The 72089-nt window shown below is 40.4% G+C and overlaps 5 protein-coding genes across 5 annotated transcripts in view; 2 read left to right on the forward strand and 3 right to left on the reverse strand.

Annotated features, from left to right (window-relative positions):
- Positions 1–452: 452 nt before the first annotated feature.
- Positions 453–12099, reverse strand: si:ch211-284e13.4 (insulin receptor substrate 1-B). The gene is made up of 3 exons (XM_034140314.1): positions 11702–12099; positions 4162–7248; positions 453–595 (listed from the first exon to the last, which is right to left on the reverse strand). Exons 1-3 carry the CDS (start codon positions 12048–12050, stop codon positions 588–590), a joined length of 3444 nt encoding a protein of 1147 aa, XP_033996205.1. The 5' UTR covers positions 12051–12099; the 3' UTR covers positions 453–587.
- A 4140-nt stretch (positions 12100–16239) lies between these two features.
- gucy2d (guanylate cyclase 2D, retinal) lies at positions 16240–29753 on the reverse strand. The gene is made up of 18 exons (XM_034140276.1): positions 28904–29753; positions 28054–28355; positions 26866–27238; positions 26688–26772; positions 26489–26603; positions 26237–26356; positions 26055–26135; positions 25561–25737; positions 25326–25482; positions 25089–25238; positions 24813–24961; positions 24553–24716; positions 22194–22386; positions 21061–21235; positions 19479–19577; positions 17849–17943; positions 16490–16572; positions 16240–16360 (listed from the first exon to the last, which is right to left on the reverse strand). Exons 1-18 carry the CDS (start codon positions 29751–29753, stop codon positions 16276–16278), a joined length of 3453 nt encoding a protein of 1150 aa, XP_033996167.1. The 3' UTR covers positions 16240–16275.
- Positions 29754–39211: 9458 nt separating this feature from the next.
- Positions 39212–43244, forward strand: hsd20b2 (hydroxysteroid (20-beta) dehydrogenase 2). The gene is given in 8 exon segments (XM_034140332.1): positions 39212–39272; positions 40025–40125; positions 40243–40277; positions 40366–40441; positions 40543–40608; positions 42865–42875; positions 42877–43012; positions 43107–43244. Coding segments are annotated over 8 exon segments (624 nt in total).
- Positions 43245–43446: 202 nt separating this feature from the next.
- Positions 43447–60485, reverse strand: slc12a9 (solute carrier family 12 member 9). Its single transcript, XM_034140275.1, has 14 exons — positions 60247–60485; positions 56180–56400; positions 55901–56035; positions 55163–55300; positions 54769–55071; positions 54289–54396; positions 53691–53802; positions 52926–53083; positions 51133–51215; positions 50018–50142; positions 48488–48680; positions 47683–47857; positions 46398–46544; positions 43447–45506 (listed from the first exon to the last, which is right to left on the reverse strand). Exons 2-14 carry the CDS (start codon positions 56376–56378, stop codon positions 44674–44676), a joined length of 2709 nt encoding a protein of 902 aa, XP_033996166.1. The 5' UTR covers positions 56379–56400; positions 60247–60485; the 3' UTR covers positions 43447–44673.
- A 3473-nt stretch (positions 60486–63958) lies between these two features.
- gnb2 (guanine nucleotide binding protein (G protein), beta polypeptide 2) overlaps positions 63959–72089 on the forward strand; it is a 13652-nt gene continuing 5521 nt past the window's right edge. Inside the window, exons 1-8 of the mRNA XM_034140163.1 lie at positions 63959–64638; positions 66351–66429; positions 66535–66573; positions 67074–67180; positions 67832–67895; positions 69201–69363; positions 70767–70833; positions 70918–71119. Coding sequence (XP_033996054.1) covers positions 66373–66429; positions 66535–66573; positions 67074–67180; positions 67832–67895; positions 69201–69363; positions 70767–70833; positions 70918–71119 — 699 coding nt within the window. The 5' untranslated portion in view covers positions 63959–64638; positions 66351–66372. The remainder of the gene's footprint in view (positions 64639–66350; positions 66430–66534; positions 66574–67073; positions 67181–67831; positions 67896–69200; positions 69364–70766; positions 70834–70917; positions 71120–72089) is intronic.

Consider the following 72089-nt stretch of genomic DNA (forward strand, 5'->3'; position numbering starts at 1 on the left):
ATCAAATTGTCATCCTTTTTTATGTTAAGTTAAATGATGATCAAATGTCATTTTAGTTCAAAACAAGGCCAAAACAAAACCTTTCCATTACCCTGCTATTGTGTGTGTGTGCGTGTGCGTGTGCGTGTGCGTGTGCGTGTGCGTGCGTGTGTGTGTGTGTGTGTGTGTGTGTGTGTGTGTGTGTGTGTGTGTGTTTGTCTGTGTGTCTGTGTGTTGGTGTGTGTGTCGGTGTGTGTGTGTCGGTATGTGTCTGTGTGTGTGTGTGTGTGTGTGTGTGTGTGTGTGTGTGTGTCTGTGTGTGTGTCTGTGTGTCGGTGTGTGTGTGTGTGTTTGTCTGGGTGTGTGTGTGTGTGTGTGTGTGTGTGTGTGTGTGTGTGTGTGTGTGTGTGTGTGTGTGTGTGTGTGTGTGTGTGTGTGTGTGTGTGTGTCGGTGTCGGTGTCGGTGTGTGTGTGTCAGTGTGTGTGTGTGGTACACATTTGGTTAACAGAAAACAGCAGACGGGGTGAGATGAGTTTCAGACTCCAGAGTACGGTTCTGTTTTGGCAACACGTCGCCGACCGTCCCATCACTGAGCGAGTGTTGGAGATCAACAGTCTGAAAGAGAAGAATCAAAAGCAAATTAAAATATTATTGATTAATCTCCTCTTTAATTTATAGACTACATGCCTACAAAAGGTCACAAATAGAGAACAAATGTCCATCTTATTCCAAGACCAATGGCTTGAAACACGAAACATATTCAGTTTAATTTGATATATATCTTGTTTGCATAAATAATTACTGTAACCATGATTAGGGTTTCTGTTTCTGTCCATCTTCTAATCAGTTCATTCATTTATCGCTGCAGGTCTATATGTGACAACAATTTGTGTTTTTAAATGTAATATCAATTATCATAGTTTAAATATTAATCCACAGTAAACAGAATTCAAAGAGGACATATTATGCTAATTTTCAGGTTCATATTTGTATTTAGTGTCTCTACAGTACCGTGACATGTTTCCATCTTTCATCTTCAAAAAGGTCTTTATTTTACTCGTCACTTTCACTTCTTTGGTCTGTAGTGCAGAAATAGTTTATTAAAGTGGACCTATCATGCTATATTTGAATAATATAGTGTAGGGCCATACCTATATAAGGCATATTTATACTTTTTTTTTTTCAAAATACCAAACAGATCATGCATTTTAGCCATGCCTCATTTTGCTCAATTTGACAATTTCTAGCTCTGGGCAGATTCAGTGAGAACAGCACTACCTACAGGCCTGGCATATGTACTACAGCGTCTCCAGCGCTTTCGAACGGCAATGGCCGTGGCTGTCTCCTCCTGATTGGTGGAGTTGGCCCAATAGCCGTAGCGCCACTGTCCTGACGTCAGGACAGTGGCAACACCGGGGACACATATTCATGTATAAAAGACGTACAAAAGTGCATTTTGCATGATAGGTCCCCTTTAAATTAAATTTACATTGGTTCACATTCACTTGGATTTCATGAAGCCCATCAGTGCTAGGGTTTTTAAATCTTCACTGAAGACACACTTCTTCTCTCTGGCCTTCTAGTCAGAGCGGAGCATGACACCTGACATTTCTCTGTGTTTTGTCTTTATATTTCTGTTGTAAATTATTGTCTTTTCTTTATTTTCTCATGTTATTGCAGTGTGCTTTTATTACATGTACAGCACTTTGGCTCAACCAAAAATCGTTTTTAAATGTGCTTTATGAATAAAACTTGATTTGATTTGATAGAACATGTGAGACTGCAGTGTTCACTAATAACTCCTCATATTGCTCTAAGTGCATCTCATAAAGACAATTAAGCATTTACAAACACCAGGAAGATTGGAGCAACATCATTGGTTCAGACTCTTACCATCACAGCAAACGTTCATATGAACACTTAATGTCGTAATGCAGATGTGCCAATGTAGCAATTAAAACACAAATAAACATCTTAATATAATTTAGTTTTAATAAACACATTTTCTCTGAGTGTCTAATTAAAACATAATTAAAACAGGTGGAGTAATGGGATATTAGCAGGATTATATGAGTGTTGATTGGACATTCGAGGAGCCTGTTCATTTGAGATTTGATATGCTGCACAACCTCCACATACAGCACATGCAGGCTTTATATATTGAGTTTAATTATAAGAAGATGGCAGCAGTTAATGAAAGTGCTCTGGGGAGGCACATTCAATCATTTAATGCAGTGTGAAAATCACATGAAAGAGTAGTTTACAGAATATTAACAGAGCTTTCTTTTCTTTGCTACGCATCTTAAACACTTTCCTCAATTTAAATAATGAGGGAATGATTATGATTTGACATGTCCAACACTCTACACACACAGAGATTCAATAGCATTAGATAAATCAATCCTATAGCTGCAGAAGCTGCTAAAAATCAATAAGAGTTGTTCATCATTCAACTCTGTTTCACTTCCTTTGTTTTTAAGTTAGTTCATTTACGCCTGTTTTTTGTAAAGCACTCGGAAAGGTGCTTTATACATAAAGTGTATTATTATTATTGTTGTTAATATTGTATACAGTATATGTATATATATATATTTAATTATTATTATTATTTTTATTATTATTATTATTTTGTCCGAATAATTTATATTTGCAATATTGTAAACACTATTACAACACTAATATTGTACGGTCTCTTAATCATTTATATTTAAATGTATTATTATTATTATTATTATTTATATGAATATTACTCATTTTGTCCAAATCATTTATATTTGAATACATTATTATTATTATGAATTAAAGTATGTATTTTTTCAAATAAATTATATTAATATTTGTAATGTTGAAAATATATATGGTCTCTTGAGGCCAGGTTAAGGTAAAACAAATCTTAAATAAACTCACCAAATTCATCAAAAATGTATTTTACAATAACCATAACATATTTTTCATCCGTTTCTTGTGAGGGAAACCATGTGCATTCCTGCAGCCGATATCACGCCCACGCACAAACACCTGGCCGTGTTCTCTCCCCTCTACCTCCATTTATGTGAAATGGCTCATTACCAGCAGACAAATCAATTGGCTTTGCTCTCAGAACACCCACTTGTGATAATAAGAGAGTCTACAGACAGCCCACAGCCCGGAGACACAGTGTTCTGCAGCTCCAAGCAGAGGTAACATCAGGAGAGGAAGAACTAGCAGTGACTAAGACCCACACTTCACTTTGGTCTGTGGATTATGCACCTCTCATAAAAAGCTTACATGTAGCCAGACAAACATTACAAGAAATTGGGTAGTTTTGTTTTTCTTTCACTTGTCGGGAAATCATCCCCATTAATGCTGTTAAAAAACATTTGTATTGATCAGATGAGTATTTTACTAATGCCACTGTAAATTGTTACAGAAACTAGGGGAAATGTCCGCTGTTTTAAAGTTGAGATAATAAGAAATGTTATTTTTTCGGGGCCGACAGTCAGTAACCAAGAGATATTTAATATCTAAGAAAAAAAACAATGATTTCTTATTGAAATATAGAATGTAGATGTTTTTTTCAGATTTTCTGTCACTCGACTAATGGACTACTCAACGAATAATTTCCTCTGCAATGACATTCACCTCGAATGATAAAAGCATAATTTTGACTGGAAATTGTGAGTCATCAACTTGTTCTGCAATGAAAACAAATCTGACAAAGGACAGCTGCAAATTAGATTTAAAAAAGCGTAAACCAGAGATTCGCTTTGCATCTTTTGCTTGAAAAATGACACCCCAAAGAATCAATCAATTATAAAATAGTTGGAGAAATATAAAACTATGTGATTATGTTTGGCTGTAGGCAGTGGGTGTTTTCCTACGCATATACACTTTGAAAAATACAATCAGGAACAATTTCTCATTGTTTTGAACAACTATCTGCATTAATTGATATGACCATGTATCTTTGGGGCCAGAACTGACACCGATAACCTGATCATCTACAAGAACAATAAACAAAGTGGCCACTAGAGGCGCTGCTACCTCACACAGGATATCTCAAACTATAATAGATCATGTCTACGTAAGAGTGCATGAAATGGTAGAATATCTCAACAATTTCTGAAAGCAAATCTCAGTTGTCCATTACATAACTAGTTCCTTTTTGGTTAAGATTGGTTTGTGGTCAACGTAGCTCTTACCTTGTCCATCCTTTCTACTGCTGGAGTGTGCTCTCCGTTCTTCTGACTTGTAGAAATCAATACTGGCGTAAGTGTTGAGGCTGGAGCCAGCAGTGCTGCTTCCTCCGATGCTGTAGGCGGCCGAGGAACACTCCACTCCGGCTTGAGGGCTGTCCGTAATGGCCAGGTCAAGGTCAATATAGTTAAGGCCTGGTTCAGCAGACGAGGTGGAGGCTTGTTGTGGAGGAGTGTCTGATAAACCACCTGCCTGCCGGTTCTCCCACGGTGAGCAATCCAAACCGTGCCGTTGGCTCGCTGCCTGGCCTCCCTCCGGGAAGATGGAGGTAGAGGAGGGTGGGTGGCGTGGTAGTGAGGGAGGAGAGTTAAAAGTCTCTGAGCGGTGGCTCTGCCGTCCCTGTTGATCACCGCGGATCGATCTGCCGCTCCGATCAGGGGACTTGAAAGACTTGACTGGGGAAAAACCCAAGCCTCTCTCCTCATCCATCGACAAAGGTTGACCGGAGTGGATGGCAGGCCTTGCTGAAATGCTCGGATCTGAACCTTTGTTCGGAGTAGGGGCGTCTGTTGGCATGGTGGCCATCTTTACTTTTGTTCTGTACCCGGCACTGCCCTCTGCTGCCAGCGGAGAGGACGTGCTGTGTTCATACCGGGTCTTGGGGGCAACAGCTGGTGGGCTCTGGGGGGTGCTGAACGTGGATCGGACAGGAGTCAGGGGCGCCGGGGACTTCCTTAAATCCATGCTGACGTATTCTGCAGAAGTGGACAATGGAGCAGAGAAGCTACGAGGGAGGACAGCGGGGTTATCGTGGCAGAGGAGAGGTTGATTCATACGACGGATGGTTCCATGGATCACAGGTTGTCCACGTTCAGAGCGTTGGCCTGCGCCATACTTATTGTTGTCCTTGTACACAATGCTGACATAATCACCAACGTTTTGAGAAGCCGATGGCAGCAGATTCTCCTTCACCCTGGGCAAGGTGTTTGCTTTAGTAATGTCTGAAGATACACTAAGGGGACGACCCCTCCTTTGTTGCTTTGGGCTCTTACTACTAGATCCTCGTTTTTGATGGTGGCGCTCATCTTTTCCAGTTCTTACTAAACTTAACCCTCTGCCTGCCGATAAGGACTTGTCTTCAAGGCTCTCACTGCTGGCTGAGCTGGAGGAGAAAGAAGAGGAAGACATGGATAGTTGACAGCCTCCTGCAGAGCCCGCTGTAGTTTTGTTTCTCTTGCTGTATCCCACTCCCCCTCCACTTGCAGCACCATCATTCCCACTGCTGTCCTTTTTTCCTTCCCCTTTGTTTAAGTCCTCCTCGAAGCGAGAATAGAGAGTATGCTGATAAGCTCTTGGCAGGGAGAAGTAGGAATTGAACATTTTTGGTTGCAGTTGGTGTTGTTCGAGATGGGAAGGCGGTGTGTTGCAGGCGGATCGGCTGCAGACAGGTGAGATGTTCATGTAGTCGCTGGCAGCCCGGCTCTCCATGCTGGCGCTGCTGTCCCACATGCCGAGCCCGGGCAGGTCTGTGGAGCTGCTGCTATTGGGAGACATGACCATGTATCCCTCTGTGCTGGGCTGACGGATGTGCTGAGGGGGGGACACACTGTTGTTGGGGGTCATGGCCATATAATCATCATCTGCTCCCGTTTTAGCACTGGCGTCGGACATCGAGAGAGTGAGTGAAGCAGGTGGAGAAGTGATTCCAGGCAACATTGACATATAGCCAGTATCCACGCCCGCTTCGCCTTCCACTTCTTTCCTGCTTTTGTCGATCCTCTTCCTACTTTTCCCCACTGCAGCCAGCTGCCCACCCCCAACTGCCAAACCCCCAGAGCCATGGAGCTCAGATCTCCCTCGGTTAGCACTCTGCGACATGATGGCATAGTCATCATCGTCTTCATCATCTTCATCTTTTCTATGGGGTTTCAGTCGTTCATGGGCCGCCAGAGGCAGGGAAGCTCTTTTGCTCAGTAGTCTGCGCTCTGCCTCACATTCTCTGCTGGATGAGCGCCGTAGTATCCGTCTGCCTTTTGAGCGATGATGGGAGCCAAGGAGGCCCTCTCGCTGTCCCATCACTATATAACTGGAGGAGCCTTCAGGTGCATGATGTCCAGACATACTGGGTACAAGAAGAGAATGTTCCCCGGGACTGGAGCCATATTCATCTGAGGAGCCATAGTCGCTTGGTGAACCTGAAACAGAAACTCTCTGAGAAACACGAGGGTAGGAGCAGATCGTCATGCCGCCCACTGCCGCCCCCACTAGGCCACACTCTGAGCCGTGACCAGAGCTGGAGGACAGGCTGGGGGCAGGAGAGGGAGCGGGGTTAGGCGTGTAGCGTGCAAGGCTGAGGGTAATCTTAGCAGGAGTTGGAGCCCTAGTGGGTTTGGGCCTCAGTGTTGGCGTAGTTGAGCATGAGCCATTTAGACTCGGGCTGGAGCTGGCCCAGGTCCCTTTGGCACTTGCTCCGCTCTCCTCCGACCGGGCCCCGATGCTGGCAGTCCGCGCCCTGGGGAATCCATGGCGAGATGTAGGAGAAGTGCTAGTGCTGCTGCCTCCTGTTCCAGGGGTCTCTGTGCGAGCTCTTCTGGAGAAGCCCACCTGGCTTGGTGGCAGATTTGGATGATGCCGACGACTCGGGACACTGATGGGGTTTGAAGCCGTACCGCCTCCACACGACGTGCCCACAGACTGAGATTTGCTGCGTTGACGGAACTCCTCACTCAGGGCCTTCATGGCCTCCAGCAGGGTCTCATGCATGTGCTGAGCCACCACAGAATCATCCACCTGCATCCAGAACTCTCCAGGGCCAGTAATCGCTGAGCGGCCAACTTCAATGAAGAAGAAATTCTCTGAATGGCCACACCTGCGGACATTCATCAGCTGCAACACCACAGATGCCACATCGGAGTTGATTTTGACAAAGTTGACTGTCTTGTCAGTTAGGCACAGTCGGTAAATGCCCACTAAGTTCCTGGCGTGTCCAAGACCTTTAGGCCAAACCTTGACCTGCCAGACTTCCTTGAATGTTGGAATAGGAGACGGAGAGCTACACTCTCCACTACTGCCATAGTCTTCAGGAGTTTTACCTAGGAAAAGAATAAAGCATACATAAATAAATTAACAATAATGGCAATTGATGACTAAACATATCATACATATCATAATTTAAAGTGGACCTATTATGCTATATTGGAAAAATATATTGTAGGGCCATACCTATATACAAAACATGTCTGTGAAGTTTTTTGCTTAAAATACCAAACAGATCACCCATTATAGCCATGCCTCATACTGCTCATACCCCTCTTTTGCAGCCCTGTTATACCTCATTCACACCAACGCAACTCCGGTTCAAGCTCCGTGCTAGAGCTTTTCAGGTTCAGAACCGGTTCTTCGGTTTAGCTCCGGCTCTTTTCACACCGCCCAGAGTCCGACTGGTGCTGCGTCATTGCGTCATCGTTTGCGTCATGACGTAACCGTTTGCGTGCCTGCTTCATAAAGCCAAACCGCGCGGAAAACCCTCACAGCTCACACCGACAACAACAACAATGGCCGATTGTGTTGAAGCGCTACTCGTTTTGGTTTTGCTCTGTCGAAACGAAATGGACTGCTGCTTGTTAAGTTTCTCCATCGTTGTGTACAAACTGGATAAAACGCAGGCTTTTTGTTGTTGTTCAGGAGTTCCTGCTTTTTAAACACATGTGCTCTCCAGCAGGGGTTCCCAACCTTTATTGTGCCAACGACCGGTAGATACATAAAAAAAAAATCGCGGACCGGTTTGTCAATTTTAACTGATTTTAATATTTACTCACCACCAGCAGGTAGCAACAGAGGCTAATATTAATGTAACAGCCTGAACAAATACTAGAACAATATGCATCCAAAACATATTAACAACGTTTAAAAAAGAACCGGTGTCGTTTTTTTGTTTTTCGGAAAAACGGAAAACCAAAAAAACGACGTTATTCCGTTTTTAAACCAAAACGGGAAAACAGTTAAATCAACGTTTTGGTTTTGTTTGGATGATTTACGGATAATCCAGTGAATGCTGGGAAAACGAGGAGAAGGCGCATTATGAAGGAGATGTCCGATGTGTGTGTGTGTGTGTGTGTGTGTGTGTGTGTGTGTGTGTGTGTGTGTGTGTGTGTGTGTGTGTGACACTGGCATTTGTTTTCAGAAGATATTATGATAGTGTTGTTCGTTCCGGTGCACTCCGACAGCATTTAGTAGCCTACATCGAGATTAAGATTAAACTAATTTATTTTGGGAACACCCAAATATACCTATGGAGTTAGCCAGATGTGTGTAAATTACTGTTCATGGTAATTTGGCGTCCGGCATCGGACAGACACAAACACACCGAACACACAGAGCTGAGCTGAGCAGAGCACATACACACACACATCATGCGCCTTGGTGACCGGACATCTCCTTCATAAAACTAATAAAAGGTGGAGTAATCGGGCAGTTCGATGTGTGTAGAGATGTGTGTAGAGGTGTGTGTGTGTGTGTGTGTGTGTGTGTGTGTGTGTGTGTGTGTGTGTGTGTGTGTGTGTGTGTGTGTGTGTGTGTAGAGGCGTGTGTGGTTAACATGTAGCAGCCTGCAGTCACTCTTAAAGGTGGGGTAGGTAATTTTGGAGAAACCAGCTCGAGTGCGCTAGAATTTGAAAATACACAGCCGGAAAAAATCTGCCACTTCCTTACAGAGCCCCTCCTCCAACACACACGAACGCGCACATGACCAATGAGGGCACGAGATAAGTTTGTGCACAGATGGAAGGCTGACAGGCAGCTAGGCCATCCAGTTATTTTAGCCGGGCCGGCTAAAATGATTGGTTGTGCTTTTTACAGTACTACGGCTTCCACAGATGATTTTTTGTCAAAGCACTTAAGATATTCATTGCTATCGGGATGTTAAGAGCATTCCATGGAATATAACAAAAAGTGTATCTCGAGCCGGTTTCTCAAACTTACCTACCCCACCTTTAAGCTGTTCTGATGAAGGTAAACACAGTGAAGGCCAGGGGCGGTGCCAGGGGGTAGCTTGGAGTTGCTATAGCAACTCCAACAATTGGTCTAGCAACGGCTTAGCAACCCCATTGTTTTGTTATGAAAATGTATCTATATATATTTATACACATTCTCGCGAGATCTATCAGGGGTCATTGTAAGTTAAAGCGCGAACTGTTACTTGGCTAATGTTGTTATAATTCTCAGTAAAAAAATCCTGGCGCCACCCATGGTGAAGGCGGTGCATAAAAAGGCACAGCTCTTTACGTGCTGGTGCTGCACTTCTCAGAGGCGGAGTATATGTCCCGCTGCCTCCTGATGCTGCAGCCATTTCATGAAGTGAAGGAGGTTTTCCTTCTATAAAACAGCTGCGGGCAGCAGATACCGTGAGAGTCCCGGACATTAATTCATAGATCAAGGCAGACTGGTTTACTCTCCTGTTTTGCCAATCCGGTGCTTAAACAAATAGCCCTACACCCCTGGCCGACATGTCCTTAAAATGAAGTCCGAGTTTGAAATATATCTCAAATAATGTATGCACTGCCATTTCCCCACATAAACATAACAGTCTGCAATTAAACGGTTGTCTCCTGTGCGCTCCTCTTCCTACTTGGCGCACCGGTAACTTTCTCGTGCGAACGAGAGGCTGAGACCTTAGGCTGAGCCGCCGAATCCCTCGGAACACCATAAAAGCCATTTTCAACTGTTTTCTGGTGGAAGTTTAACTAGGCTACTGGATGAAATAATATGACTGGTAGCCTATAGGTGCGAAAATTAAACACTTTTTGAAAAAAACATGATAAAATATTTTTATATATTTATAATTCTGCAAATATTACGATAAACTCACAGCTATTTTGCGGCCCGGCAGTAACACCTCCGCGGCCCGGAACCCCTGCTCTACAGTACAGGTTAGCTCTGAGTGTTAGTGAGGCTTGCTAATGTAAACAAAGACGAGATTACCCAAAACACATCAGGCATTGTTTCTGATAGCAACTTTCTATGGGTCCGCCGCCGATTTGACGTCATATCGGCAGCAAATCTGTATCCGCTCGTTGTACCCCCGTTTTTTAAAAGATTTGGGTACAGAGTGAGTTCCCTGACACACCGGGGACACATATTTATGTATTAAGACATCAAAAAGTGCATTTGGCATGATAGGTCCCCTTTAACACAAAACACATCACATAATCACAAACCAGTGTATTGACACCAATAAGTAAAATCTACTATTACTAAATTGCTAAATATAAGTATCTCTTTTATATCCGCAAGCAATTCAGTTCTGCAGTTTTTTCATCAGTCAATATTAAGCTACTGCTCTATAATAATTTAAGTTTTCAGGAGATGTATAACATTCTGCAAAAAATAATGCATGTTCATTTGTGAAATAATGCATTATATTTCAGATGAATGCGAATAGCATGCCAAATTACAGTATACAAATGTATTTTTGTTGTGCCCAGCTATAGGCTATCCACTAAACAACTGACAACTGAAGTGAGTTTCTCCCACCCTCAAGAAAAACATATTTAATTGTAAGTTTATCCCTGGAACTACTATAACCTGATATGTTAATGTTTTCCAATCATTTTATGTGCGTCGCTATGCATATAATGTAGCCTACATGCATGCATTACAATTTAATTACGTTAGGAACAATATTTTACGCTCGACATAATCTCAACAAAATGGGGGTCTTCCATCTAACGTGCATTTATTCAGACTTCCACAACGTGAGAAAATTAAAACTGGGCAAGCCCATCAGCCTCATTTAACTGAAATGCAACGGATAACAGGGAGATAGGTAGTAATGTTGAGCGCCAACATAAGGATAATAACAACGTAAACACGAGGGTTAACCAACAGAAACACATTTTTCCAGTGAGAGCGCACTGACGATGCCTTCTCCTCCCTACCAGCAGCTCCGTCCGTGTAACAAATGTAGGTTAGGCAGTCAGAGCTGTGCAGAAAAACAAAAACACGGGATCCAGCGGAGTGCACCACGATAGGCTACTACTATATGATGCATCCTTTGGATGGTTGCTATATGCCCACTGCGCCATGCAAAAAATACACCGTCGTATAAAACGGGCTGCATTTCAGTCAGAAACGCTGATCGTGTAAATATTATCACATACAGATGCTGTTTCATGCATCATGTTACATATTACTGACAGAAAATGATCCGCAGGTTCTGAATGTATTAAAGCAACGCTGATTGGAATTGTGCAGCACAAACACAACACATGCCGCCCATAGCGTGTTGGTTTACCCCGATCAGTGGGATCCACCTGCCTCTTGGTTTAAAACGCACCATCAGAATAGCACACAACTGATCTATTTAAATGAAATGGCTAGAAACTAGAGCTGCAGAAATAATGATAATAAAAAAACAATTCGAGCCAGTGATATGCAATTAACAACCAGGAATGGCCGAGCAAAATAGTGTGTGGAGAACAAACAGCCTACGGCAGGATAGGCCTGATGCAGAAAAAGACAGCAGAAATCACACTTCTCATATCTTACAGTTGCATTGGAGGTCCAGCATTGCCTGGTACCAGTCATCTTGGACCTCCTCGCTGTCTGCAGCGATGGAAAAACTCTCACTGCGGGTGTAAAGGACTATCATGTGCTTGTTCTTCGAATCTGCTCGCTTGTTGATGTTGAAGCAGGTGTCCAGGTTCAGGACTTTCTTGGGCACAGGTGATTTACTGCGGAATTTCTTCTCGTTCTCATAATACTCAAGTCGAGCAGGACCATGCTCCGAGGCCGCCCTCAGCACGAAGAACCGCCGGTGCATTGATTTATGCTTGCGGAGATATCCGCTTTTCTGTACATCTTCATAGTTCTGCGGCTCGGCTGCTTGGTTCTCCATGGCCAAGACAGGGTGGAAAATATTAGAAGCCAATAATCTGTGGAAAAAAATCGGTGCCCATGTGTACCCCTCGTTAATCCATTGCAACTACATCCCTCGTCCTCCCCGCGTCCACATTGATGTGTCCAGCATGTGTGAGAAGGCTCAGGATGGGAAAAACAGCCAAAGCATGTTCTGGATCTGGGATCATACTGAGGATCCAGTATTTGCTGCAGGAGATCCGCGCACCGCGAGCACAGCGTCCGCGCGGCTCGTCCTGCAGCCCGGTGCCGCCCAGAGTCTCACCGCAGTTCAGCTGTGAGGACTCCTCCACCTGTCTGATGCTGCCCACTGTCAGATCACCCCCACCGTCGAGCTGGGGGCGATGCAGCAGAACCTCCGGTGGAGATGTTTCAAAAATAAAAGCATGACCGAATTGAATAAGGCCTTCTACTCATGTCCCTTTCCAATGCTGTATTTTCAGGCACTCAATATTACCTCATGATGCAGGAGGTAACTAAGTCAGCGACCCTGCGGTGAAACCTACTTGTTGTCACTTTAATGGTTACTAAATAAATAAATAATACATTTTAATAAAAATAACTTAATAATAATACAAATAACTTTAAATGTTGTAAAAAGCAAAATCATGATACTAGGCAAAATAATAAAATAAAACAATTTGCCATTTTACAAAAATGTAAAGTAATTTATAAATGTCTTGAATATAATAATATATTCTGCATACAACCAGGCTAATCTTACAGATTATTGCAGCATGATTTCTCTTTAGCTGTCACAGTCCTGTAAATGTTCTTGCATTAACTGATCTTATTCTGAAAACCCTAACAGGGCCTTCTTGTAGCTTCATGTTTCAATAAATCACCTCTTGTGATGCTTATATTGTTTATAATGTGTTAACAGAAAATTGGCCCTTCAATAGTGTTTTTATTTGTCAGACAGTTTATATCATCTGTATATTTCTCTTACTCTCTAATGTTGGTTTATTTCTATTTCCATGTTGAGATGTTTCTATTTTAGAATTGTTTATGTTTACTCATTTAATTTGTTATTATGTGCAATGGTTGTTTTGTTTTATGCTGCTGCAACATCAAAAATTCCCAAATTGGGATTAATAAAGTACATATTTTCTTATTTTGTGTTTTTTGTGACCACAACCTAATATATGCTTTTATTGTGAAATACAACCTGACGTGTTTCCGGTCTCCATGTTGCTCACGCTGGCTGACTTCACTGATCTTCTGCTCGACTGGCACCTCTACCCGGTGCCAGTCAGTCAGGAACCAGGAGGGCTTCAGGTCTGCAGCTGGCTGAGGAACACGGTGTTCAGCCGAGGAACACTGCGTGGGATTGCGTGTAATATTGGACAATTTCTGAGTTAAATTTAGCATATTTTGTAACCCCAATGACCATAGGAACAACTGCAGAACATACTGTGTGAGAGGTCAGGGTTCTACATATTGAATATGATGCAGACTTTAAATACAAGTGCATATGTTGCAGATCAGTGTATGGGCATATGATTATATAACAACTCCCCATATGTTGTGTTTTAGGAATCTAATATTACAGCAAAATACAATTTTATTATAATATTCAATGATGCATTTCAAAATTAAAGGAACCAATGTGGTGCATTTTGAGGCCAACATTAAGAGGTGTACATACTGTACTACTATGTAAATATACAATGACATACTGCAACTTTTTTCATCTTTTTCGATATGCTATACTATGACTCTTTCATGTTCATTTTTACACATTTTCTCAATACTTTTTCAACAGGGTATACTCTTTTTATATTTAAAAAAACATGCTATACAATGACTTTTATAAGATATTTTCATAATATAGACCTTTTGCATTTTTATTTAACATACTATACTATAATTTTTTTGTAGTATCATTTGTAGTACTAACATTTAAATAGTGATTTACTTGCCTATTAAATGCGTGATTTATTGGGGCAGTCGGTTTGAATCATCATTTATTATGCTGCCAGTGCACCATTTGGGAAAACAGCCTCAACACACAAGGACTGAAGAGTTGGCAATGACACAAACACATAAAGTCTCAAGCTTCACTAAAATCATATTTTATTTACAGAAACACATTGAGAACACTTTCAAAATGAACAATACAGTCCGTTCAACTTGGATGAGATCAGTCTATTTGGCAAATTGATTAAATATCTAGGTCCTAGCTATATAGAATAACTTAGTTAGTTCTTTGGATACTGTCAGAGAAACATTTGGATATGTTCCTTATCTGGACTCTGAATCATCTTCGGCAAAAGTTAGATTATTCCTGAAGAGCCAGCGCTAAACATTCAATGGTGTCAAATACTTCACCACAAGAAGCCTGACAATCAAGTCTTCTGATTTTTTATTTTGTCTATGTTAAAAGTGGTCAAAAAGTGAGTTTCCAAGGATGAACAATGCCGCAGACTGAAACTGTAGTCGGAGATAAATCTCATTCTAACATTGCCGGCCTATTGTTGCTTTAATATCAGAGCTGCGGCAGACAATTAGCAAGCCAACACATAGTGAGTTAACAATGCTTGCTTACAATTTCATTGCACTGTGATTAAACCTTTATGTTCTGCTCATATCTCCCTTTGTGTCAGGGGTTTAGGGAACCAAAGCAGAAAAGAAACTCCACTAAAAGTCCCTAACCCTGCAGGACACAAAGACAAACTAACTATGTACAAATTTACAGTATATACACATCCCTGAGCCAAAGAGGAATGACTCAGTAGACTCTGTCCTCCCATTTATTGTACGCCTGCACCCCCCATATGTTCTTTAAAATCCCCCGGGGTTGGGCATGGGAGCTACTTTGTGGACATTTGTTCTCAGAGGACGTTCGGATACAGCTTGGGGTCCCTGAGAATCCAGATAGAAAATAATAATGGCCATACATTTTCCCAAAGCGATACACATGAGAAGGCTCAATTTGCTGAAGCACATTATTGCAGATAATAATTTCAGCCCATTGACTCTCTGCATATCAGTGTCACAGAAATCAGGTCTGTCCCACTTAGACCACGTTACCCACCCACCCACACACACACACACACACACACACACACACAGCGGTACAGTACAGTCAGGAATGCAGGCAGCATGTTTCAGTAATAGGCTACATGTATGAAGTTATTGTGAAATGCATTAGTGAGCAGTAGTCTGGGTCTGTTTGCATGTTGTGTATGTCTTCTATTATTCGGTCAGCATAATGGTTAAAGCAATACAAACATCATTAAAAAGCAATACATACTGTATGTATATAGTATCATAAAGATAAGAAACATAGTGGTGCACATCGTACATCAATGTTTTGAATCTGATGTGGATCCCGTGGCATTTTGTTGACAATAATGCGTCATTAAATGTTGGATTTTTTCAAAGTTATCCCTAGCTTTGCAGACCCAGGATTATTTCCCTGATGCATCTTTACATTGAGCATTGAAACAAGTGATTTAAACTATAGTTTTGTTAGTAGACATGCTTAAAATGAAACATATACAGTATATCAGTCTAATTGATCAAATAGGCTTGTTGAAGGAGCCAGTAATAAAACAAAATTGAATGATGTTGCTCCCATTGATCAAATGTGTAAATGACCACAGTGATAATACACAAAAGCAAATGTAAAACCTGCCCTATTCTCTTGCTGACCTACCATTGCTTAAATCCCTGTGAACATGTTTTAATGTAGTTTATTTAAAAGGCTAATGCTTCTAAAGTGAGTGCTCTTTTATATCAGAGATGAATAGGTGGTGTGTTTAGGATGAAATATCTCCATTATCTCTACAAAGCACACATATTAGTACAAACAGTACAGTTGCAGTGCATGAAGTACACCAGGATTTTACACAGTGATTACTTTTGTGAACACATCAATCACAAATCCCTTAACTGAGGTCTAAACCAACACTTCATGGATCTGCAATTCATCCTCGGTATGCTTATTTTGTGTGTTGAACCAACATCATTTGGACAGCTGCCACTTCTACAGTAAAGATTATCTTAGCACAGAAATTATTTCCCGAAACGTGTGGATTCTCAAGTTACTGGACAGGATTTCCTTGTAGACTGTGGTTGTTGCAGGGTCTTCTTTTTCCTTCACACCTCTCTGCGTATTGCTAAACTGAAAACCAATGCTGAATTACAAAATGTAACTTTTTATTCTGGGACATTGAAAAAGAAATAAAGAAAACACCAGCCTAGGTCATTTTCTTCTGTCGATCCAGGAATTTTTGTCTTCTGTCCTCAGGAATTTCCTCTAAAGCGATAGCATTGTTGATCCCCCTGTAAAAGGAAATGCAGCTTTTTATGTCTCGGAGCTCCATATTATTATGTCACAGTTGTTTAGTTATGCTACAAATCTAGGAAATCAAGATTATACAAATATAGAGGAGTATAAAAACATTGTCTTACCCTGGAAGGTCTGGAGGAATAGGCAGAGGCTTGTCGAAGTCCTCCTTCCCCACCAGCCAATATGTGTTCTCAATCCCTTTTCCCTAAAGATAAACATTACCATTCATTATCAGGATGCAAGTCTTATAGTGGGTGCATTGCATGTGTTCTGTGAATATATTAAAGGTCTCCTATTATACTGTTTTTCATCAATATATTACGGGTCTCAGATATATACAAATACCAAACAGATCATTGTAGCATCCCATAATCCCCTCTGTTTCAGCCCTGTTTCAAAAGTGCTGATTCTCTGTCTGTTACTTTAGATGAAAATAAGGAGCTACTCCCCATGCCCCTCTGAGAGATATTTGGTTAAAAAGAACACAATAGTGCTTTCACACCGAGTACTTTTCCCAGTATAGTTCCGATATAGTTCAGAAAATTTGCGTTCACACCAAAAAAATCCGGAACTAGAACTTAGTTCATGAGAACCTTTTCACCCCCTTTTCAGTCCCTGCTAGAGAGCAGGTACTTTCATGGGAGAAAAAGGTTCCTATTTCTGATTGGCTGGGCGGATTGCAAACCACGCCCCGTAAAACTCCCAAAAAGTTTTGTGAAGCCGCCATTTTATTTTCCTCGCATTAGCATTATTAGCATTATTAGCATTAGCATTAGCCCAGCGCACAAACGGAGAGAGATTAACTTTTGGCAACACAAAATAAAACATGGGAGCGGTGGAGATGAGGAGGTGTCGGCGCTTCTGGCGATTTACTCGGAAGCTGCTGGGAGTCCCAGCAGCTTCTACTGAAGCCAGTCCCCAACTCCGGGGACTTCGGGTGGCAGTATACGCCGTGAAGTTGTTTGCGGCCTGCCAGTAAGCCCAAAGCAGAAGAAGAACAAGTGACGTCAGCGGCTTCATTTGCCTAATCCTCCCTCAGGGACTTATTCAAGTGTGAACGTGATCTGATGAACTAAAGAGATCTGATGAACTAAAGAGATCTGATGAACTAAAGAGATCTGATGAACTAAAGAGATCTGATGAACTAAGTACGGCAAAGTACTTGGTATGAAAGCGCTTAATGGTGCTCTAGGAGGAGATTCAGGTGATAAGGTGGGGGGGGGGGGGGGGGTTACCTTGGTTGGTGATTGGCTAATGGTTACACAAGCCAAAACATCGTTATGACATCATAATGTGGCCCAAATCTGATCAGCTCATTTTCAGACAGGTTTTTATATAAATGGATCAGGAGAAAAAGTGAGGGAATCTTTTTTCCTGAAACTTTCAGAATCTCTTTACACAGAGGGGACACATGTTGATGTAGAAAATACATGAAAAAGTGGATTTTGCATAAAAGGTGACAACGTTTTTATTCTTTTTACCTTTAATTCTGTCATGCCTCTGCTGACGATTTTGTATCCCATATCCAAGGTGTTCAGGAGATCGACTGTGGTTCTGTTGACATGGATTCTGAAAGCTATAAAAGAAAAGAGAAAAATCCTCAACATGTGGATAATTATAAATGTGAAATCTATATTTGCTTTGACACTTTCTAAGGTTTGAACTAATGGTAAGAGATTTAGAAAGGCCGACTTTCTGTTTATCATTACGCCACTTGGTGGCAGCAGTCTACACACTGATGGCTAACAAATACAGCGAAGAGAAGCAGAAAGGTTCTTGTATCCAGAGGTGTAGATTTACGTCCTTTTTTTTAATACCTTCTGTTACTTTACAGATCTGGATTAATGGTGTGAAATATAATCAAGTGTTAAATCAGACTTTAGTTCCACCTGGAGTAAATTCACAAGCTACCCTGCAGTATACAAAGTCATTCAAACTAGCTGCTCCTTTACCAGCTTTGAGAACACTTTAATGATCAATCATTATAAAACATATCATATATATTATTCTGAAATGGACCAATCTGCACAATGACTACTTTTAATTTTGGTACTTTAAGTATATTTTGATGATAATACTTTTATACTTTTACTTGAGGAACATTTTGAATGCAGGACTTTTACTGTAACAGAGCATTCCTACACTCTGGTACTTCTACTTTTACTCAAGTACAAGATCTGATTACTTCTACTTGTACTCAAGTACAAGATCTGATTACTTCTACTTGTACTCAAGTACACGATCTGAGTACTTCTACTTTCACTCAAGAACAAGATCTGAGTACTTCTACTTTTACTCAAGTACAAGATCTGAGTACTTCTCCCACCTCTGCTTATATCACTGCTGCATTCATGGATTTGTTTAAATGTGAACCAATTAATTGCTGTAGATGGTTAAGGTTGGGCTAACTGTATTTCCTTGAAAATTGTTGACGAGTTTAATCTTCAACAATGCATCAACTCATGTGTTGGTGAACAGTAAACTTTCCACGAGCTTTGGAAATAAAAGCCCTTTTTTCAGCCTTGTTACAAAGCATTGTACACCTGATCCTCGGTTTTTAAAATAGTTTAAAATTAGATAAATGTAGCTGTTGAAGAGGTGTAAAAAGAGTAGTCAAATATTTGCCTCTGAAAAACAGAAGGGTAGGATTATACATCTGCATAATCAACTTATGTTAATTCAGTACATGAATGAACACTTATCAACTTTCAAGCTCTGCATTTAAGATATAGCAAGCTAGACTTCCACTGATCAGTTTAAAGGTGATTAATCTTCTGGGAGCGCCATCAGATGTGGGGTTTTTATTTTAACCATAAGTGTACTTAGCAGTTTCCACTTAGGGTCATACTTAATTAATATACCATGCAGAGGGTAGCAGGGGCAAACTGCCCTCTAATCAAATTTAACTCAAATTGCCCTCTAATTCTGCTGATACTCTTAAAGGATTAGCGAGGACTGCTCTCTTAAAGCCCTGTTTAGCTTAAGGCAGCATGCACACACACAGAAGAGCTACACCTGTCCTCTCAAACACTATGTCAATTAACAAAAACATGTTTTAAAAGAAGGAGATCTGTCTGGTCCATACTGTATGAGGATGTTTGAGATACTCACGCAAACTTGTGGACTCCATTCGAGATGCTGTGTTGACAGTGTCTCCAAACAGGCAGTACCGAGGCATCGTGAGACCCACTACTCCAGCCACCACTGGGCCTGACAACACACACACACACACATAAATACACAAACACGTTTATTTGACGCTTCTCGTAGGCTCAATATTTTACATCATGTGTCAAATTTTGTCTCTTTACTGTGAACTTCTCCACATTCTTCGATAACTATTTGTGCACATCCTTCCCAAAAGTGTTATATTATATTGAAAATATGTGCTGTAGTATTTGTTACGTTTCTTTTCCTATGTTATTGTAGTTCTTGTATTTCATGTTTTTTTTATACTTTGGCTGCATTTGATTTCCTCTTAATATGTATTCTCAGGACAGAAAGACCAATTCTTCGAAAGGGAGAAGGAATAGGAATCAAAGGAAACTCGTAGAAAGGAGTTAGAAATCCAAAGCATGCAATGTGTTAATTGGATGACAGCGCTCTAAGTGGATATTGTGTCACTGTTCCCGGAATAAGTTCCAGACGAAGGATAAAGGAGGTAAAAATACCTCCTTTCCTTTAGCAGCTTGGGCTCCTGCATTCCTCTTTAACAAATTCACTTTCAAACACTCTGGGGTGGAGTCTGGAGTTATTTCACGCTATATTAGACATGCATGTGAATCATTTTGATATGGTCATCAACATACAATTTTAGGCAATGTATGAAAAAACAAGAAGACGTACAACATGTCATATTGATCAGCACCTGCATTAATATTGGTTATTTCATATTTGGATAATGCACATTAATACATTCTATGTTTACATTGCATTTTATGTTTTCTTATTGTGCATATAAACCTTTCTGAAAGCCGTTTGTTCGTACATTTCCTGGTTCGAGAAATGTGAAGAACATGTGGATCCCATGGCCTTTTGCTGACAAGAATGCCTCATTAAATGATCGATTTAAAAAATAATGAATTCCAGTTTTGCTGATGTTTTGAAACCCAAGATCATTTCCCCGATGCTTCTTTATAGTTACCATTGAAACAAGTAATCTAAACAAAGGTTTTGTACAAATTACAATAAAGCCTTGTGTTGGGAAAATACTGAATGTACTCTTCCAATATCAGAGTATCATGATAACAAAGGTATCCCAACTGTAGCTGTGTACATGGCAGGATGTATGATTACCTAGAAGAGCATCAGGACTGTTTTAGGCATATGATAGCTATGTGATTAACATGATGATTCAGCCTCTATGGAGAGAGACATATGACAAGCATGATCATTTCTGACGTGGAGCTAATCTGAAGTAAACATTGAATACTGCTTTATATTCCTCCATCTTGTGACTGTGTAACTCCCTCTCTTGTATATCAGCATGTGAAGGACACTGTTCAGGAACTAGTTGATGCTCTGTATGTGATGACTACTTCCATTCTTGCAAGGATAATACATACATGTATCCTGATTATTGAAGCTCAAGCCGGTGACGAGTGATATTTTTTGAACACCTTGAATCTTGAATCTTGAAAAATGACACCTATAATAATCACCAGAGCACAGAAGGGATGAACCGACTGCTCACCTGAGTGCAGGCCGACCCGGATCCTGACCTTCAGATCGGGCATGTGCCTCACCCTGAAGCTCCCGATGCAGTGCAGGATGTCCAGAGACATGTTGGCCATCTCAGCCGCGTGACGGTTCCCGTTCCTGTTGGGAACTCCTGACGCAACCAAGTATTGGTCTCCGATAGTTTCCACCTATAAAAACAGATCAAACAAGAGTTCACCGCAGGTCACACACAGAATGAGAGGGTTTTCTCCGCAAAGTTGGAGAGACATGTGTTTGACTATATCTTATTTTTAGTCATATTTAGTAAACACATATATCAAAGTCTGAAGCATGAAGTATCCTCTCTATGAACTTCACTTCAGAAGATAAACCATTGTGTATTTTGGAACAACTGAAAGGACCACAGGAACAGGATGACACCACAACACTACGCTAGAAAAAAGTAGGATTTCATAACTTATGGTCCAAAAAAATAAAAGGGATTGTAATTCTCATGCAATTAAAACACTTGAAACCACAAGCTCCTGTTCCTTGAGATACGTATCTAGAAATTATACAATTATTGGTTTTAGGGAACACACCATCCCCAAACAGAATAAAATAACTATCTTGATAAATAACTACTTTTTGAATTAAATGTTTTCCTAGAATAAATTCAACTCTGATTAAGGACCAATAGACGAAAGATTTGAGCAACTTTTAACAATAAAGAGATTCCTAGCTCAAATTCTTGTGGATATTTTGACATGAAATATATCTATTTGTGAAAATAATCCTTGAATGAAGTTCTGTCTAAAAATTAACAAATACAAATGAATAAATCTACCAAAGCTAAATGATATATCCGACAGAAGACCTGTGCCGTGTGTCACACCTTTTAAAATGCAGAAAATAATATTTAAAAGATACCACCAAAACCAAAGATCTGTAAAAATCTCCGGAGAAAATTAGGTTTTGTGACACTTGCACCATATTAGAAAAAAATTATATATATTATTAATATAAAAACAAGTTGAAGTGAAAATGTGCAATAAAAGTCCTTGTAGCCACTGTGCCTTTTAAGGTTGAAATAGCTGGCTATAAATTCAATGTATTAAAATCATCCAGAAAAGATAGTTACTCTTTGCAAGACCCCCCAGCGCTCACCTTGTAGACGTCGTGCAGTCCAATGATGGCATCAAACTCTGAGTAGAGGTCGTTGAGAAGGTCGACCACCTCGATGGGATCGCTCAGAGCGGAGATGGTGGTGAAGCCCACGATGTCGCTGAAGAACAGCGTGACCTGGGCGAAGTGCTCGGGTTTCACCGGCTTGCCCGTCTTCAGCGCCTGGGCCACAGACCTGAGGGAGGAAGAGGATGATGAAGATAAGATAAGAAGTACTTTATTGATCCCAAGTTGGGAAATGTTTGTGTTGCAGCAGCATACAAAGACATGGCATTGTACAATACAATTAAAAGACAAGAAATAAACATTTCAAAATGCTGAGAGGCTGAAGTCTTCTCACAAGACGGCTCAAAGTCATCTGTAGGATTTCATTTTCCAGCACAAACTGACATTGGAACCACTGTCCCGTTCTTATCCCAAAATAAACATGATCTGCAGGTCCTCACAACCGCTGATTAATCATTATTTTCTAACGGGCGGACTGGCAGTGTACAACTGGAGAGCCACCTTTCTCTTTTCAAATGCATTTGTTTTTATGAATCTATTAAGATACATTCTTTTATGCTAAATTCTAAACTATGAGCATAGTTGAGTATGTCGAGGCTTCCTTTTGTGACTTTTAGGGAAAGACAATTCTATTAATAACACAAAAAATGTCATCAGTCGAGCTAAAAATTATAAAATGAATCAGAAAATATATAAAAGATACCCTCTGATGGAAACAGATGGACACATTTACAGTAAGTGACATCTCCCAGCAGGACTTGATGACATGAAACCTCTTATAAAAGGTTTTAATGATAGTGTTTTTATTTGGACAAACACCATCCCCTCCATATCATATTACCAAAACCTCCCTCAGTTTCTGAATGCAGCATAAATAAAGCCACATGTTTGAGATAATAATAATTCATTTATAATAGTGGGTTTTTCCTCAAAAGCTGACAGCACCATGGTTTTCTCTGTGGTCTTGATGTATCTGCATTGGTCTCCACAGTTCCTGAGAATCATTAACTTAATCCTTGCAGAAAAGCACAACAGTAAATCAAGTTGCAACCCCCCTGCTGTTAAACACAGATCTGAACCCCTGCCAGCTTTAAGGAGGCTGTCTTTGACCTCCCTAAGGAAGTAAAAGGAGCATCATAATATTGTATTTGTGCTGAGGCTCTATATGGCTCCACTGTGACATCACCGTTTCAATACATCTGTCATGTTGTGTGTTGTGTGAAATTATCATATAATCATTTGAAACATATAGTCTTATACCCTGATTGCCGTTTACTCTGTTAAATTGTATTTTTAGTCTTGTATAGCCGCGTTCACACCGGAGTACTTTTCCCCGTACTTTTCGCGTTTAGTTCTGTTAGTACCCCTTATGTCGCGTTCACACCAAAAAGAGTACTTCAAGCCGGGAACTTTTACCCCCATGTTTAGTGCCTGCTGAGAGATGGTACTTTCCTGGGGGAAAAAAGTGCCCCAGTTCTGATTGGCTGGGCGAATTGCAAACCACGCCCCGTAAAACTCTGAAATGTTTTGTAGAGCCGCCATTTTATTATCCTCGCATTAGCATTATTAGCATTAGCATTAACCCAGCGCACAAACGCAGAGAGACTAACTTATGGCAACACAAAATAAAACATGGGAGCGGTGGAGATGAGGAGGTGTCGGCGTTCTGGCGATTTACTCAGAAGGCTTCAGTAGAAGCTGCTGGGAGTCCCAGCAGCTTCTACTGAAGCCAGTCCCCAACTCCGGGGACTTCCGGCCGGGGACTCCGGGTGGCAGTATACGCCGTGAAGTGGTTTGCGGCCTGCCAGTAAACCCAAAGCAGAAGAAGACGAAGTGACGTCAGCAGCTCATTTGCATAATCTTCCCTCAGGGAACTTATTCCGGTGTGAACGCGATCTGTACTAAGTGCCCTGGGGTAATTAGTGCCGGGGCACTGAGTGCCGGCACTAAGTACGGCAAAGTACTTGGTGTGAACGCGGCTAATGTGTTAAGGATTTACATTTCAGGAGGGCAAGCCGAAGAGTAAAAGGGGGATTTGGAAATGGTTAAGGACAAGGGGGTTTTATGGTTTAATGATGGGATGTAGGACCAGTGGGGTGTTTACTTTCATGAGTATATAGTGGGACTGTAAGCTGTGTTCTGGGTGCTGAACTTCTCTGTCCTCTGAGGATGAAGTTGCTCTGTTCCTGCATTTGAGATCGATATCACTTGTATATTGACTTTCTTTAATACTTTATTAAATATAACAAAAGACAAACTTTGTCCATGAATCATTTATCAGTTTCTCTTAAGAATTCCCTCCACATTGAGCTAATCCAAGTTGTTGCACACTCACTTGGGCAACATCTGAGCCACCAGCTTGTCGGTCTTCTGCCGCTCCACCTCCAGCTCCTCCGTCCTCTCTCTGATCAGATCCTCCAGGTTGGAGGAGTACTGCTCCAACATCCGCAGCATCGAGTCGATGATGTTGGTCTTCTTTCCCTTGGTGAAGTTCTTGAACTGTCAGGTGAAAAAGGAGGAAACAGGAACGTCATCTGCCAGTTTCATCAGAACAGAATATAGATGTACAACAACTTGTGTTTTTAGGGGTTTTACGTGTTTGAAGATCCCCTCAAATTTCGGCCTTTTCTCTGGCTCTTCACTCCAGGACTGTTTCAAAATCTGTATCACATCCAACGGGGCTGTGTCCAATGAGAGGACAGGCCGACACAATGGAGGAGGCTCTTTGAGCTTGCTGATAATCTCTGTCAACACACACAGACAAGACAATGATTGGAAATATGATCAATCGTTGTGCACCCAGCCCCAACACTTTTTACTTTTCACTGTTTCCTTTTAAGTAACCGTCCTTTAGGGTTACATTTCACTCACCCTTGGGTGGCATGTCTAGCATGCAGAAGGGTGAGGAGCGACAGATGATCTCCTGCCCGATGATGGAGAAGCTGTAGACATCTCCTGGGAAAGTTCCCCTTTTCCTCAGAGTGGGGCTTCTCAGCAGCTCAGGAGCCGTCCAAAGCAGATCTTTAACGAGCAAAAAGATGCAAAGATGAATAAAGAAAGACTATTTGCAAATATAGTAAATTCATTTGTGGATTCACATGAACTCACCCTCATTATTTTCCTCTTCAGTGTCAAAGCCTTGGGCAATCACAATTTCATTGTAGCCATAATCTGTCACCTTCAATACGAAGCGACCGTCTACCAGACAGTTTCGGGATTTGAGTCGTCCGTGGATGACGTCATGATTGTGGAGGTACTTCATCGCCTGATAAAAGATGTGAAGGGTGAGGAAATGTGACAAGATGGGAAATGAAACACATGTTGGTCATTGTGTCTCTCTTACCCGAACCAGATCCATTAACAGGGAGGACTTGAACATCCAGTCGAGACGCACTTCCTCGTTGTTGATCAGATCCTCCAAGCTGCCCCTGGAGCAATGCTCGGTCACAATAGCAAAGATCCCAGAGTCGAAGAACAGTCCCAGGAACAGATTGAGGTTCTCGTGCCTCATGTCTCTGAGCTGGAAGACAAAGGAAACATCAAGTAACTTTACGTTACAAGAGGAATATCCCTTTAGGGACCAAGCTTGTCTTTATTTGGTGTTTTCTGGCAATATTTGAAGTCAGGCTACTCGCAGATTGCAGATATCAACCATTAATTATCTGGTCTAAGATGCTATAAGTTCTTCCTTGGCCCATGCTTCACCCTCACACAAAGTTTATTGAAAATCAGGCCATTAGTTTTTCCATAATACTTCATACACACAAACAAGCAATCCAAACCAATATTATATCCCTAATCCTTGGAGATGTACTAATAACACACACATTCACTTACCTTTATAAAGATATGCTCAGTGTTTCCGTTGACACTCGATACAGCTCCATAGGGCGATTTCTTCAACCAAACCCAGTCACCCTACAAAACCACACAGTGTTTGTGAAACCAGGAACATCCAAAGGCATAAAGCAGCAATATTATATAACAGGAGTGTATTAAATGTGTTGGGCTCGCCTCACCTCGAACACAGCAACATTGGACATGTCTGGAGAAGTTGCCATGTAGCTTCGACCGGAAACCGAGTGTTGAGGCGTTTTCATATCGAGCTGGCTTTTCAGGATACTTTCATCATTGATCTTCTGCTCACACACACACAGTTAAGAAAGGACTGGTCATCTTAGAGTAGATACAACATTGATACTTGTAATCCTTGCAAGGCGAAAGGATGCAGAACACAGTTATTATTGTCAGAGATTCAGCTCAGAACTGACCCGTTTGCTGATATGAGTGTTGATGAAGATCAGGTCGTCCAGAGACAGGATAACTTTCGTTGATCCACTGCCAGCACCACCACCTCCAACGCTGAACCCAATCCTACCATTTTTTCTGCATAAACCCAAAAATAACGAAGAATATTTAGAAAGATCTCACCGGATGAGGTATGACTTCTTGATATTCTGCTGTACTTACTTGAAATGAAGGAATACGTTAACTCCACATCCAACTATGAAGACAAACACAAGGAGAAGAAAGAACGTAGTGGTTGTATCCATGCCTTTGGGAAGAGAAAACAAACAGAAAGAGAGTCTGAATATGCTGAATTATTCCAAACTTTCTTGTGTGATGACACTACTTCTACTGTACTCACCTCCAGTACAGGCAAAGTATGGGCTGAACCAGCAGCTGGAGTCAGTGTAGGGCGTGCTTCCTGCAAAATGGATCGAGCGGCCGAGGTATTTCAAACTCCCGACCCCGCTGTATGTATTACCAGCTTCCATAACATGAGTTGAGTAGAGAGAGTTGCCAATGCCACTGTAGTCCAGCACTACATAGCGAGCTTGCATGCCTTCACCGTCACTGTTGGCCTCCAGATGCTGATTGAAGCCTTCAAATTCAAAGCCACCTGTGGTTTCACCGAGGATCTGACCGGTGACCCAGCGGCCTCCATTGGCGCGGGCCTGCTCAGCGACCATTGCTGTGAAGTACATCATGTTGTAGATGGTGCCAAAGAATGGAGAAACCTACCGGGTCGACAGAGGATATGGAATATATTTTTATTGTCATCATACAAAGTACAACGAAATTCCTTGGGCAACTCTCACTGCAGTAAAAAATAGACACAATAAATAAATAAGAGTGTTAAAAGCAGAGGTAGTAGTGATGACAGTGCAACGAGATAAAATTCAGTGTCAATGTGCATATTTACACTTACAGTCAAAATACATATTAGTAAAATAGCCATAAGTATGTCTAAATAGTAGTGCTTGCAGTCTTTGAGGGGTGGAGGTGTGTGTGTGTGTGTGTGTGTGTGTGTGTGTGTGTGTGTGTGTGTGTGTGTGTGTGTGTGTGTGTGTGTGTGTGTGTGTGTGTGTGTGTGTGTGTGTGTCGGTGTGTCGGTGTGTCTGTGTCGGTGTGTCTGTGTCGGTGTGTGTGTTTGTCCGTGTGTCTGTGTGTGTGTGTGTGTGTGTGTGTGTGTGTGTGTGTGTGTGTGTGTGTGTGTGTGTGTGTGTGTGTGTTCACAGTTGTTGTAATGTGCTCTGAGGTTGTTTATGGTAAGTGCATTTGTTTTGAGTCATCTTCCAGTTGTGTCATCATCTTCTGTTTCTTGTTGAATCCCAGATCAAATGTACGCTGAAGGTTCTTTGAGCATGTTTTCTCTCAGTGATTGTGATGTTATGTTAAATGTTTGTTGCTTGTTTTTCATGTATTGTGTCTTGATATGTGTCTATGTTGATGTTACACATGGAGCTGCTGTGATGCAAGTCAAATTTCAGACTTGATCTGACCATTAAAGTATTATCGTATCGTATCGTTAAATCTACAATAGAAGTCTCACCTGCTCTGGTTTGGAGCTGCTGCGGATTTCAAAGCTGTCCTGAGCGTCTTTGAAGGCCTCGTAGAAGTTGCGTTTTCCAGAGTCCATGGTGATGGTGAGGACCGCGTCGTAGGCTTTCCGCAGCTTGGTGTCGTTGCCCAGCATATAGTGGGGAGCCCCCTTGTAGGGAAGTGAGTAGAGGAGAGTGTCGTAGGGGATGAAGACGTAACCGCGGTCGATCATACGCATGTCCACCGCTGTGGTCAGAAGCTGGTACTGGGCTTGGCCTCCAATCAGGACAGAAGGCATGCACATAATGACAACTGTGGAGAGGAAGGATTGCATACGTTATTTATATGTAAGAAATTAAAATACATGATGGTTAATATGTTCTTATACTTTATCTTTATCTCTATATAACAAATCACCACTGGCTGGAAGAGAACTATCTGCTCCATAGCTTCTTGGACTCTAAATCACACTGTACATTTCATATTTACATCCAATCTAATATTTAATATTCCATTACTCACATATTTATGTATATATAATATCCTGCTTTATATTTTGTCACTGTAAATTTGTAATTCGACATGTATATTTTCACCTTTTTTTTTTGTGCTATTTTATTGCTATTGAGATGTTGAGAGCCTGTGGCCTAACTACACTGTAGCTATGTACATATGACAATAAAAGCCTTGAATCTTGACATTTTAAAATGTTTATTTCTTGTCTTTTAACTGTATTGTACAATGCCAAAGACTTTTTACGCTGCTGCAACACAAACATTTCCTAACTTGGGATCAATAAAGTACTTCTTATCTTATCTTGTCTTAAATTGGACATACAAAAAAGGTCCTCCAACACTCACCTCTGACCCGGTTTGTTTCCCGCACTTTTGTCAGCGCCTTCCGCGGCCCGTCCTTGTCGGAGAACATGGTGACCACAGGGTTTACAGGCAGACCAAGAGCCCTCAAAGAAGACGCCAGCTCCTGTCCTGTTGCTTCCCATAAATCTGTCTCCTCTGAGATCACAGCCACATGGGCCCAACTGAAGAACCGCAACACATTGAAAAGCACGCGGGACGACAGAGGAAGCGGCCGCTGGAAGGTGGAATACATGCCCAATTTATTCATGTTGGGTTTCAGGCAAGCCCAGGAGAGAATCCCAATATCCCACTCTCTGGTGTACATAGCAGCGGAGGAGCAGTAGCCTGGGTTCGCTGGACCGAGGAAAGCAGCACCATGACCGTTCAGCTCCGCAAAGCGAGCCATAGCACGGGAAGACTTGCAGTCCTCGTTGACCAGCGTGTAGTCGTACCAGTAGCCTTTGTTGAGGTAGGGGTCCTTGTTGATGCGGGCGGTAGCGAGGCTGGCGGCCAGGTCTGGGAGAGACTTGGAGTACAGCAGGTCACACGTCCAGGGTCCAACCAGGGCCACCTTGAAAGTGGTCCCCCAGGCTTGACAGGGCAGAAATGTGAGCATGAGTAAGGGCAGAAAAAGCCTGCTCCTGAACCAGCTCCTGGAGCGTTGCACAGGATCTGATGGCAACTGTGGTTTAGATGATGAAGCTGCTATTGATTTAAACAGACTATTTCTACTGCAAATGTTCGAAGCTACTGTTCGAGCGTGTCTTTTTCTCTTCAGTTTTATAGAGTCGTGCTGCCATCGTGGGTGGTAGGACAGGTTGTGCAGAAAGCGAGGGTCTCTGTGACTTGCCATTTTCCTCACACAGCTATTCTGATGCTTTAGAGAGAGTTTTGGCGATGTGTGTGACAGGGACTTTGTCTTGGTGAATAGGACTGTCTCCCGGCACTCAGTAGGCCTTGGTACAGGCGACGAGATGACCCTGAGCCATCACTGCCACTATAAAAAAAGAAGAAGAAATAGAATTAGGAAAATATTAGTTTCCACTATTCAGCATGATCAGTTTTTACTTTGTGAAACAAGCAAAGACACCCCAAATTAAAAGGTCAGGGTACAGATGTGATACCTGACCTCAACTTGCATCTTGTTGAGCTTTAAACAGAAATTGATGTTGAATCTTATCAGCATCAACTTGCCTCTTGTGTTACAAGCTGATAAACTCTGCCGGGGCACAGGGAGTTTAAGATATCAAGTGCCAGTTAACGTGGAGCTAAATCTGGTTAGGTTAGGTTTGGTTGGTTGGTTGCTATTTTCCCTTTCAACAGGCATGTCTTAATGATTTGAGATTCTGGAAACAAGCATTTTTCGAACAAGCTGCTAAACACATATCTCAGGATTAAACCATATTTTAATGGAGCTTACACTGGTGTTTCAAGTTAAATTAGAAAAGACAGTCTGGCCGTATTAATCCTTCAACATTTACTGAGTCTCCTCAGTTTACTGTCAGCACAGAACTCCACAAATGACCTTTTCCTGATCTAATGTTACCCAGCCGAGTATGCTTTAAAAACCTAATTTTAAATCCTGCTTTTAACTAAAAGACAAACCAAGCGTTTACTTCATTCCTTTGCCCTTCTTGTAGAAAATGTTAACATTGACAGCAAAAGGCCAAACTGCCAGAGTTGAGGAGAAATGTAGTCGCAGCTAAGGCTACATATCAGAGCGTAGTTTGTGAAGTATAAGATGAGCTTGAAATAAATAAAACGGTTACACCAATATAAATGTGGTTTACAGCAACTAAAACATTTTAGTCCACAGCTAAACATTCTGAAAAGCTATCTAGCTATCTCGTGCTATCTCGTGTCCTATGTTTATAATTTGGCTCCACTGTTCATGGATTTTATAAGGCTGATGTTGATTTTCAAAGAAGTCATGGTATGGTTTTTTTACCAAATCACGTGACACAGCATAAAAAATACCCTGCAAAAAATTCTGCAAACCTGCACGATTTGACCAGCAGGGGGCATCTCCACTTTTCTTCTGGTTGTATAGAAGTCTATAAGAAAATGTTCCTACTTCTCACTGGATAATTATCCCGATAAACATTTGACTTATTCATGGTCTCATTTGCTAGTTTGAAATCTTCTTCAACACAGCAGGATATTCATTTAGTAGATTATGGTCCTGTAAAGATTAAAACACAAAATAAAGCATTGCATGCATTAGGGCGGGGCTACCTTGTGATTGACAGGTCACTACCGCAGGATCGTTTGGTTTTTCGACTAAGAACTTAAACTCTTTTGTGTTTTTTGTGCATGAAAGTAAATTGTAAAATGTGTAGATGTGTAAAAATGTCTTGTTTTTGTTTCTTGTCCCTACTGGTTTCAAAAAAACAAAATGGCGCTTTGGCCATCCTCGAAAATGTGAAGTCACGTGAACTGCGTCCACTTATTTCATAAGATAAACTAAATTGAGAACAAATTATGACAAAGATACAAAACACTTAAAATTATACTTTTACAGAAGTTTCCAAGTTACGTAGATATTGTCATCAGAGGGTGTACGGTACGCGTAGGCTTTGAAGGCAACATCCACGTACCCCGGCTTTGTTGTGACACTATGCTAAAACTGGTAGCTTTAGAGCGTCCTCTAAACGGGACAAGAAAGGAGTGAAAACAAAACTACTTTGCCTTCTTGGGAGTATACGACCTGTGGCCTAAACCGGATATTTTACAGCTAAAAGATGGACTTGTCAGTGCCCTCTGGTGGACAAACTGTGTTATAGTTCCAATGTTTCAAAATGATCTCAAACCTTACATCTCTTTCCTTAATCAATCTTACATGTAAACCACATGTGGGTTTCAATGGATGAAGAAACACTCTTGAACGGCACACAAGGAGCACAGAGCCTGTTTGATTCTTTGCTTTTGAGTTAATACGCAGCCAACAAGCCTTCTCAAGTGCTAATACTGACATTGGCTTATTAGTTCCTAATAGGTTAAGAGGAGCGCTTACTTTTATGCTAGCCATGTCCTAAAGTGGTGCTGAAAATAAGAAATGGGTCAAATTTGTTCATCCATCAAAGTCTTTTTGAATTTCCCATATGGAGTGTCTTTGTTAGAGTCAATCAAAATGTATTAAAGGATTGGACAATCCAGCATTTCAACAGTCCTATCCTTGCTGGAGTAGCTCTGCAGCAGATTGGTACATGGCTAAAATGATACTGTATGAAAATGTACATTAACAAAGCTATATATTGCTTTAAATAGGGTTACATCGATATAAATACAATCAAATTAGACAGATGTATTAAGCGAAAGATCTGACCTGGAGCAATTTCTCTACATCCTGCAGGAGCCATGTCGATGTTGCAGCCTGTCGCTGAATAGTACCATCCAAACTCCAGGTGGATTAAGTATACAGAAGTATACAGAAGTACTTGTCCTTTTACTGGGAAAAATATCATCAGGTAATCCAAATCGCATGAGAAGTTAAAATAAAAAAAACCATCTAATTATCACCTCTTGATTCCAAGGTCCTTAGAGACATATTGAAAATGAAAAATGTCTTCATTTCCAGCAGTCGATTGAGCTCCTGATTTGGACTGGGCCCCACACCTCAGAATCAGGGATTATGTTACCAGCGTCTGGATTGGTAAAAAACTGGCAAAGAGCTGCAAATAAGTAACAGGTAAAAGAAAGGTAAGAGTGGGAAAGGACTGCCAAGCCTCGACTTCTCAGCCCTCTTTAGCTTTTAATCCACAGAAGTGTGGGAAGACAGTGTGTGGGGGAGGGCAGGAGGAGAAGAAAAGAAGGTGAAAGTAGAGGTGTGTTCAGTGTGCTGCTTACACAGTGTGTGGGGCTTTTGTAACCGAGAACATTTCTACATGACTTAAAACCAAACGACTATTTAGACTGAATAATTAACGAGCTATTTTAACAGTCAAAATAGGCACTGATGTATTCTCTTATTTATTAGGAGGGAAGGGAAATGATAGTGATTAATCATGATTTGCTGGTGTGAGGGTTCATGGGATTTGTTGTGCCGGAACAAGGACACTAATTACATTACTGCACACATAGCACATTTCAAATAACCTTAAAAACGGTAAGATTTAGTGCAACTGAAACACATAAGATAATGTAACTTTAAGGTACTTGTGCTTTACCAGAGTATTTTTATTGTATTGTATGAATTCAGATTATTAGCTTATACAACATATAAATAAACTAAACATTGATATACAATTATAGGTTAAAATATCCAGCAGTTTGTAAAATTAGCTTAATTGTTAGCAGCTGTTATGAATGTATTAATGCATCAATAATCATAATCCAGTCATTTCATATATATGATTCAGAAATTGATGCCAGTAATTTTGGTACATTAAGTATCTTTTTATACTTTTACTTTTGAATACATTACTTTTACTTGAGTATTTTTTAAATGTGTTTTTGCTACTTTTACTTAAGACAAATATTTTGACTACTTCTTCCACCTCTGAAAGATCCCTAGTTGTATTCTTTGTATGTCCACAAAGCACCAACGAAACAAATAAAATAATATATTAATATTGTAATATTAATGATGAATACTTATTCCTGATGGCTACCTTAAGTTATAGAAGTGCATGTGAACACCTGAGGCCTGAAACTGCTGCAGTGATTAAGCCGCTGCATCTGCTGCCCTCTGTAACCCTTCAGCTGCAGCTCAAATCCTTCTGGGACTTTCGCTGATGCTCTTTGCTGTCCTCTTGTCTTAGTACACTAGCTAAAGATGCTAACCGGAATTAAGCACGGCTAAAACCCAGTGTTTAAGAATTAAAGCTTGGCTTGTAACACCAGTTAAAGTACCAGAAAATGTTCATGGTAAATTGCAGTGGTTGAAGAAGTATTCAGATCCTTCACTTGAGTAAAAGTACTACTAAAAATACTCAATTACAAGTAAAAGTACTGGACTGAGAAGGGAACTCAAGTAAAAGTATTTCAGTCAAGAAAATGTACTGGGAATAAAAGTACTCATTAAAAAAAGTAATAAAATCAGTAAATTTTATAGGCTGGAATTGTGAAATATTTCTACACAAAATAAGCAATATTTCTGCCAATTAATATTCTATAAACCCACATAATTAAGGTGTACTTACATTGAATGTATGATAATTTCATCTACAACAAAACATTATATTTAAAATCTATCTTTGTGTGTTCAAATCTAAATCTTTCAAGTAAAGCTCTCAAATTTGAAATGTAGTGGAGTAGAAGTACAAAGTGACACAGAAATAGATGAATCTCATGTTTATACCTATAGTACTTCATTCAGTAACAGCCACATTTCTTCATACTCCTGCTGACATATTTGTTGAGTCCCTCCCTCCCTGAGGCTGATCAGAGGTCAGTGTTACATACTACTGTAGCAATGCTAATAAAGGCATTATGTATCTGAGCTGGAGCTGAGGGCTGAAAATATCTTGTGGCAAGCTATTGAAAGTGTGTGTGCTGTTGCTTTTTTTACCCATGTACAGATCACTACAGCTGGAAAGAAAGGCTTTGGGGGGAGGGGGACTGTCCATTACAGGAACATGTACATTAAAAAAAGCTCATTAAGGAGACAGCACACAGATTTAGCGCAGCTTCAGGGACCTCAGCTAAACTTTCTGTGCATGAACATGGTCCCTTACGTATGTATGATGCGCTAGTCTTTTTTTGGTCCTGTCTTGCACATTGATAGCAGCCTTGTCGAAGTAATCAGATTAGTCAGGTGAGGCTGTGCTAAACTGATCCGCTGCCTGCAAGCCTCTTAGTGACGGGGCTGACAGCACTGACAGAGATCACTTAAAAGCAAGGTCAGGCACACGGTTGAGGTAAAGAATCAGCTCGGCATAATGCACAGGCAGCACTGCACAATACTGAGAACCAACAATCACAGTCCAGTAGGCAAAATAAAGTCGTTATCAGTGCCTGTTTTTAAACTAAAATGCGTTTTCTAAAATCACATGCCTGACTCTCAAAGCTGAAATTTGACGATTTATTACTTAAAGGTCACCTATTATGCAAAATCCACTTTTTCATGTCTTTTCTACATCAACATGTGTCCCCTCTGTGTAAAGAGATTCTGAAAGTTTCAGGAACAAAGATTCTCTCACTTTTTGTCCTGATCCATTTATATAAAAACCTGTCTGAAAATGAGCTGATCAGATTTTGGCCACTTTGTGATGTCATAACGATGTTTTGGCTTGTGTAACCATTAGCCAATCACCAACCAAGGTAACCCCCCCCCCCCCCACCACCACCACCTTAACACCTGAATCTCCTCCTAGAGCACCATTGTGTTCTTTTTACCCAAATATCTCTCAGAGGGGCGTGGCTCCTTATTTTCATCTAAAGTAACAGACGGAGAATCAGCACTTTTGAAACAGGGCTGAAACAGAGGGGATTATGGGATGCTGCAATGATCTGTTTGGTATTTGGAGCCAAACACTTCAGAGACATGTTTTGTATATATCCGAGACCTATAATATATTGATGAGAAACAGTATAATAGGGGACCTTTAATTGATCATGTGAATCTGTTAAATATGGAAAGATAAAGTTAAACGATAGACAGGACTAAGTATGTCAAGTGTTACACATGTGTACATGTATATGTACTGTAGATACAGTGTGCAACATTTGGATTGGCAGTGACATATTATGTATTCATTATTCAAAGTTGTTACCTAATTGAAATGTGTTTAAAGAGTTCATTCCAGTGATTGTGGGGAGAAAATGTTCTTGTGTCTGGTTGATTTGGCTGGAAAAAAATCAAGTTATATTATAGTCAGGTTTATATAAATATATGTAAAAAGCAACAATGAAAAAAGAAAATAAACTTCTTTATAAAAGTCAAGTTTTCTGTGTGTTATAAACACTGAATGGATATGATTTTAATATATTTGTTTCATGGAGCTCTGCACTGACACGCCTGACTAAGCTGTTTTATCAGTACATCTGCCTCTCTTGGAGTCCTCTGCTTTGTCCGGAGAATCCATTTGTCAAAGTTAGTAATTCATCAAATGCAGAGGAAGAAAACCTGTGGGAGAAGCATTGAAGAAGCTTAGAGACATTTGCCTCCTATTTGACCCCATATATACACAGTCTATGATTTGACCCCACTTAATTGATCATGTGAATTAATTTAGACGAAAGTGACATCCCTCAGCTTTGCCAGGATCAAAGGTTTAGAGCTGAGAAAGCAGGGAATCTTTCGTGAAACAAATCAAGAGTGTTGTTACCTAAAATCTGTGTTAGGTAATGGACAACCTGTCACTGTTATCGGCCCCGTTCTGGAGAAGGTCTCTGAGTTTGTGATGGCACCCTGAACTGCAAATAAAAAACTAAAGACAAGTACGGGGTTTTTTTTGGTCAATTTATTGAACATGTCAGAAACAAAACATACAACAATAATAATAATATATATATATATATATTTTTTTTTAACTTATAATAATAATTATAACAAAGTACAAACATTTTTTTTTTTTTAATTCTCAAATAGTCTCTGTCATGTTCAACAGGGTCAAGAAGAAGCTTAAAAAAACGTTTCTGGTCATACCCCCTCTAGCGTACATTTTCCTTGTAAATAAAATATTAGGTAATCGTCATCAGCGTCATGTTTGTTTTTCAAAACAATCAAAAATAAATAACTTTTACAATTACAAGAAATGGGGCGAAGCCTGCGAGCTAGTTCAGGCAGTCAACTCGAGCACTTGTGCTGCATTCATACATAACGCCCCTTGCCACTCTACAACCAACCAAACAGAGCCTCCTTAATATGCCGCTCTATTTAACCTGCCTGATATCTCTCTGCATTGCTTGCTGCTGCTATTGCTGCAGCTACTTCCACGTCGCTGCTGCTTGCCTGCCCCACCACCACCCCAGCTTCCACCCCAGCTTCCACCTGTAGGCTCAGGGGGTTAGTTATTTAATCATCACTCATTGTGCTATGTATATCTGTGGAGTGATGAGGCCCGAGCCTAGACGCCAAACTCAACTATATGCTGCTTCTAATAAACATGTTAAAGAAACACGTGGGTTGTCTGACTGAAATAACAAATATGATTTTCTAAATAATAGTTTCAGTTTAGATAAACTTGCACAATATTTCAGTGCATCATTACAGTTATTCCACAGACTAACACCTTTTGATGTGATGCAATGAAGTTTGGAATTTGTTCGTATGGGTGGTTTTTTGAAAATGCAGTTTCCTCTCAACATGTGTATGTTTTCTCTCCGCGTGCGAAAAGTCCCTGGATATTATGAGGTAATTGTTGATTTGCGGCTTTGAACATAATTTGAATAGTTTTTTAGTCAACCAGGTCTTGTAGTTTTAGTGTTTTTAGTTTAATAAATAATGTATTTGTTGGTTCTCTGTACGTAGTTTTATGTATAATTCGTATGGCTCTTTTTTGCAGGATGAAGATATAGGATGTGTATTTGTTTTATATGTGTTCCCCCAACCCCCCCAAAAAAAAGTAAGGTTTGTAAAGAGGAGACTATAGGAATAAATAACCAGAGCATTAAAAAGATCAGCAGACAGAGATGTATCTGTACATTTGACCAAATAATTACCCAGAACAGTGGAGGAATGAACTTGAGTACTTAAATAGGAAACTGAGGTTCTTTTCACATTATGCACAGATGCAGATGATCAACTAAAACGTTATGATATATTATTATAGATTGAGCTACCCAGCACTCATAAATAATTCAAATAAACAAAGAAATGTGATTCATTCATTAATGCATCAATGCAATAAATAAAATATATGATTCTGCGAAATGAGCGCTTTTACTTTTCTAAGTATATTCAGCAGCGATTACTTTTGTATTTAAGATAAGATAAGATAAGAAGTACTTTATTGATCCCAAGCTGGGAAATGTTTGTGTTGCAGCAGCGTAAAAATACATGGCATTGTACAATACAATTAAAAGACAAGAAATAAACATTTTAAAATGTCAACATCTCAATAGCAATAAAATAGCAATACATAAAAAAGTAGAAAATATACATGTTGAATTACAAATATAAAGTATACAAATATATATAAAGCAGGATATTATTATTATTTTTACTTGGGTGTCATTTTGAAAACAGGACTTTTACCTGTATTATATATTTTGATAATATCTAACTAATGCATAATTACATTTGCTCATTAACTCACCTGAGCAGATATCCAAATAGTTGACCACTGTTTCACATCCTGCTCCAGCTGTGGGTTGTTGTTGCTGCAGCGCCCTCTGGTGGTCGATCTGCTGCCTGAAATAAATAAGAATAATACATGTTATTTATATATCGCTTTTCCTGGTGCTCAAAGCGGTTTACAAGCAAGTATAGAAAAATAACATTAAACAGATAGACCAAATACAATCAACGTTGACCTGAATTAAATGTATTGTTTCAACAAGTTTCACATAACTGTAATAGGTTAGTTAAAAGCAACAATATTAAGTTAAACCTAATATTATTTTATTTAAACGTAATATTATTGCTTTCAACTAACCTAAAACAGTTATGTGAAACTTGTTGACATAATACAAATAATTAAAGTCACGTTTCAGTTTTCTCAGTGCATGAGATAGACACTCATCTTTTAACCCTCCTATTGTCTTCGTTTTCCCCCCCTGACTTTGATGTTCGCGGTCAACTTTGACCGGTCCTGTTTTAACTGCTATTACATTAACACAAAAACCATTAATCATCACCAAATTTCATTTAACACCCTTTCAAACTGTACATATTGTATCAGACTACTGGTATACATGAAAAACTGCAGTAAAAATACAAAGAATAGACACTGAACATGTATTGCGTGTGCCAGGTGTGATCCATGTGGGGGGATGGGCACATAAGAGCGGGAAAAGTATCAAATGGTTGAGTGTGTGTGTGTGTGTGTGTGTGTGTGTGTGTGTGTATGTGTGTGTGTGTGTGTGTGTGTGTGTGTGTGTGTGTTTATTTTTTTATTTAACATTTATTTAACCAGATAAAATCTCATTTACAATGCTGACCTGGCCAAGAAGGCAGCAACGTCACACATTTGTACACATAACACAGACATATAAAATACAGAGAACACAACTAAGTAAACAAAAAATGCAAAACGAAAAGCAATCACTACATTGTGCACATTTGGGACAGTAAGAAAGGTACTACTTATTACTGCAAGAGCAGCTGGTGGTAAGGACCTCAGACAACTTCAATTTAAAACAGGCTATAGGGACAAGTGCTGTCAGTTTAAGGCGTGATTGAAGGTCATTCCAAGACCAAGGACCATAATGAAAAAGACTCCTTTTTCCCGCCTCAGTCCGCACGGCAGGAATCTGGACCCGTATCCAGGCACTGGATCTGAGGTTGTAAGAGTTACAAACTGGAGCAAATCTGGCACATATACAGTGGAAGCTTACCTAAAATGGCTTTATACATTAATAAAAACCAGTGCTGCATCCTACGCATACTAAGTGGGGACCATCCAGTTAGGCTATACAGTGTGCAATGATGAGTCCTATAGGGTGCATTTGATATATATCGCACTGCAGCATGGTAGAGTGGGTCAAGTTTGGCCAAAACAGTGGGACAGGCAAATCTATAAATTGTATCACCGTAGTCAAACTGGGACAGGATATATACAAAACATGTCTCTGAAGTGTTTGGCTGAAACACCAAACAGATCATTGTAGCATCCCATAATCCCCTCTGTTTCAGCCCTGTTTCAAAAGTGCTGATTCTCTGTCTGTTACTTTAGATGAAAATAAGGAGCCACTCCCCACGCCCCTCAGAGATATTTGGTTAAAAAGAACGCAATGGTGCTCTAGGAGGAGATTCAGGTGATACGGTGATAAGATGGTGATAAGATGTTGTGGCTTGTTACACAAGCCACAACATCGTTATGACATTATAAAGTGGCCAAAATCTGATCAGCTCATTTTCAGACAGGTTTTTATATAAATGGATCAGGACAAAAAGAGAGAGAATCTGTTTTCCTGAAACTTTCAGAATCTCTTTACACAGAGGGGACACATGTTGATGTAGAAAAGACATGAAGAAGTGGATTTTGCATAATAGTTGACCTTTAAAGCATGATCCCACAGTGTCTGAGCGCAGCACACAGTGTATAACTGTTTACCTTGTGTGTTTTTCTAACCAGAGAATCACCCAGGTTATCAACTGTAACATGCTATCAGTTCCTCAAGTAAGATATTTGAGTATTTTCTGTTTGGTTGTGCGTTTATGAAGTCGGCTTTTCAACTGTTACACAATTTAGAATCCTGCATTAAAAAAGAATGATGGTTCATATTTTTTTACTTAGATGACCAGACTGGTTCTTCCAGGCATGATTGAAAGGTATTGTAACAAACATCCAGACATTAATGGTTACTATAATAGGAAAATAAGAATATTTTATGTCTGTGTGTCTCTCATCTCGTCCCAGAGGGCTGATCATCAACATGCCCTCTGAGGTTGGCGTCCGTCCACAGCCGTTGTTGTCTCTTTATTGTGCCACTAAGGTATTTTCCCTTCCAGATATTGTTATTTTCACAATTATCAGCAATTTCATGAAACTCCCCCTCTGCTCTGCCTTTCTTTGTGACTTTCTTATACGTTTCAGATTTTTGTAATATATTTCTCTCAGTGTCTTCATGCTGAGTACAAGTCAAAGGGAATCACAGTGCAGGTAAAGTGACACTTAGGTGAGTCTCTCTAGCTTAGTAAAGGTCTATGTTCATCCCTTTGGAGTCATTTATTTAAAAAAGCACATTAGCCACTTGTATCTCCAAATGTGCGACCATCTTCCAAGATGGCCGCCATTTCCAGTCGAGGAAACAGTGGGTGTTTCTCAATCGCGAGTGCGCTTGCTTGGTAGCACATGTCTGCCGAGCATCTTTCTTCAGAAGCGAGTCAAGAATACTTCCTGACATTTGGAAAACGAAGAGTGGAACAGGCTAGCAAGTGTGCAGGTGTGCGTCATATGAGAGGCCCCGTCTTACATTTTCCGCCACAGATTTTGGAAATTGGTCCGTGCGCAAAGCATTGTGGGGATTTTAAGACCGCGGAGTCTACTCATATGCAGCCTCGATATTTCTCCAAACGGAGTACGCCGGGCTCGGTAGATTTCCAAGTATGCTGGAGATTGGAACAGTCCTTCGGCGGCACTCGATGACGTAGTATGCTTGAAATAGTGGTTCTGAAGCAGCTTTACTCGCGATTGAGAAACACCCAGTATTTTACCACAGAATTTTAACCACTGGATACATTTTGGTGATTTTGTTATTGAGTTATATGTTTGAGACTATGGGGAAGTCAAATGTACAATTAAGAAACTTCCTCAGAGCTTTTTTGTCTAATTTTAAACACAAAATGTAAAACATAATAATATTATTATTATTGCAAAAAACATAACGATTTTTTCAAACTCCAACGGGAACTATAATTGTATTTCCATGTTTAAAAGACATATAATTGAAACAGTATGATCCTATATTCACATGAACTCTGCAAAATAACAGTAAATTGGTTAAAAGAGCGATATTTTTTCTAATATGTCCTGGCATCAGTAGATACACAATGCCGTCTTTAAATATACTCCTGGCACCTGCAGCTGCATATGATCGAGTGAGCTATTGGCTGATTGGATAAAATTATTTGATTGGCCCATTATATTAAGAGATTTAATTGGCTGATTGGATCAAGTGGTTTCACTGGCTGATTGGATCGAGTCATTTGATTGGCCTGTGAGTTCCAGTCACTCAGTGGTGTTTTAAGTTGTCCTCTCTGGACTCTCTCTGTCCTCTCACATCCCCTCCCCGCCCATCCTCTGGGCAGCTGAGCGGAAATGGTGGAAGTCCAAACACCCTGACGACCTCCTAACCTATCAAGCTCTCCTCTCCTCTTTCTCTTCTTCGATCTCTCAGGCAAAAAGCACTTTCTTTCAAGATAAGATCCATTCTTCCTATTCCAATCCCAAACTATTCTCTATCTTCTCCACCCTCCTTGACCCCCCCAGAGCCCCTTCCCCCTCCTCCCTTCTTCCAAGCGACTTTGTTAACTACTTTGAAAAAAAGGTTGATGATATTCGCTCTTCATTTTCCGACTCACCATTACTCACCACTGGGTCACCAGACCCACCGTTCACCCACACACTAACCTCCTTTTCCCCTCTCTCTCCAAGTGAGGTTCTTACCCTCATTACCTCTGCCCGTCCTACCACCTGTCCTCTGGACCCTATCCCCTCAAACCTCCTTCAGACTATCGCTCCTGATATTCTACCGTTTCTCACCCATCTCATCAACACTTCTCTAACTTCTAGTCACTTTCCAAACAGTCTCAAGGAGGCAAGAGTAAACCCTCTCCTAAAGAAACCCACTCTCAACCCGTCCGATGTTATAAACTACAGGCCTGTCTCTCTCCTCCCGTTCCTGTCTAAAACACTTGAACGTGCTGTCTTTAAACAACTCTCCTGTTATCTCCATCAGAACAACCTTCTTGATCCGCACCAGTCTGGTTTCAAGGCAGAAACTGCTCTCCTTGCTGTCTCTGAGGAACTGCACACGGCTAAAGCAGCCTCCCTCTCCTCTGTCATCATCCTTTTGGACCTGTCTGCTGCATTCGACACGGTGAACCATCAGATCCTCCTTCACACTCTCCAAGAACTTGGAGTTTCAGGCTCTGGCTGGTTGGTTGATTGGTTAACCAATGAAAACAGAGCCGACCAGTTAACCAATCAGAGCAGACAGGGCTCTGGTTTCAGACAGAGGGTGAAAAGAGGTGCTGCAGCACAGGCAGTATGAGAAACATAAAGAGCTTTTTGAACATTAAAGCATGCAATCAAGTCACAGAGGCACTTATACAATAATAATAATAATAATAATAATGTGTATGATGTGAAGGGAAGTTTAACTTGACCAAACACAGTCCATTATTCCGTAGTCAGTGTGTGGCTCCCCATGGTGTCCACCAACATGACGAACAACAGGACAGCCAACTGCTTCGTGAGGAGTTCCTCAGGGTTTGTCCGCGAGGCCCTGAACACTGTGGGTCTCTCCAGCTTCACCAGTGGCTCTCTGTCCCACGCTCTCCAGGTCAGAGGAACGAGAGGCTGTGATCACTTACCAACCGTCAGCTGCTGCGATATCTTATAACGTCTTTTTTTCCCTCTTTCCCATCACCTTACAGAACATTGCTCTCACAATACTGCTGCCAGACTGGTTTCGTATGTCAACGTTCTTCATCAGAAAGCTACGAAATAAAGCAGAAGCCGACAAATATTATAAAAGAGTATGCAAGGAAACGCTTGTTGAAAAGGAGGATTAGTCATGTGACATGCATCTGCACTTAAGCTACATTTTTTACTGACGTTTGATAGCTAAATTTAGGCTATTATGATACTGTACATGAGGTCTACTATTCTGTAATAAATAGCCTGAACTATACATGCACATTCTCTTTTGTATATGTATGTATCTTCAATTATTGCATCAAGTTTTTACGCATCTGTATACATTACTTCAATCTCAATTGTTAGATTAGTATTTATCTTATTAAACAGGACAGATGTTCGGACACAATCAGTTTGTATTGCATTAAAGCAATCTTTTAAATACATATGTTCTGATAGGACAGTATGACAGTGACAAAGATACCGATGCACAGTACATTTTGCATATATTTACCACAATGACAACCAACAGTGTAATTTGCACATCTAATAATGACTGTTACAGTTTACATGACTCTTTATGCTTTGTCTCAACATTGAAACGTGCGGATGGTTTTTTCAGTAACTTCCTGTTTGTGTTTAAATAAAAACAAGTTAGTGTAATTGTTCCAAATGTCACAAAACAAAACCTAAACAATAAAGGTTTAACTTTTCATTCTGTGATTTGTGAATAGGTAATAATGCATTTTTTGTGTGAAAATGTAACAAGTTGCTTTGGTTTAGATTTGGTTGGTATCATTGTTGGTCCAAAACTTAACGAGTAACCATGAAGCACAAAATCCCAGTTTATTTTTCAAGTACGCACGCACAACAGCAAGAAATGCTGTTAATAATTCTGAGGTCAAATGTACAAAGCAGTTCCCTTCTGACGACTAGAAATTTCCACATAGTAAAATTATTAAATTAAACTATAAAACAAAACCAAAAAAGGAATCACTGGGTCCAGCAACCAGCAGAAATGTAAGAAATGAAAAGAAAAGATAAAAAAAAAAAAATTACTGTACGTTAACAAAATACTATTAAGAAACTGAACCAGGTAAATATGTCTCCCCAACTTGTAATCACAATCTCATAATTTCATCGCTGAAATGTTATATATATATATATAAATGTATATTAAATCCTAGAAAACCCGTATTCATCAAAACAAATTGAGTTTTGTTCCAAAGAGTCCGACACATTTTGTATTTCCGCCTAAGATAATATAATGCAGACAAGAGGTTATATCCACATAAATCACACCCATAAGTATTTCCTCCATTTCATGGCTCGATCACCAATCCATTTCAAGTATATTTAAATAGGAAAATATCCTTATTTGAATGCAACTCCTCAAGGGGCGTAATTTAAAAATGCACTTGACTGTTGACCTTTTGTAAGCTTGAGTAGTAACAGAAAAAGCTGCAGTAAGTGGACGTATAGTAACGGTTACAAACAGTGCATTATGTGTAAATAGGGCCAGAGTTTAAACGTACATAGATAAGCCTCTGCTGCACGTACAATATCAATAAACACTCCTCATGCTCACAGATCAGTGGATGTGACAGGGGTGACGCCGTGAATCAGAAGCGTTGGCCCCAAACTATTGGTCACTGCTTCCACCTGAGCCAGGTACTGTCGATTCTGGCTGCGCTGAGGAGAGGGTCGAGGTAAATACAGGAAGCGAACAGCGGCCTGCGAGCTGTGCTCCATCAACATACTGTTCACTGCAGACAGGAAGTTCTCGGACAGAGCTTGTTTAGCCTCCTCCTCTTCGGGTTGGAGGTGATGCTGAACCACAGAGTCCCACGGCACGATCTTTATCGACGCCCTGATCCTCAGCTTCCTCAGCAGCTCTCTAAACGTCTCTTCGTTCACCACCCAGCCCTGGTCGCTGGACTCAGTCTCCACATTCAGGAAGATCCTCATCCTCGCGTGGCGCCACTTGTTGGACATGTTGAGCACGCAGGCCATCTGCAGCAGGAAGAGGCTGCACACGTCCTCGTAGTCTCGGCTGCCCGGCTGCAGAAGGTTGAGCGGCCACACATCGATCGTCCGCTCCGACCCGTCCACTTTACTGTCCTTATCCTCGCCCTCCAACTGGAAGAAATAGCGCCCGACACACACATTCTTGTTCATTTTAATGGCGTCTGAAATGATCCCCACGTACTCCTCTGGGGACAGCCAGCGGGGGCTCTCCACATGTCGGACCGGGGGGAAATGGGCCTGTAACGACGGCAAATCTACCCCGAAATTATATTCGCCCTCACTCCCTAGTTCCATAGAAGCGTCACAGAAAGCAGAGTCTTGGAGGAAGAAGTCTTCAGGGGTGCAGCTGTCATAGAAACCCAAAATCAGGGTGTTGGGTTTCATGCCACCTTGTAGAGGGAAAGAGAAGTACAGTTAGTGTTGTGATCTTGTTTAAAGACCTACTTGTTCTCCTGTGCTTTTGCATACCACGTATAAGACGTATCAGTCTGATTGGTCTACCCATGCTGTAAAATGTATTATCTCTTCGATTTACACACGGCATCTATTGCACGTCTGTCCGTCCTGGGAGAGGGATCCCTCCTCTGATGCTCTCCCTGAGGTTTCTCCCATGTTCCCCTTTAAACTGTGGGGTTTTTCTCTGGAAGTGTTTCCTTGTACGATGTGAGGGTCTAAGGACAGAGGGTGTCGTATTGTCATACTGATATTCTGTACAAACTGTGAAGTCCACTGAGACAAATGTAACATTTGTGATATTGGGCTATATAAATAAACATTGATTGATTGATCAGTCTGTGTTTTCTAAATTGGGGTTTTCTATTTTGTTGTGTTTTAAAAATGTAGGAGAGTGTTTCAGTCTGTGGCTACAAGTATGGTTTTATTGTCTTTATTTACATTTGTTTTGTCTAAATGTATTTATGCTGCTTTTTTTATATTTATTGATGTACAGCACTTTGGTCAACTGTTGTTTTTAAATGTGCTATACAAATAAAGTTGGACTGGATCTGGACTGAATTTGGGAACAGAGATGAACGTAATAAACCATATTTAATTTAGTCTTAAGCTACATTATTTAATTTCATATTAAGTTCTTGTAGATATCATATTCTAGTTACATCTATATAGACTTATTATTTTGTATTTTATTATACATGTTGCATTGTTGGAGGAGCTCAGGTCAGCAGAATTTCATTGCCATTTCTACACGGTAGCTTTGTGCATATGACAATAAAACCTTTGAATTTTGAATCTTTGAGATGAGGAGAGGAAGGAGAGTTTACCGAGGCCGGTGATGCGCAGCAGGTGCTGAGTCCCCTGTCTGACGGAGAGAGACAGGGTCAGATCTACGAAGGCCTTCACCCCGAGTTTATCAACCAGACGCAGCCAGAAGTTATACTGCTGCTGCACCGGGTCTGAAGGCAGGGAGTCTGTAACGCAGGAAAGAAATCAGATACAATACTACTTAAAATTCAGTTTTTTTCCACCAGAATTGTAAAGAAAAGCTTATTTATACTTTAGGAAAAACATTAAAATAATCAATTCAAAGTAAAAGTCCTGCATATAATCTCATTTAAACTCATAAAGTCCTGCGTATAATCTCATTTAAGATCATAAATCATAATTATATCATTAATATATATATAATATTCATCACAAGACTAATTGTTAATAGAGATGCATCGTTGCACAAGTAGGATCTTACTGTTGTAGATGGTTGAGGTGGACTTTATATACAATCAGTTTAGTCTAGTTGAACTAATTTAACATTTCAAAAAGGTAATTTAATAGTTATTTTGAAACACCATTCAAATTAAAAATATATATTACAAACTATTGTGAGCACTTAAAGAGTTTAGCCCATTTAAAACTAATGCACCAGCAATTACAATGGTTACAATATGGTGTATTGCACTTGTTGTAAGACTCTCTGGATAAAAGTGTCAGCTAAATTAAATGCAATGTAATCAATTGATTTAAATATTTGATAATGCAACCAGTCCCAAGCCAAAAAGGTCCGGTTCAAGTTGCAAAAATGTATTAAATGTTTTAATTGTATTGTTCATAGACTTTGCAATGTACCCTAGTGTTCACCAGGGGGCAGAAAAACAGGTAATCTGTGAGTTAATGCATGAATGAAAGAATACATCAGCTCTGCTCTCTAAAATATGTTGGTTCTGTTACACATTATATCGTTTTTTTACAGTTGGAGTGTGCCATTTAGCAAAAACAAGCAAGTAGCTGGACATATGGCTGCTTTAAACTCTGATGTAACATTGATACGGAGGATACTTGTTTATTAATAATGCACGAGGAGTAGCAGATGGAAAGTGAAAGTCTCCATGATGGTGCCCGTGGACTTCAATCTTTAATATCTCCTGCTCATCATGTGCTCTCAGGCTCAGTGATACAAATAATCAGATGAAGTTGATTGGATGTGTCAGCAAAAGGCTTCCAGACTCATAAAAAAGGCCAAAAGGTGAGTTCCAGTCGGCTGCTAAATGTCCACAGATAAGAATAATTTAATAGTTGGCTGCAGATGGCCAGACCGTCCACAGAGAGAATTACCCAGATCTCCCAGCTGCACGTGGCCCAGAACATACAGGCCGCCCTTCTTCAGCTGGTTGATGAAGAGGATGAGCTGGCAGGAGGAGCGAGGGTTGGCCACCATCAGCAATATCTGCGGCCGCCAGAACTTCACGTGGTCCTTCCTCACATCGAGCATCAGCAGGTACTTACGCACCTAAAGCAAGAGAAGGAGAGCGTTGTTGACTCGTTAGTGTGTGGGTGTTTCTCAATGTCGAGGAAGGCTGCTCCAGAGCCACTATTTCAAGTATGAAATAATAAAAACAAATAAAACATTTGAATTGATATATTAATGATTTTGATCTGTTTTTTTTTAAAGTTAATAAATAATGTTTTCAGTGTTTATTCATTATGTGTGTACCTTCCCATGGACAACAGGTGGAAGTTGTTGTTTTTGTTGCACCACCATTAGCTGTTAGCTCAAATCTGGCGTATTTTCTCCTATTGAGATTAACGTTGTTTGTGCATTGTTTAATAAAGACACAAAGTCAAAACTGAAACTAAAATAAAACTAGCAAACGCACTAACTAAACGTAAATACATTTAAATCAAAACAAATGTTATAGTTCCAAACATATATCCTTGTTTTGTATATATTAATTGTTGTGTTTTTATTGCACATGTAAAAATGTGTCTTTGATTGAGTATATATATAGGTATATACATATTTTTATTTATATTTGTTTTTATATTCGGGATAGTGGGAAACGGTATTTCGATCTCTCTGTCTGTACACACAAACTGGAAGATTGACAATAAAGTTGACTTTGACTTTGTTGGCAGATACCTGATGGAAGATGAGCGCCTGGCTGATGTAGCCCCAGCTGCTGGTGGGCGATTTGTAGTGGAGGAAGAGCAGCAGCAGCAGCAGGAGCACGATGCTGCCTGACGAGTACATGGGGTTAATGACGAACATCATCACCAAGCAGCTCACGATGCCCAGCAGGCAGGTGTGCCACGAGAACAGCTGGAAGGTGGGTCTGTTGAGCACAGAGGCAAAACACTGAGGTCGCCAGACACATCGAAAACAGAAGCAGAGAGAGACGATAAACATGACTTTACTGTACAATAATATATATCAGGGATGGGCAACTTTGAGGATAGGGAGGGCCACAAACAAATGTTCCTCACTACCAGAGGGCCACTTAATATATAATGGTTATAAATCCATGTGAGGCTGATTGGGTTGTTAATGTGTATATTGTTAAAGAGGACCTATTATGCCCATTATCAGGTTCATTTTGTGCCTCTACTGTATCATGTAAGCCTTTGCGGACCATTAACATGCACAAAGACCTAAATATTTGGTACATAGACATTTTTTTAACCTTTAAAAAGATGAAAACTTATGCTACTACCATTTCTTTTTCTTAAAGGGGACCTATCATGCAAAATGCACTTTTTGATGTCTTTTATACATAAATACGTGTCCCCGGTGTGTCAGGGAACTCACGCAGCGTCAGCAAATAAAACCCTCTCTCTTTTCCTCCGTACCCAAATCTCTAAAAACGGGGCTACAACGGAGCTGATCCAGATTTGCGTCCGATATGACGTAATATCTGAAATGTAGGCTGGCTTTACACCCACGGCCCTATCAGAAATGTTGCTATCAGAAACAATGCCCGACTGTTTTGGACGTAATACGGTCGGTGCATGTTTACATTAGCATCGCTAACACTCAGAGCTAACCTGTACTGGAGAGCATGTGTGTGAAGAAGCAGGAAATAAAAAGGAACTCACCTTGTGGTATAACCGGCAAGAGAGAAAGCCTTTGAGCTCCATACTGTTTCAGAAATAATCCTTGATAATCCATGATATGGCGTTTCATCACGGCAGTATTTAGTTTAGATGGTAGCTGCCGAGCTCAGCCTCCTCCTTTTTTTTTTTTTTAAATCAATTTTTTATTTTCTTTAAAGCTTTATACCCCAAATCAGCTCTTTTGAAACAGGAAGTGAAATGGAGGGATATGAGGCATGGCTAGAATGGGTGATCTGTTTGGTATTTTGAGCAAAACACTTCATAGACATGTTTTTTATATATTTTTATATATCTGAGACCTATGCTATTGCCTAAAAATAGCATGATAGGTGACCTTTAAGTGTCCCTATGGTGCTATGAATATGTAACATTTTCTGAACTAATATCCTTAAATATATTCTTATTTTAGCATTAAATGTGGATGTATTACTTCCTCACCACCTGTTTTTGTGTACAATTTCTATTCTGAAAATGTAACTACACCACTAGATTCAATAACAGGATGTTGAGATATAAAATTGCATTTACTTTCTTCTAATAGTGATTGATCTTTAATTACCTGAAATTTGGTGCAGACGCCCACTCAAGAGCCAGGCAGGCCAGGTCAACGGCAGCGTAGGCAAGCAGATAGAAAACAGTCACCAGGCTAGCTACAGCATTGAGCTGACCTGCAAACACTACACACTGAAACACAAACACACACACACACACCACAGATTAGGACACCAGTGGTAACTCTGAAAAACAACTACACAGCACACTGGAAAGCACCCACAATCCCAACATTTAACGAATGGAAGGCTCTGATGAGTGAAACAGCATCATGTGAGGTTACGTTGGAAAGAATGAGGGGTAGAGGTGGATCTAGGAAATAGGGATTACTTTGTGGAATACCTGACCTCTAACTAGTAGCCTGACTGTACTCTCACAAAAGGGCCTTTGTGCAATTATTCTAATCTAGCATCATTTGTTGTTATTATTTCTATTTTATGATCGCTGTAGCGTCTGAATGATCTTACACCTTTGTATTGTTCTGTTTTCTTTTAACCAGGAACACTTAACCAGGGGCGCAGGTGAGATTTTTAAAATGGGGGGGACGAAACTGAGAGAAATTATTTTCACGATATTTACTTACTATTTGTTTTACTATGTGTTTTACAATCATAAGTAACATTAACCGTAATATCAAATATGAACTGTTTCAAGATCAAATATAATACAATGTACGTATGTATATGGATTAACAAATGAATTGGTATTTACCTTTAAGTGCAAGAAGGATAATTTATTAAGGCATTTGAGAAAATAACAATTTAGACAATAAGTAAAAGTAATCTATATATTACACATATATATGCATATTACAACGATCATGTGAACACCCCCCACTATCTGCGCCCCTGCACTTAACTAACATGTTTTGTAACCTGACCTTCCTCTTTCTGTATGCTGTACCATGTGAGCTATGCAGTGGCGTAACTATTGACGGTGCAGCCGGTGCAACGGGGCCCCATGCAAAAAAATAAATATATATATATATATATTTTCTTTTTTTTTTGCACTGGGGCCAATCACAACCTTGTTACGCCACTGGAGCTATGTACCATGTATGTTCATAAATAAAAACTTTAATAACAAAATAAAAAAACTACACAGCAGGTCACATAAACTCACCTGTGCGAGTCCCCAGGTGTACAACACGGCCACCCAGGGATTCCCCGAGCTCGATGTGATGGTAGCTGGAGCTAAAGGCAGACCTGAGAGGGAAACAATCAGCTGTTAGACGACTGGAGAAGATGGATATTGTGACGGCCCTCTAGGCCTCAGACCCAATTCCCTGGTTAGCCACTCGCGCAATCAGGAGAGATTGCTGACACCTGATTTTGGTTGACTGCATAGTATGGGTGCCTGAGCAGTCAGGGTGTTTCTCAAAGTCGAGTATGCTTGCTTGGTAGCACATGTCTTCCGAGCGTCTTGCTTCAGAAGCGAGGCAAGAATACTTCCTGGCATTCGGAAAACGAAGAGTGGAACAGGCGAGCAAGTGTGCAGGTGTGCGTCATATGAGAAGCCCCGCCTTACATTTTCCGCCACAGATTTGGGGAAATTGGTCCGTGCGCAAAGCATTGTGGGGATTTTAAGACCGCGGAGTCTACACATGTGCAGCCTCGAAATTTCTCCAAACGAAGTACGCCGGGCTCGGTAGATTTCCAAGTATGCTGGACATTGGAACAGTACTTCGGCGGCACTCGATGACGTAGTATGCTTGAAATAGTGGCTCTGGAGCAGCTTTGCTCGCGATTGAGAAACACCCTCTCTCTCCTCTTGGCTCTACTGGATCTTGGTTTGTTTGTCTTTGCTTTATATACTGATGCAGTGTGTAGTACACACCCACACACTACACACATTACTGATTAACTGAGTTCATAGTTAACTTAGTTTCTTTAAATGAATGTACTTTAATTGGATATGAATCATGTGTGGTCTCCTTCTTTAGTCCGTCCTTGAGCCAGGGCGTGACAAAATAAGTTTGGGAAAATATGGGGCCCTTTTTTTAAATTTGTTAAGAGGATAAAGTTCCCAATCGTACCTGATTAAACTTTTGCATTTTGGAGGGGTCCCAACACTGGACGGGTTGTCGCGGGGAGGAGGTGCTGCCGTACTGACATTTATTGTTTATTATTGACATTTTTGTTTTAGCTGACTGTTTTTTTTATTTCTTTATTTTTTGTTTGTCTGTTTGTCTTCTGTCTGTGTGGGATTTGGTTTGCCCTGGTGTTAAGCAGTATTTACATTGTTACTCTACCTATTTTTCTATAAAGTGAAGATTTGTTTACCTACTTTTGATACATGCTCTGATAGAACAACTGTATGCTGTTGAAAAAACCCAATAAACAAAGTAAAAGAAAAACGGATATATATAGAACTCCCTTTCCAGTCAAAATCTCTCAAAACTCACTTATTCACCCTAGCTGATCAACAACCCACTTTACTCGCACTTGAATTTGGACTACTGTTTTTTTTGTACTGTTTCTGATTTTATGTAAAGTGTCTTTGAGCACCAGGAAAAGCGCTTTAAAAATTAAATGTATTATTATTATAATAATATATATATATATACACAGTACCACCTCTGCACAACACAACTGATGGTCTCAAACACATTAAGAAGGAAAGTAATTCCACAAATGGACTCTTGACAAGGCATACGTGTTAATAGAAAACCATTCCAGGTGACGACCTCATGAAGCGTGTGCAAAGCTGTCATCAAGGCAAAGGGGGCTACTTTGAAGAATCTAAAATAAAAATCATATTCTGGATTTTTTTAACACTTTTGTTTACTAGATAATTCCATATGTGTTCTTTTATAGTTTTGATGTCTTCAGTATTAATCTACAATGTAGAAAACTTCGAATGAGTAGGTGTGTCCAATCTTTTGACTGGAAGTGTATATGATGAGAAACACCTACCAAAGAGCTGATCCAGAGCGAGAGCGTGGAGGATGCGGGACGCCCCGATCATGGAGCACATCGCCGCTGAAAGAGCGGCGCAGTATATCCCAACAGTGACTAACGGAGACCAGATGTTAATCCTCTGGAGGAACCCATAATCCTGGATCAGCAGGGTCCTAAAGAGGAAACAAACGTCTGCTTATTTGATTGTTGACCTCTCTTTAATGCATCAGATTTAAGAGTAACGGATTACATGCAACGGTATTAAGGATACAGAAAAAAAGTTGCATTAGAAAATACATGATCAGATAACTGTTATATTTCAAAGAAATTGGGGATTACTAGCCGGACTACAAACTAAAAAGAGCATGTCGTGTTCATTGTATTGTATTTCTCCTTTGTTAGCTGTACTGTTCTATAGGGTAATATTTTAAGTGTGAATCTATACGCCTACTGATAGAGTGTTCTGTTTTTTATTCAGTAGGTGAACCTATACATGTATGCTCAGATTTTATTTCTGCTTTTTTAAACTGTAGTATGTGCTCATGCGTTTCATTGTTGGTGTATAGGCTACTGCCTGAATATGCTTCATGAAAGGCAGGTTTTCCTATAAATACAATTATCTTTGATTCTTGGTTTCTTCTTTTCTAAGGTCACATTGCTCTATGTTGTCTTACATAACATACTTACTGTAAGTAAAAAATCACAAGTAATTGTAATGGAGTATATTTAAAAATGTACCCTCCCAACCCAGTTCAGACATTATTATGAAGCACTTCTGACCTGTCACAGGTGGCGCCCACCAGGAGGAAGAGGAGGACGTAGACTGCGAAGGTGTAGAAGACGGCCACGATGGTGCCTTTAGGGATGGAGATACTCGGAGTCTTCAGGTCTCCTACAGAAAAACATGCAGAGTGAGAACAAACATCAGGGTTTGCACGACAGTGTGTGCAATGCATATTTACCGAGTTGTGATTGTGGTAGACATATTGATTTTTATGTTTTTTTTAATGGTCTTGGCCCTCATTTATCAGATATGCTTTTAACATTTGAACCCTCTAGTACCCCCAGGTCTTTATGTACTGGCCTTTTAATTATATTTTGAAACAATAGAGGGAGGTTAGAGTTGTTTCTGGTTTGTGAAGCACTTTGTTTTAGCTTTTGTGAATAAAAAGTGCGACTTTTCTGACATTTCTGCATGAAAAATAACTCCATTGTTTGTCAATTGATAAGTCAAATTATTGCAGCTCTACATATAATCCTAAAAGGTAAAACAAGTGTTTCGATAATGGGAAAAAACTCCAGCTAAATTCCACCTGGGGCAATTGCAGCGTTCATTCTCCAATGTGATTAAACTTCGAAGATAACACCAAGCTTATACCTGACATGTTGGCTCCGGCCATAATCCCGGTGCAGCTGGTGAACATGACGGCAAACACGGTGGAAAAGGACATGACAGAGTTGGTGCTGTAGTCCAAAGAGTAACCAGCTGCAGTCGGAAACAAAAAGAGGAACAACAGTGAAACCTTTAATAGGTGTTTCTAAATGTAGCTTCAGTTGTGTTTGTAGTTTCACATCCTCAGAACCCACATGTCTGTAGTGTTGTTTGTATTTTATTGTTCTCTTTTATCCTTTCGCCTGTACTGTATCTACTTGTCTTTCATCCTTTCTTTAAAACTAATGCTGTTGATGTATTGTGATTCTAAAAAGGTGTCTATTATCATCTGGCCGGGGAAAACAGCTGGAAATTAGCAATGTTGGCTAAAGCTGCCCCATTTACAGTTTTTTGTGACAGTTAATCAATGGGGACTGTCCACGACACTATAAACAAATAAACTAAACTTCACGGCCCAACACTCACAGCCCAGGTTGTTCCTCAGAGTCGTGACGCTGAAGCCCGTGTAGCTGGCGTTGTATCTGAGGGTCTCGTTGCCAGATCCCTTGTGAGTGATGATGAAATCGCGAGGTTTGACCGCCACAGAACTGATGAAAATGGACAGCAAGGACACGGTGACCAAGATCAGGATGACGAAGGAGGTGCGGGAGTAGATTTTGGCGCCAACCATACACACGAGCAGACACAGCAGAAGAACCACTGAGGAGTACAGCACTCCATACCAGTAACCCTGAGGAAGCACCCGCACCCCTTGAGACACCGACGATTCTATAACACAGGGAGAAGACAAACTGAGAATACTCACATTAAAAAGCAAGTCCTAAATGAAAAAGGTGGAGGAACAGAACCAAAAACATACCAGGATCAGAGCCGAATATGTCAAGTATCGCCTCCACAAGACCAAGAACGTATTCTCCACACGCACACACTTTGGCCAAGAAGAACATCAATCCGATGCTTCCTCCAAACTCCGGGCCCAGAGACCGACTTATCATATCTGATCACATTTAGTTAAGGTTGATGTTTCTACTAAATTAAAAAGGACATGTTTTGCTAATTTTCAGGTTCATATTTGTATGTAGTGTCTCTTCTGTGACATGTCTCCATGCTTTAATGTTCCAAAAGCTCTTTATTTTTCTCATACTACCTCTTTTCACCCTCTGTCTGAAACCAGAGCGCAGTCTGCTCTGATTGGTTAGCTGGCCAGCTCTGTTGGGATTGGTCAACCTTTTTAGTAATGTCCTGCCCTTTAGCCTATCACGTATAATGTGTTTAAGCGCTTGCCAATAGAAGCACGTTACTATGTGAGGTCACTATGTGCGGTCACTATGTGCGGTCACTATGTTATGGAAGTAAACAAAGGAGCCCAATCGAGTCGTTTCAGGCAGCGGGGCCCTCACTATGGAACTTTAGGATTTCAGCCTTTGCAGACCATTTACATGCACAAAAACCTATATAACACACTACAGGAAAGGGAAAAGCCCTAAATGCACAATATGGCCCTTTTAAGATTGATGTTTCACCTGAAATAAGTGAATCTCTTGGAAAAACATAACTAACACTCGTGAAAAAACAACCGTTGGGTCTCTAAGGATACAGTAGGCGCCACCACCTTGTATAGCGCCGTTGGTGGAAATGGCACAGATGGACAGTATTGTGAGAGATATGATCGTGTACGCCACAATCACCATTAATAGACCCTGCAACAGCCCCGCGTGACCGACCACAAACCCTGCAGGAGAGATCACATCAGCGTTAGTCACCACTGTACGGCACAATGACTCAATTATATTGTGAGGGACTCATACAAACACCCACTGTCTACCACCCAAAACTGCTTTTTCAGATCTTTGCACACACACGCATGATCTCTCACCGGTTCTCAGGAACAGCACGATACTGAACATGGAGAGGATGGTCGGCACCATCACCCCGAAAAAGGTGTTCAGTTTCCGCGGGTCTACTGTTGGCGTGCCAGAGTCGGATTCAGGGGTCGCGTCCGACTTCCCGCCGCATGCGGTCACCGCCAGACCGCAGACCCCCGAGGTCATCAGGGGGGTGCGTTCGTTTGACATGGTTGAGATGAGACTGCTTACCCTGTTAAAAATCAATGAATGAGGACCGGTTTTAAACAGATGTGACTCAACTCCTCAAAGGCAAAGAATCTAACATGCTTGTTTTTCACATCACTGGATGGAACAATTATCCTAAAACTTCTGTAAAATCACTTTATTACACGAAGGAAAAGCGTGAAAGCTTCCACCTTCATGTAAAACAAAGTGCTTATTTTAAAGAAGACATGTTCTGCTAATTTCCAGGTTCATATTAGTATTTAGTGCCTTTACTGTGACATGTCTCCATGCTCTAATGTTCAAAAAGCTCTTTATTTTTCTCATACTGCCTGTGCTGCAGCACCTCTTTTCACCCTCTGTCTGAAACCAGAGCCCAGTCTGCTCTGATTGGTTAGCTGGCCGGCTCTGTTGTGATTGGTCAACCGTTTAGAGATGCCTATCAGGTACATTGTGTGGAAGTGCTAGCCAATAGAAATGCGAGTGTTACATAGTGATGTCACTATGTTACAGAAGTAAACAAAATAAGTCCAATGGAGGCGTTTCAGGCAGGGGAGGGGAGGGTGGGAGAGAAACTCCAGTGTTTCCCATACATTGATTTATTTGTGGCGGGCCGCCACAATTAAATATCGTCCGCCACAAATGGATCTCATAAAAAAATATATATATATATATATTATTATTATATTATATATTTTTTATTTTGGTGGTCTAATGGATGGGCTGATGATCGGAAGGTTGCGAGTTCAAATCCCGCCTGGAACCCCACTACTAGTGTGCCCTTGAGTAAGGCACTTAGCCCTCAGTTACTCCAGGGAGAATGTCCGTGTAATTGGTCATTGTAAGTCGCTTTGGAATAAGGCGTCTGCTAAATGCCTAAATTGTAAATTATATTTTTGGGAGAATAAACCCCACAGATCCTCAACTCCGGTGTGTCTCACTCATTAACATGCAACACAGAGCAACAAGGACGTTGTCTACAGTAGCCATGAACTCGCATGTATTTTCATATGGCTATAAAAGCATGCTATTGAAATTAAACCAGTTTTGTAGCATTCAGGTGCCTACCAGTACCCTCAAACTAGCTTTGGGTCATTCCAGAATTGGAGGACAATTTAGACACCAACATTTTTGAAAAATGAACCTTTTATTTTATTATTTTTTGTTATGTATTTAGGAAAAACAGAAAATAAACCATCAATAAAAAGTTGTATTTGTTGTGTGCCATGCTTTGTGCAACCCTGTTACAAATACTCATTAAGCAGAAAAAAGTATTTTCAAAAGATATTCTTCAATAAATTCTTTACTATTAAGTAAAGAAAGTCACATTTACATTAAATACTCATGTCGTTTTTGGATACAACTGGTTTAATTGTATTATTTTAATAGAAAAGGATATAGTAACAGGGTTGAAATTAGAGTAACAGGGTTGCATAAGGTACAGGGTTACATGGCTACATTACTTTTGATTGTAGATAATGACATAAATGTGACAAATAAATACTCAGGACAACAGAAATGTTGTTTGATAATATTTTATATATATTTTCCAATGAAGAATTAACCCTGTTACTCTAATTATAGTAACAGGGTTGCAAGTAACAGGCTAATTTGAGCTTTTACCTCAGGAATTAATGCTAGCTGCACAATGTAATGCTATTGTCAAGGAATGGACACACTTAGCTATTTAACTAAAGAAAGATACATTTGAAATTATTTTTGTTTTAGTCTCATAATGTGAGTAACAGGGTTGCGTTTGTATGAGTGCCACACTCCTTCAAGAGTGACAAGATTGGAAATATATAAAAAATAAAAGAGAGGACTTAATTTTGGTCTACCCATGGTAGTAGCACATGGCTTGCTGATGTCCTTTCCACCGTGTCATGTGACAAACAGTTTTTGTACTTCCTCTGCCAAGCTAAAAAGGTTTGGGTAACAGGGTTTTTGTTTTTTTGCACTTTTATTGTCATTACATAGTACTGTAACAAAATGGTTTCTCTGCATTTGACCCATCTTAGTGTTAGGAGCGGGGAGCAGTGTAGGGAACGGTGCCTTGCTCAGGGACACCTCGGTAGCACTTGGTCTTCTTGAACTGGTGACCTTCCAGTTGCCAATCCGAGTCCCTATGGACTTCGCCACCACCGCCCCATGTTGAGGGACACAACTTCAGTGTAAAATTACTGTTATTTAAAATGTGTTTGTGATTTAACAAATTGATTTTACCATTACAAGAGACATATATCAATAGAATAATACCAACAAAAGTAAATAAAAACCCTATTTTAAATGTTATATTTGACATGCAAGTTGGTCACCAAGATGCTGGGACAAGAGAAAAAAGCCATTTTAGGGGATGTTCGAGAGTTATTTGATCAGATATTTTAAATAATATTTTGAAACCACTTTTTCTACAACTTTATATGCATATTGTCTCAAGACAAGTATATTTAACACAACAAGTGCATGTTTTAGCTTTTTGGGCATGGATTATTTGATTTTGTATATGTGGGACATGAAATGTCCTCCAATTCTGGAATGACCCTTTTACTGTAACCTATTCAGTTAGGAACTTCCCTTTTTCGCACCACCTTACTGCGAAAAATACAAAAAAGAAACCAGAGAAAGCGTGCGAGTGATATTTGCGAGTCGCTCTTCTTAATGAAAGCTGCAGCTCACACCTCAGGCTGGTATTTGCAGTCACCTGATTCACAGCTGCTTGTCTGTTTTTACAAGCACACATCCCAGCTGAGCAGCCTGAGCATGCCCTGCTGTGCCCAGGTGACCTGGGCTGTTTTCTTTCTCTTTAAGATGTGACTTTGTCATTCTTTTCTCGAGACAGATTTCATCACTGAAGCTGTTGCCAAACTGTGTAATTAGCTGCATGAATCACATGATGGGGAAACCTGAACTCAGACAAAGGTTCTACACAACAAAACATGATTTGTCATGAAGGAGCATAACATCATAATTATCAAATGGATCACACACTCATGTAATGAAACCATTTTCACATCATTTGGAGCAAATATCTGTAAATATAAGTCCTTTAGTGCAAAAATGCCAAAAACTGAAGATGCTCAGAAGTGTCAATGTTTTGCTTTTAAATGACATTGTGCTAGACTTTTGGTTGGATAAGGAATTGGAGAGGCATTTCATTGACTATAATAAATAATCTTCAAGATGTATGAACATATCCATAAAATACTGTAGAAATATGCATTTCTATCCACCACTGGGTCACCAAAAGTATACTTATAATCTTTCAATGGATTGGCTGTTTTGTATTTTTTCCCTAGTTGCACATTAACACGTCTGGAGTAAAATTCAAACACTCTACCCATTATGGGTAAGTGCATTTTCAGCGTTTTAAAAGGGGAAGTTGTATAGTAAATGACAATTGTGTACATACATTGATCTACATCCACGATAGTGTTGTTAGTTCCTTTTATTGACAGTGATGCTTTAAGTTGCACATGCTATTCATGCTGCACTGAGCTGATTTCTCTTATGTTAATTCAGACGTCCTAAATCTAAATAATAAGGCCCTTTCAGGGTCCACGCAAGTCAGTTACCAAAATAAATCACCGATTCCGTCACTTTTACGTAGCATCAGGGTGGAGCAACTGCGGCATTAAAACTTTACATCTGTAAACGAGACAGAAGTGGTAAAAATGTGAATTAATAATACGCCACAACAGTCGCGGTTGCATCTTGGGTAAATGTTTGTTTACGTTTTTAGGCTCTCGGTCAGTCATAAAACTACACACCCGATGTGAAGTGCTCGTGCAGGGTGTCATTCATACAGCAACATCCAGGACATTTAGCACCAGACGCACCCTGTATCCGCTGAAACACAGAGGACAGTGAAACTTACCTCCCCTCACAGTTTCACACACTTCCTGCTTCTTGTTGGGGCTCCCTCCCTCTGGTTCTCCTCCCTATGTCTCTGGTAGTCTCTGTCCCGGGTCAGATGCGCAGTGGACGGTCAGATGTGACCAGAGCAGGCCGGTGGACATGACAGGACTGAGCTGTCCGGGAGTTAGATACTGTGAAAGATGTGCTGCCCAATAACAACACAGGAGCCATGGCACGCCTCGTCCCCTTATTATTTGTTCAAAAGTGTCACGGGAGAGCAGAAGCTGAACCATGTGACTGTCAAAAGGGGAGGGCAAAAACATCCACAAAAATTAGCAAAGGTACTGCTTGTCTGAAATAACCACGCCCATTATGTTTAAATAAACCGTCACATCACAAATAATGTATTGATGACTTCCAATAAGTGCTCATGAAGTGGTTTTACCAGTTGTTAAGTCTGATGTACGCACTTAGAAAAAACATGTACACAAACTGTATGGGAGCATCAGGCGTTGAAATACTGTGGGCTGACTGTAATGGCTCTTCTTCACAGCAGGGGGCACTACTGACAGAGAGATGACGTCCATAGGAAGAGGATCACAATATAACAGGACCTGAGATGACAAGTCCATAAAGAATGTTACATGGAACAAGTACCTCTGTAGTTTTGATAGTACCATGGTACACATCATGGTATGAACTATGGTAAATTACTTGCCTGTTGCTGTGGTTCTGTCTGATGCTCACCTTACTACTTATTTGTTGACATCCAGCTGGATTCATCTTCTTCTTATTTAAAGACACTTGCATTTTCAAGCATTTGGACTACCTATGTTGTAAATGTGTTATCTTTTTAATGTACACACAACATCTATTGCCCGTCTGTCCGTCCTGGGAGAGGGATCCTCCTCTGTTGCTCCCTCCAAGGTTTCTTCAATTTCCCCCCATTAACTGTGCTCTTTCTTTGGGAGGGTTTCCTTGTACGGTGTGACATGTTGGGCTATATAAATAGACTTTGATTGATCTATTGATGATCCACCACATCAGGAAACAGTATGTAATGTGCTATGGAACAGGACCTATCAAATATACTGTGGATGCACCATGGTACTGTCAAATATACCGTGTTCCTATCAAATATGCCATGGTATATGCACCATGATACAGTAAAATGTTTTACAAATACCATAGCATTGTCAAAAATACCATGGTACTTGTACGTGTAACAGTAGATACTGTAGAATGCAATGGTACATCAAATAAAATACTGGACTGAGGCAAATGAAGAATACTAACTTGATTTATTTGTATAATTTAACATGTTGAATTGAAACATAATATAACATACAATGGTAATACGATCTGAAGTACTGCAGTATTTACCAATTTCTGAGTTACCATGGTACTACTATGGTATACAATGGTACGCATGATAGTGTACAATGGTAAAATGTGGGAAATGTTGTGTTATGTGCAAACAATTTGAAGTCTGTGTAAGCCTGCATCCATTCTGCTCCAGGAAAACACACCAGAACTAAATCATAAACAAGGGCATGATATAGGGATTGTATGATATTAATGTGTGAGGTTAAGGAGGGCAGGGTCCATTTACTTATTAGTTTACCAATTGTTGGTTTTGTAGCATCTCCACAATTTTACTTTGCAAGCTCTGCGACAAATGGTTTCCATTACTCTGCCCATGTTAAAGGTGGGGTATGTAATTTATTTCAGAAACACTTGTTGTCATATTCCATGGAATGCTCTTAACATCCCGATAGCAATGAATACATTAAATGCTTTGACAATAAATACATAACAACATTTCATCTGTGGAAGCCGTAGCGCTGTAAAAAGCACGACCAATCATCTGAGCCGGCCCGGCTAAAATAACTGGATGGCCTACCTGCCTGTCAGCCTTCCATCTGTGCACAAACTTATCTCGTGCCCTCATTGGTCATGTGCGCGTTCGTGTGTGTTGGAGGAGGGGCTCTGTAAGGAAGTCTGAAGGAAGAGGCAGATTTTTTCCGGTTGTGTACTTTCAAATTCTAGCGCACTCAAGCTGGTTTCTCCAAAATTACATACCCCACCTTTAAGATGTAACGCTATAATGCCAATGCTACACATGCAAAAGTGTAATATACTCTGGGCCCAAACATTTGCATAGAGAAATACAGTCTCAGGTTAATAATGTGCCTCTCTATTATCTTGACTGTTGAAACGTAACACCCATCACAGACTGGAATAATGAAATAAATATTAGATTTTAATTTTTTGTTTAGAAAATGTTACAATTACAAAGTGAGATTCACAGATAGATAGATAGATGGAGAGAGAGAGAGAGAGAGAGAGAGAGAGATAGATAGATAGATAGATAGATAGATAGATAGATAGATAGATAGATAGATAGATAGATAGATAGATAGATAGATAGATAGATAGATAGATAGATAGATAGATAGATAGATAGATAGATAGATAGATAGATAGATAGATAGATAGATAGAGGTCAACAGGATAACCCACTCTTGTGCAGTGAGGAGTTTCTGAATTTCTGAATTACATCCAATCCAATTCATTTAATATGCATTACTTCCCATCTAAAAATCTCCCCAAGGCTCCAGACTCACTGAGGGAATCAGTTTCAGTATACAGTAGAGAAAGTGCAAGATGTCACCTGATCCAAACATCAGGTCATCTGTTCATGCTCTGCTCTCTTGTTCATTTGACCTCCAAAATCACTGGAAAAGCCAGATGTAGGCCCATTGAACTATATCTTCTAAACTTTAAGCTTACTCATATTTATTCATAGTATTTAAACGCGTCAATAATTGTTTAAATATTTATACCTGCTCTATAGTGTATTCAATTTCTATACTTTGTTTTATACGTACTGTTCATTCTGTAAATACTACTCTTTATATCTGTCGTATGTACTATATTATACTATGAATAACACTGCACTTTACTGCTTCTTTCGCACTTCTGTTTAGATGCTTACTGCATGTCGTTGTCTTAGTACTTGTAAATCTGTGCAGTAACCATAGTGTTGAATATATTCTATTCTGTAAAGTGAAGAGGATACCAGAGATGGGAGAAGTACTCAGATCTTGTACTTGAGTAATAGTAGAAGTACCAGGGTGTAGGAATACTCTGTTACAAGTAAAATACCTGCATTCAAAATGTTAAAGTACAAAGCTACAGTATTAGCATCAAAATATACTTAGAGTACCAAAAGTAAAAGTAGTCATTATGCAGATTGGTCCATTTCAGAATAATATATATGATATGTTTTATAATGATTGATCATTAAAGTGTTATCAAAGCTGGTAAAGGTGCAGCTAGTTTGAATGACTTTGTATACTGCAGGGTAGCTTGTGAATTTACTCCAGGTGGAACTAAAGTCTGATTTAACACTTGATTATATTTCACACCATTATCATCCTAATCTGTAAAGCAACTAAAGGTATTAAATAAATGTAGTGGAGTAAAAGTACACCATTTACCTCTGAATTGTAGTGTAGTAGAAGTAGCATAAAATGGAAAGTACGAGTATCTAAAAATTGTACCTAAGTACAGTACTTGAGTACATCTACTTAGTTACTCTACACCACTGTTAATAGATGGGTGTGGTTGAAACATGCTTCATGCCCTGATTTGAGAACCCTTTTTTTGCAATCGCCCACCGCGTGATCTGCCTGTTTCTGAATGATGATATTCAGAGGAGAGAAAACAGGAACCGTGTGGATCTCTGACCGACATGCCTCTCATTACTGACAGAAAATACATGCAGTAGATCTTCTGATGGGATGGTTTCTTGCAGCCATTATCCTTTTCTAATGCTGTTATTCTCCTATGTGAGGCAGATCTTCCCTCAGTAATTCATTGTAGGCTCGGAGGCGGTTGTCCTGATGAAGTGTCGGCAGAGGGAGGAGGAAACCAAAGAGAGGAAGGAAACGAGGATAACGTCACAAGAAGCAGAATCGGAGTAAAACGGACTGAATAGTATTTAATGGACAGTGCTTGATGCGGGCCAGGGGACCGAGCTGCTCAATTGTGTTTGTTTACGTCGCATTTGGACAAAGATGTGTTTGTTAACTGATCGGGCGTGAAAAAAAAAAAACCTTTTCGAGGAGGAAACGGCAACACAGCAGCAGATTTCATCTTTTTTCAGCAGGCTCCACCACAGCAGAGAAATGGAAATGTGTGTAGCCCTCCTCCGTTTGCCTGTTCGCTGAAGGATTTGGAAATAGCCTAATCGTGACACACGGAGCTTTAAGTGGATCTCATTTTTTTTAATGAGCAGAAAAGACTAAATCCTCCAGCGGATTTTTTTTTTGTGGGGACGCTGCCTTCGGTTTTTTTTGTAACGGCAGAGGGGGAAAAAGCAGCAAATCATCGGGAGAATTAACAGGTAGCCACCCATTATGAAACGCTGTGACAGGCTGATGTAGGCCGGCCTATTGAGGGTAAGATGGCTGGGTGATGATGTGCCTATTCGTGGCATCATTTCGACTAAATTAATTTAGCTACATCCGCATTTTAGGAGCTGAGCATCTGAAACAAGATGTGGCCAAGGCCTTCCCTGATCAATATGTGATGTAGCATGCATTCACGGGGCCTGTCCTCCTATTTAAATACACTAGGACGAGTGTTAATGCTGCAGACCGTGAAATGAACATCGTTATGGAGCACATCCTATATATATTTATTGATATATATTTGGATCGAGGCTTCTTTCTTTTACTGCGGTTTTATTTCCGTGCGGAGCTCCCAGGCCTGCATGTGTTAACCTGGGATCTGCACCGTTTCTCTTGACATTAACATTTACTCTAACATACAGTGATGTGTGGGCTCTGCATCTCCTCCAGCTGCAGATGGAGGCAATGCCATGGTGGTGTAGCTCCACATCAGATGTGCATCTTGAAGGGGTGGGGCCAGTCACACTATGGCATCATGTTCTTTCTCTCCTTGTGTTATAAAATATGCTCTTTAAAGGCCAGGACTCTGTAATCACAGCTTTATTCTAACCCCCCCTCATCAGCATCATCATGTATGCTCAGCTACTCGGCCATGCATCAGTGCAGGTGGAGTCTATATTATGTGTGTCTTTTTCTACCATTGGCATGACTTCAGCACAAATCTGCTCGCCCTCCAGTCGATGCTCGCAGGCGACAAAAACATGCCATCGAGCATCTGGCTGGACCCATCCAGGCCTGATCCTCTGATGCATCATCACCCCCCCTCAGCCTTTCTCCTCCTCATTGGCTAAATGAGCAGCTGTGCCAGGAGACTGAGACCCATGATGCACCCCTTTTGGCGTCCATTAGTGCCGTGTGATCCATCTGGTCGCAGGTCCCTCCAGGGAACAGTGACCTACTGTAGCTAATTGCTCTTCCTTTTCGCTGTGCACTGTATGCATGTTTGCTGAGGATTTGAATTGCTGCACAAATGCAAATAGAGGCTCCCTCTTTGAATGAGTAACTGTGCTCATATCAGGAACAGGATATGCTGCCTTCATATTGGATGTGATGTACAGTATTTGCATGACCTCAGTTGGCCCGTAGCTAAATGAAACATCTCCTGCCTTGTTAATTTTTAAGAAACCACAGCGTTCAGATGAGATAAAGATGAGTGTGTCCAGCATTAGCACAAGTTCTGACTTGACACACGACCTGTATAGTGTTACGCTCTCCCTCAGCCTCAAAGGGAGTGTTCGCTCAGTTTCTGCTGCCTGGTAGCGATGCTGGCTGCTCGATAGCAGCTTAGTCATTACAGATTATTCTCCCCAGTTTAACTAGGCATGGTTGCACAGCCGTAAACAGATTACAAGGTTTTTTCTCACTGTGTAGGTTCAGTAAACCTTAGAGATTAAATTGCATTTTTATATCTAATTGTTTTGTTTTTTAATCTCAAATCAATGGCAAACTGTATTTTAAGTCATTTATTTTACTTAATTGATTCATTTTTGATGAAAGTGGACTCGTGGATTACGGGATTATGGCAGCATGAAACTATGCTAATCCCAAATTGGCATCACTTATACATCTGCAGTTATTTGTATTAATTCCGAGATTATGCTCGATGTATATCAGAGTCTGATATTTGAACTCTTCCCACTAACAGGTGACAGCTTGAAAAATCCAAAATGAGTGAGTTGGAGCAACTTCGCCAGGAGGCTGAGCAGCTTAGGAACCAGATACGAGTAAGTCAAATGTTTTTACAGTTTTTAATGTTAGTATAGATAATGCTGATATATTCACATGGTTTGAAATGTATTTGTTTCATCCTATGATCCCTTGTCTATTAGGATGCCAGGAAAGCATGTGGAGACTCAACCCTGACACAGGTAAGTGCAAATGATCCAAGTATAGCTATCATGAATATCAATACATGTTTAAGGGAAGCTTGATTTGAGTGATAACCATTGGTTTGGTGACCATTAGTATGGAAACATGATACTTTAAACCAAAGGTAAAACTACATTTGGTTTTAAAGACCTTGAAGGTTTGTTTAAAAAAATCGTACGCTATTGAATTTGGCATGCACAATTTGTAAAAAATACATGATGAGTTATTGTTATTTATACCGGCTCCCACCCACATTATCACCAGAGTAACATGAGGTTTAACCATTCATTTATAACATTAGTTTTTACATCTCTATGAATTCATATCATCTAACTTGGCATGACTTTCTAGATGTCCCTGTGCGGGGTTTTGTCCTCAGGTTTTCACCATTTTGTTAGAATCCCAAGTTTCACTCTGGACCTTGGAACTCAATTATCAATTAAAAAAGGATGGAGGGTGAAGGTGTAATTGTTTGATTAACCTCTGCTCTCTAACCCAGATAACTGCTGGTCTGGATCCTGTGGGGCGGATCCAGATGCGGACGAGGCGCACCCTCCGAGGCCATCTCGCTAAGATCTACGCCATGCACTGGGGCACTGACTCAAAGTAAGTCCATACTATACAGAACATGTTCAACTATACGTTTATAATAAATATACAACAGAGAAACAATACTTCATTTAATAACCTTACTGAATTGTAGCCTAAACTAGCTGTGCCTAAAAGTGCTAATTAGCTAATGTTAGCATGCTAACACACACTGAAATGGTGAAAATGGTAAACATTACACCTGATTCAGCATTTTGGAATTATCATTAGAGAGATAATATTAGCATTTAGGTCAAAGTGATGTTTTTTTAACATGTTTGTAGCAGTTTTAGGTTCAGTACTATACACTACACTTAAATAGCACAAAAGCTGTTGTTAGGCATTGTGTGGCCTTTACCCACACAATGTCTTGAGAGAGAGACATGTACCAATCGGGAAGAGACTCAAAATGACCTAAAAGAAACTACAAAAAAATATAAAAAGAGATGTAGAACAGCTGCAAAGACAGCCAAAGGAAACAACCACAAACACACACAAAAAGAGGCTAATCTGCCCATGATCGGTGCTGAAATATATACGGTAAACCTTTCCGTCTTTCTACATTTTGGCTGTACTAGTGGGCTTGTCAATGTGGAACACAGGTGTTTTAACTGAGAGTCAACAGTGTTATATGTCCATTGATAGATAAGGTATGTTTGCTCTCCACAGGCTTCTGGTTAGTGCCTCTCAAGATGGAAAACTGATCGTCTGGGACAGCTACACCACTAACAAGGTAAAGTCAGCTGAATTATTCTGCTTATCGGCTGGATAAATTACACTCGGCCTCCGAAATCAAAGTGGAGTAAAGTCCTTCTCTCTTAGGAGTGCGGTTTACTCATATTGTAACCGATGCTGACATATTCTTGCATTATAAGGGATATTATGTTTTCAATGTTAACAAAACCTATGCTCTTATTAAAGGTCACCTATTATGCAGAATCCACTTGTTCATGTCTCTTCTACAGTACATCACCATGTGTCCCCTCTGCGTGAAGAGATTCTGAAAGTTTCAGGAACAAAGATTCTCTCACTTTTTGTCCTGATCCATTTATATAAAAACCTGTCTGAAAATGAGCTGATCAGATTTTGGCCACTTTATGATGTCATCACGATTTTTTGGCGTGTGTAACCATTAGCCAATCACCAACCAAGGTAACCCCCCCCGTTCAAACCAAAAAAATCTGGAACTAGAACTTTTTTTTGCGGACCTTTTCACCCCTTTTTAGTCCCTGCTAGAGAGCAGTGACTTTCCTGGGGAGAAAAAGGTTCCAATTTCTGATTGGCTGGGCGAATTGCAAACCACGTCCCGTAAAACTCAGAAAAGTTTTGTGAAGCCGCCATTTTATTTGCTCGCATTAGCATTACTAGCATTAGCATTAGCCCTGCGCACCAACGGAGAGAGACTAACTTATGGCAACACAAAAGAAAACATGGGAGCGGCGGAGTGATGAGGAGGTGTCGGCGTTCTGGCGATTTACTTGGAAGGCTTCAGTAGAAGCTGCTGGGAGTCCCAGCAGCTTCTACTGAAGTCAGTCCCCAACTCCGGGGACTTCCGGCCGGGGACTTCGGGTGGCAGTATACGCCGTGAAGTTGTTTGCGGCCTGCCAGTAAACCCAAAGCAGAAGAAGAAGAAGTGACGTCAGCGGCTTCATTTGCCTAATCCTCCCTCAGGGACTTATTCCGTTGTGAACTCGATTTACTAGATAGTTCCAGGAAATAAAAGTTCCGGGGACTATTCCTGGGAAAAGTACTTGGTGTGAAAGCGCCTTTTGTGTTCTTTGTAACCAAATATCTCTCACAGGGGCGTGGGGAGGCATCTCCTCATTTTCATCTAAAGTAACAGACAGAGAATCAGCACTTTTGAAACAGGGCTGAAACAGAGAGGATTATGGGATGCTACAATGATCTGTTTGGTATTTCAGCCAAACACTTCAGAGACATGTTTTGTATATATCTGAGACCTATTATATTTTGATGAAAAACAGTATAATAGGGGACCTTTACATTTAAAGTTAAACGTGTATTAATGCCTCCTTAGATACACGCGATCCCTTTGCGCTCCTCCTGGGTGATGACCTGTGCGTACGCCCCCTCTGGGAACTACGTGGCCTGCGGAGGCCTGGACAACATCTGCTCCATCTACTGCCTGAAGACTCGCGAGGGCAACGTGAGGGTCAGCAGGGAGCTACCTGGCCACACAGGTGAGAAACATGGCGCTCTAAAACCCACTTCTCCTAGAGTTCAACCCTCCCTGTGAGTCAAACTGATGCGATGTTTCAGGAGAGCGAACAGCAGTCCCTCGGCCTCGTGGGAAAGCTCCGCTCCCAAAACCCCTAAACAATGAAGATTTAATTTACATGGTTAATTAATCGCAGGGCAGCGGCATCTTAATGAGCTGAGACATCAACTCCCGTCTGCGAGACTCCGCTGTGACACTAGCTGCTGAACGTCATTCACAAAATAGGTTGTGACTTTATATCAAGATGACGCTGCAATTACCTATTGGTACATCATTTGAAAGGTTTTAAAAATATGTAACACTTTCTAAGTCCATTATACAGTATGCACATACTTAAAATGACTTGTAATCTGCTTATAGCACTGTATAATTATAGTAATTAGCACTCATATGTTCTCTTACTGTGTTATAACAATAACCATAAAGCATTTAAGATTCAAGTTGTATAATACGTTATAACTGTGGGTCACACATTGCCTTTTTGTGCATGCTTTAGTGTTAAAATGTATTTCTAAGAGCAATTATATTAACATTATATTTGATTAAAATAGTGATTAATGCATCATAAAAAGAGGGAATTATAATATACTATTAAAAAACGACCAGCAACAATAAAGACCAATGAAACAATACAATTCATGAAATAGATTCTCTCTTGCTCATAGTCTTCGAACGACCGTGCTCTTTGAGGGAAAGATGCAAAGACTGTGTTATTGTCATGAAGTATCGGGTGTCAAGATCAACAAAACAGAAAGCTCAATAACCTACTCCATCATAAATAAATAATTTGATGGTTTGATATAAATGCAGGAAATGACATTCACTTTTCCCCTAATGTTTTGTACAATCAGTGTACTGTTACATAATATTCCTATTTCATGGTTATTGTATTACAGTAGCTTCCACTCAACTATCAACTACCCTTAAAGAGGACATTATGTTAATGTTCAGGTTCATATGTGTATGTAGTGTCTCTACTGGGACATGTCTCCTTGCTTTAATGTTCAAAAAGCTCTTTATTTTTCTCATACTGCCTGTGCTGCAGCACCTCCTTTCACCCTCTGTCTGAAACCAGAGCCCAGTCTGCTCTGATTGGTTAGCCAGCCGGCTCTGTTGTGATTGGTCAATTGCTTAGAGATGTCCCGCCCCTTAGTCTATCAGATACAATGTGTGAGAGCGATAGCCAATAGAAGCACGAGGGTTAGATAGAACAGAAGTGAACAGTCCAAAGGAGTCCAATGGAGGCGTTTCAGACCATTTACCTAAATAACACACTACAGGAAAGGGAAAACCCCAAAAAGCACATTAGGGCTCCTTTAATTCATGTATACAACTCACCCTGACGTCTGTCCTCTGTTCTCTCAGGTTACCTGTCATGTTGCCGTTTCATCGATGACAATCAAATCATCACGAGTTCAGGAGACACCACCTGGTGAGCCACAGAGATTTAAAACGCAAATACATATTTTCTTCTCCTCTGTTCAGTGTCTAACTCTCTGCCCTCTCTCTGCCCCAGTGCACTGTGGGACATCGAGACGAGTCAGCAGACCACAGTGTTCTCGGGCCACAGTGGAGACGTCATGAGTCTGTCTCTGTCGCCCGACCTGCGCACCTTCGTGTCCGGAGCCTGCGACGCCTCGGTCAAACTGTGGGACATCAGAGACAGCATGTGCCGGCAGACCTTCACGGGCCACGAGTCGGACATCAACGCCATCTGTGTGAGTGTGGAAGGGCAGTGGCCAAACTACACACTTTTTTCAAGATTCAAGGCTTTTATTGTCATGTGTGCATAGCTACAGTGTAGTTATGACAATGAACATCTTAGGTCACAGGCTCCTCCAACAGTGCAACACAATAAAATAGATTATAGTGCAAGTAAATAAAATAAAATAGAATATAATAGAAATAGTGCAGAATAGTCTATACAGTAATTGGAATATTGATATATATAAGTTGCAGACAGATGAATGTTATGGATGTTCTTTCAAAATGTCAGGTGTTTATCAGTCTTATGGCCTGTGGGATGAAACTGTGGGATGAAACTGTCCCTTAGTGTGCTGGTTTTAGTCCGGATGCTGCGGTACCTAACCGTAAAAATGGTAAACTGTCTAAATACGTACTATTTTTATTATTTATCCTATTCACTTATCATGGGAAGTAGTATTTAATCAAACAATTGCGGTCTTTAAAATCACCATAAATCAAAAGATATGCTACATTTAATGCACAATTAAATAAATGTATTTATTTATTTATTGAAATGGTAGAAATGGCAGTTTTCAGCTTCTGAAATATTAGGATTTCCTGCTTTTCTCTGTTTTATTTCATTTTAAACACATTATCTTTTGGTTTTGGACTGACAACATATTTAAAAACATCACTTTGAGTCAGACATCAACGCCATCTGTGTGAGTGTGAAAGGGCACGGTGGCTCTGTGGCCAAACTGTCTCAATACGTACTATCTTTTATTATTTATCCTTATCTTATATAAGTTCAGTTCACTTATCATGCAAAGTAGTATTTAATCAAACAATTGGTGTCTTTAAAATCACCATAAATCAAAAGATATGCTACATTTAAAGGTAGGGTAGGTAAGAATGGAGAAACCAGCTTGAGTGCGCTAGAATTTGAAAGTACGCAGCCGAAAAAAATCTGCCCCTTCCTTCAGACTTCCTTACAGAGCCCCT

This window comes from Trematomus bernacchii, unplaced genomic scaffold, assembly GCF_902827165.1.
Source record: "Trematomus bernacchii unplaced genomic scaffold, fTreBer1.1, whole genome shotgun sequence".
NCBI lineage: Eukaryota > Metazoa > Chordata > Actinopteri > Perciformes > Nototheniidae > Trematomus > Trematomus bernacchii.

Coding starts and splice junctions, on each gene's coding strand:
- si:ch211-284e13.4 (XM_034140314.1), bottom strand. CDS start 12,050: ATGGAGAACCAAGCAGCCGAGCCGCAGAACTATGAAGATGTACAGAAA. Junction 7,249..11,701: donor GCTGGACCTCCAATGCAACT/GTAAGATATGAG, acceptor TTCTTTTCCTAG/GTAAAACTCCTGAAGACTAT.
- gucy2d (XM_034140276.1), bottom strand. CDS start 29,753: ATGGCAAGTCACAGAGACCCTCGCTTTCTGCACAACCTGTCCTACCAC. Junction 25,738..26,054: donor CTGAGCATATCTTTATAAAG/GTAAGTGAATGT, acceptor TTTGTCTTCCAG/CTCAGAGACATGAGGCACGA. Junction 19,578..21,060: donor CCGGGTCGGCCTGCACTCAG/GTGAGCAGTCGG, acceptor GTGTGTTGTCAG/GCCCAGTGGTGGCTGGAGTA.
- slc12a9 (XM_034140275.1), bottom strand. CDS start 56,378: ATGTCAAACGAACGCACCCCCCTGATGACCTCGGGGGTCTGCGGTCTG. Junction 54,397..54,768: donor TCTGAGGAACAACCTGGGCT/GTGAGTGTTGGG, acceptor TTCCGACTGCAG/CTGGTTACTCTTTGGACTAC. Junction 51,216..52,925: donor CGCTCTGGATCAGCTCTTTG/GTAGGTGTTTCT, acceptor TTTCCCTCTCAG/GTCTGCCTTTAGCTCCAGCT.